The sequence below is a fragment of the Dasypus novemcinctus genome, chromosome 23, assembly GCF_030445035.2.
Source record: "Dasypus novemcinctus isolate mDasNov1 chromosome 23, mDasNov1.1.hap2, whole genome shotgun sequence".
Taxonomy (NCBI): domain Eukaryota; kingdom Metazoa; phylum Chordata; class Mammalia; order Cingulata; family Dasypodidae; genus Dasypus; species Dasypus novemcinctus.
Window position 1 is genome coordinate 28,483,776 of NC_080695.1, and position 59,797 is coordinate 28,543,572.

Sequence of the window (59,797 nt, forward strand, 5' to 3'; positions counted from 1 at the left end):
ACATTTGTTACCAATTATGAGATAATATCGTCAGACTATTACCACCAACTTATGATCCATAGCATACATTTGGCACACTTTTTCCATACTCCTCCATTATCAACACAGGACATCTTTGACATTGATGCAAGAATATTATAGCATTGCTGTTAACTGCAATCCATAGGTCACATATAGGTCACGTGCTTCTCCACATTCCCACCACCCTGCAATAGTGATGTACATCCACTCTAGCTCACAGAAGACACTTTTGCATCTGTACCATCAACCACAATTCTTACCCACCTCTGGATTCACTGTTTTATTCAGTCCCTAGATTTTTTTTTTTTAAGATTTATTAATTTCTCCTCCCACACCCTCCTTTTCTGCTCTCTGTGTCCATTCATCTGTGTCTGCTTGTCTTCTCTTTAGATGGCACCAGGAATTGATCATGGACTTTACAGAGTGAGAGAGAGGTGCTCAATCTCTTGTGCCACCTCAACTCCCTTGTCTGCTGCATCTCTAATGTCTCCTCTGTGTTTCTTTTTTCGTTGTGTCATCTTGCTGCACCAGCACTCTGCTCGGGCCAGTTTGCCACATGGGCCAGTATTCTGCGTGAGCCAGCTCTCCAGACAGGCCAGCTTGCTACGCAGGCCAGCTTGCCTGCACCAGGAGGCCCCGGAAATCGAACCTTGGACCTCCCATATAGTGGACAGGAACCCATTCACTTGAGCCACATCCACTTCCCCTAGATTATTCTTTAGCTTTCTTTCAATTGACATTTACTTCCCCAGACTACCCTTTTCAGCCACAATCCCATTTAGAAACCAACTGCTACTCACTATAACAGGTTACTATCAACTTTTTCCATTTCTATACTTTTACAGTCAAGTTAATTAGAACTTGTACATACATTAAGCATTAGTAGTTCCTCAACCCTCCTCTTACCTCCTAATAAATGATACTCTATGTTTTAACTCCATGTGTTTATTCTTCATATTTGGTTCATATTAATGAGACCATGCAATATTTGCCCTTTTGTGTCTGGCTTAATTTGCTTAGTAATGTCTTCAAGATTCATCCATGTAATCATATGCATCCAGATTTCATTTCTTCTTACTGTAGCATAGTATTCCATTGTGTGTATATACCACATTTTGTTTATCCATTCTTTGGTTGATGGACACTTGGGTTGTTTCCATCTTTTGGCAATAGTGAATAACACCGCTATGAACCTCAGTGCACAGATGTCTGTTCATGTCATAGTTTTTAGTTCTTCTGGATATATTCCTATTAGAGGAATTGCTGGATCATATGGCAGTTCTATATTTAGCTTCCTGAGGAACTGCAAAACTGTCTTCTACAGTGGCTGTTCACCATTTTACAATCCCACCAACAGTGAAGGACTGCTTCTATTTCTCCACATTCTCTCCAGCATTTATTGTTGTCTCTTTTTTTTTTTAAAATAATGGCCATTCTATGTGGTGTTAGATGACATCCCTAATATTGAATTGGGGGAAGCAGATTTGGCCCAATGGATTGGGTGTCCGCCTACCACATGGGAGGTCCAAGGTTCAAACCCAGGGCCTCCTGACTCATGTGATGAGCTGGCCCATGCGCAGTGCTGATGCGCGCAAGGAGTGCCATGCCACGCAAGGTTGTCCCCGCATACGGGAGCCCCACGCGCAAGGAGCACGCCCCGTAAGGAAAGCCGTCCAGTGCGAAAAAAGTGCAGCCTGCCCGGGAATGGCACTGCACACATGGAGAGCTCATGCAGCAAGATGATGCAACAAAATGAGACACAGATTCCGGGTGCCACTGACAAGAATGCAAGTGGCACAGAAGAACACACAGCGAATGGACACACAGAACAGACAACTGGGGGGGGGGAAGGGGAGAGAAATAAATAAAAAATAAATCTTTAATAGTGAATTGGAACTTTTTTTCATGTGCTTTTTGGCCATTTGTTTTTCCTCTTTAGAGAAGTGTCTGTTTAAATCTTTAGTCCATTTTTAAAATTGGATTGCTTGGTCTTTTATTGTTGAGTTGTATGATCTCTTTATATAGACTGGAAATCAAACTCTTATCATATATGTGGTTTCCAAATATTTTCTGCCATTGAGTGAGCTGCCTTTTCACCTTCTTGATGAAGTCCTTTGAATCACAAAAGTGTTTTAAGTTTGAGGAGGTCCCATTTATCCATGTTTCCTGTCGTTGCTCATGCTTTTGGTGTAAGGTTTAAGAATCCACTACCTACTACCAGGTCTTGAAGATGTTTCCCTTAATTTTCTTCTAGGAGCTTTATGGTGCTTGCTTTTATATTTAGATCTTGATTCATTATGAGTTAATTTTTGTATAAGGTGTGAGAAAGGGTCTTCTTTCTTTTGGTTGTGCATATCCAGTTCTCCCAGCACCATCTGTTGAATAGACTATTCTATTCCAGCTGGGTGGGTTTGACAGGCTTGTCAAAAATCACTTGACCATAGATGTGAGGATCTGTTTCTGAACCATCAATTTGGTTCCATTGGTCTATATGTCTATCTTTGTGCCAATACCATGCTGTTTGTACAACTGCAGCTAGGTACTATGATTTAAAGTCTAGAAGTAAGAGTCCTCCAAGTTGACTTTCCCTTCTTAAGATGTTTCTGGCTATTCGGGACCTCTTACCCTTCCAGATAGATTTGATAATTGTGTTTTCCATTTGTTTAAAAAATGCTGTTGGAATTTTTATTGTGATTGAATTGAATCTATATATCAATTTGGGTAGAATTGACATCTTAATGATATTTAGTCTTCCAATTCATGAGCATGGAATGTTGTTCCAATTATTTAGGTCTTTTTAAAATTTCTTTTAGCAATGCATTGTAGTTTTCTGAATACAAGTGCTTTACCTTCTTGGTTAAGATATTCCTAAATATTTGATTCTTTTAATTGCTATTGTAAATGACGTTTTTTTTTCCTGACTTCCTCCTCAGATTGTGCATTACAATTGTATAGAAACACCACTGATTTTTGCGTATTGATCTTGTATCCTGACACTCTACTGAAACAATTCATTAGCTCTAGCAGCTTTGTTATAGATCTTTTGGGACTTTCTAGATATAGGATCATATCATCTGTGAATAGTGAAAGTTTTACTTCTTCCTTTCTGATTTGGATGCCTTTCATTTCTTTTTCTTGCCTGATTGCTCTAGCTAGAACCCCTAGCACTATATTGAATGACAGTGGTGACAGTGGGCATCCTTGTCTTGTCCCTGATCTCAACAGGAAAACTTTCAGTCTTTCACCATTGAGTACAGGGTTAGCTGTGCTTTTTCATATATGGCCTTAATCATGTTGAGAAAGTTTCCTTCAATTCTTATCTTTTGTATTAATAGTATTTTTATCAAGAAAGGATGCTATATTTTGTCAAATGCCTATTCTGCATCAATCGATAAGGTCATGTGATTTTTCTTCTTTGATTTATTAATGTGGTACATTATGCTGATTGATTTTTTTGTGTTGAACCACCCTTCCATGCTTGGTATAAAACCCACTTGATCATGATGAGTAATTCTTTAATGTGTTGTTGGATTTGATTACCAAATATTTTATTGAGGATTTTTGCATCTATATTCATTAGAGAAATGGGTCTCTAATTTTCTTTTTTTGGTAATATCTTTGTCTGGCTTTGGTATTAGGGTAATATTGGCTTAATGGAATGAGTTTGGTAGTGTTCCTTCTTGTTCAATTTTTTGGAAGAGCTTGAATAAGATTGGTATTAAATCTTCTTTGAATGCTTGATAGAATTCACCTGTGAAACCATCTGGTCCTGGGCTTTTCATTTTTGGGAACTGTTTGATGACTATTTCAATCTCTTGTGATTGATTTGTTGAGGTCTTCTATTTCTTCTAGGGTCAGGTCAGTGTAAGTTATTTGTATGTTTCTAGTAATTTTTCCATTTCATCAACATTGTCTATTTTTGGCATAAAGTTATTTATAGTATCCTCTTATAATCTCTCTTATTTCTGTGATGTCTATAGTAATGTTACTGTTTTTATTTTTTATTTCATTTATTTATACCTTCTCTCATTTTATTAGTCAGTCTAGTTAAGGGTTTGTCGATTTTGTTAATTTTCTCAAAGAACCAACTATTAGTTTTGTTAATTCTTTCTATTTTTTTTTGTTCTCAACTTCATTTATGTCTGCTCTGATCTTTGTTATTTCATTCTTTCTACTTGCTTTGGGATTAATTTGCTCTCCTTTTTCTAGTTGCTCCAGCTGTGTAGTTAAGTCATTGATTTTGGCTCTTCTTTTTTATTTTTTTTAAGATTAATTTTTAGTTTATTTCTCTCCCCATCTCTCCGTTCCCCGCCCCCCCCCCCCCCCCCGTTGTCTGCTGTCTGTGTCCACTCACTGTGTGTTCTTCTGTGTCTGTCCACTTGCACCCTCGGCAGCACTAGGAACCTGTGTCTCTTTTTGTTGTGTCATCTTGCTGCATCAGCTCTCCATGTGTGTGGTGCCTCTCCTGGGCAGACGGTGCTTTTTTTTTTTTTTTTTTTTTGCATGGGGCAGCTCTCCTTGCAGGGTGCACTTCTTGCACAAGGGGCATCCCTATGTAGGGGTGCCCTGCATGGCACAGCTCTCCTTGCGCATGGCAGCTCTGCGTGTGGGCCAGCTCACCATATGGATCAGGAGGTCCTGGGTATCAAACCCTGGACCCTCCCCTATGGTAGGCGGACACTCTATCAGTTGAGCCACATCCGCTTCCCTCTTCTTTTTTAATTAAGCATTGAGGGCTATAAATTTTCCTCTCAACACAGCCTTCATTGCATCCTTTAGGTTCTGATATGTTGTGATTTTGCTTGAAATTTCTTTTTGACCCAGTGATTATTTAAGAGTGTGTTGTGAATTTTCCCTTTTTCTGCTGCTTGTTATTTCCAACTTATGCCATTACGATCAGAGAAGGTGCTTTGTATAATTTCAATTTTGTTGAATTTATTAAGATTTGCTTTGTTTCCTGGAGAAAGATCCATGAGCACTTGAAAAAAATGTATAGCCTACTGTTTAGGGGTACAATGTTCTGTAAATGTCTATTAGGTTTAGTCCATTTATTATATTATTAAACTCTCTATTTCTTTATTGATCCTCTGCCCAGATGTTCTGTCCAATGCTAGAGTGGTGTATTGAAGTCTCCAACTATTATTGTAGAGATGTCTATTTCTCCCTTCAGGTTTGCCAGTGTTTGCCTCATGTATCTTTGAGCATCCTGGTTAGGTTTATATACACTTCTGATTGTTATTTCTTCCTGGCAAATCATCCCTTTTATTAATATGTAATGTCTTTCCTTGTCTCTAATAATAGTTTTGCTTTTAAAGTCTATATCATCTGATATAAGTATACTACCCCAGCTTTTTTTTGGTTACTGCATGTGTGGAATAGAATCTTTTTCCAACCTTTCACTTTCATTTTATTTTTTTTCCTTACACTTTTTTTTATTAAAGTTGATAGATCACAAAGAATGTTACACTAAAAAACATTAAAAGGAAGTGGACTTGGCCCAATGGATAGGGCATCCGCCTACCACATGGGAGGTCCACAGTTCAAACCCTGGGCCTTGACCCGTGTGGAGCTGGCCCACGTGCAGTGCTGATACATGCAAGGAGTGCCGTGCCACGCAGGGGTGTTCCCCGCATAGGGAAGCCCCATGCGCAGGGAGTGCGCCCCGTAAGGAGAGTCGCCCAGTGCGAAAGAAAGTGTAGCCTGTCCAAGAATAGCTCCACACACACAGAGAGCTGACACAACAAGATGACACAACAAAAAGAAACACGGATTCCCGGTGCCGCTGATAAGGATAGAAGCGGTCACAGATGAACACACAGTGAATGGACACAGAAGAGCAGACAATGGGGGGGTAGAGAAATTTTAAAAATAAATAAATAAATAAATCTTTTTTAAAAAGCGTTAAAAACATAAGAAGTTCCCATATTCCCCACCCCCCACCCTATAATTTTTGTAAATGGTATTTTTTGAAGATATATACATCACATAACAAAATGTTACCTTAAAAAATATGAGGTTCCTGTATACCCCCCACATCCCCACCCCACTCCTCCCATACCAACAACCTCCTCCATCATTTTGGCACACTCTTTGCACGTGGTGAAACACATTTTGGAGCACTGCTGTACCACATAGATAATAGTTTACTCTGTAATTCACACTCTCCCCTAGTACATTCAGTGGGTTATGGCAGGATATGTAAAGTCCAGCATCTGGCCCTGCAATATCATTTAGACAACTCAAAGTCCCAAAAATGCCCCCACATCACATCTCTTCTTCCCTCTCCTGCTCTCAGCAACTACTGTGGCCACTTTTTCCACCCCTGCATGAAAGAAAGTGCAGCCTGCCCAGGAATGGTGCTGCATACACAGAGAGCTGACACAACAAGATGACGCAACAAAAAGAAACACACATTCCCCTGCTGCTGACAACAACAGAAGCGGACAAAGAAGACGCAGCAAATAGACACAGAGAACAGACAACCAGGGTGGTGAGGGGGAAGGGGAATTAAATAAATAAATAAATAAATAAATAAATAAATCTTAAAAAAATAATAAAGTAGGGTCCTCTGACATGGCACAGAACTCTAAATCCATCTGCCATGACCATATACCCTATGGATCTCTGTAGCCTTCAGGAGAACCAGCACCTAGGGTTGTATCTACTTTGGCTCTCTCTGGGGTCCTGTGGAAGTGTGCGTAAGCGTGACCTTTCTGATGACTTCCCTACTCTTTCTGGAAGACTCTTAGCTGTATAAACTCATTTGTCTTTGCCACTTATCCCTTTTATTCAAGGTCAAAACCTGGTTGGAGTTGACCCTTTTATTCAAGGTCTCTTTCTATTTGCATCACCAGTTATTGATTGGTAGTAATCCTTTGGCATCAGGGAGGCTCATCCCCAGGAGTCATGTCCCATGCTGGGGGGAAGGTAATGCATTTACATGCTGAGTTTGGCTTAGAGAGTGGCCACATTTGAGCAACATGGAGGCTCTCAGGAGGTAACTCTTAGGTACTCTGCAGCTCTCAATGTTTTGGTGTCCTTGGGTCTAAGGTGAGTCTCTTGCAGACAGCATATAAATAGCTCATATTTTCTTATCCATTCCACCAGTCTGTGTCTTTTGATTGGGGAGTTTAATCCATTAACATTCAATGTTATTACTGTAAAGTCAGTTCTTATTTCATCCATTTTGATCTTTGGGTTTTATCTGTCATTTTATTTTCACCACTATTTTGACACTTTGTTACTGTTACTGATATAGTCATCATTTCTAGAGTCTCTTCCAAGCCTCTCTCCCCTGTCTTTTCTTTTCTAGCTGTTACACTCCCTTCAATATTTCCTGCAAAGCTGGTCTTTTTTGTCATAAACTCTCTGTTTCTGTTTATCTATGAATAGTCTAATCTCACCCTCATTTTTGAAAGATAATCTTGCCAGATAGAAAATTTTTGGCTGGCAGTTTTTTTCTTGCAATATCTTAAATATATCATATCACTGCCTTCTTGCCTACATGGTTTCTGATGAGAAGTTGGCACTTAATCTTATTGGGTATTCCTTATATGTTATGCATTTTTTTCTCTTGATACTCTCAGAATTCTCTCTCTGTCTTTGGCATTTGATATTCTCATTAGTATGTGTCTTGGAGTTGTTCTATTCTGATTTATTCAGATGGGAGTATGTTGTACTTCTTGGACATGGATATTTGTGTCCTTCCATAGGATTGGAAAAATTTCCACCATTATTTCTTCAAATATTCCTTCTGCCCCTTTTCCTTTCTTTTCTCCTTCTGAGACACCCATGACACGTATGTTTGCACGTCTCTTGCTGTCATTTAGTTCCCTGAGACCCTCTTCAGTTTTTTCTATTCTTTTCTTCATCTGTTCTTTTGTATGTACACTTTTAGAGGCCATGTCTTCAAGGTCACTGATCCTTCTGCTTCCTCAAATCTGCTATTATATGCCTCCAGTGTATTTTAATTTCATTTACTGCACCTTTCATTCCCATAAGGTCTGCTATTTTTCTATGTATTCTTTTTTTTTTTTAAAGATTTATTTATTTATTTTAATTCCCCCCCTCCCCCGGTTGTCTGTTCTCTGTGTCTGTTTGCTGCATCTTGTTTCTTTGTCCGCTTCTGTTGTCGTCAGCGGCACGGGAAGTGTGGGCGGCACCATTCTTGGGCAGGCTGCACTTTCTTTCGCGCTGGGCGACTCTCCTTACAGGCGCACTCCTTGCGCGTGGGCCTCCTCTACGTGGGGGACACCCCTGCGTGGCACGGCACTCCTTGTGCGCATCAGCACTGTGCATGGGCCAGCTCCACACGGGTCAAGGAAGCCCGGGGTTTGAACCATGGACCTCCCATGTGGTAGACGGACGCCCTAACCACTGGGCCAAGTCCGTTTCCCTCTATGTATTCTTTAAAATTCTGTGTTCTCCCAATGTCTTCTTAATATCCTTAATCTCTTTAGCCATCTAATTGAATTTATTAAGGAGATTTGCTTGAACATCTATGATTAGTTGTCTCAACTCCTTTATGTCATCTGCAGGCTTATCTTATTCCTTTAACTGGTCCTTATCTTCCTCTTTCTTGGTATGGATTGTAATTTTTTTTTGGTGTTTTTGCATCTGGCTTGCTAGATGTATTTATTCTGGTGTTGTTTCTCCCTTTAGTTTAGGGCTTTCTTGTCTTTTCTCCCTTACTCTTTGTGTAGTAGGAGTTGAGAATGTAGTTGGTACTGTTAGCTATGGAGGCTGAAACTTCCCGTGTTGCCCCGGGAACTAATGAAGCTTCTCCACCTTTCTCCTCTGTCAGGAATAGGGACAGAGTCACAGCCACGTATAATAAACCAAGTTGGGAGGACAAGACTGTCTTTAGTTGCCTGGAGAAACTGATGAAGCTTCACACCCCTTCCTCCCCTACCTTGGGCGGGGATGGAGCTATAGTTGTGGGCAGCAATATGCCATGTGGGTCCAAAATAACAACAATTGCCCAGGTAAACTGACATAGCACCAGACGTCCTCCCTGTCAGGGGTGGGAATGGACCCTCTGGAGTGCCCAACAATCTAATCCATGTGGGCTGAATATGCCTGCAGTTGCCCTGAGAGGCTGAGGCGGTACTATTCCTTCTCCCCTTTAGGGGGTGGGAACAGAACCATCAACACCGAACAGTTCCGTCCCTATAGGCTGAAAGTTCCCGCCACTGCCTGGAGAGGTGAGGAAACACTAGCTCCCTCATATCCTATTGCGGGGTGAGGATGGATCCACAAGTACCCACCAGTCTAGGCTGTATGGACCAAAAACTCCTGCAGTTACCCAGAGAGGTTGGACAAACATCCTATTGGGGATGGGGGTGGAGCCACAGGTGCTCAACGGTCACGTTTGTGCAGGTGAAAAGCACCTGCAGTTTCCCTGAAACTGAGGGAACACCAGAACACCAGCCCCCTCCTATCCTACGAGGGGACAGAGGTGGAGATGGACTTGAATGCACTCAACAAACCAGTTTGTATGGGGTGAAAACACCTGTCGTTGCCTGGAGAGGCCAAGAATACCCAGCTCCTTTACTATTGGGGTGCGGCAATGCAGCCCCAGGTGTCTGACTACTCAGTCTGTGCCAGTGGAGAGCACCTGCAGTTGCCTGGAGAGCCTGGTGCAGGTCCCCCAGCTTCCTCCCTGCGGGGGGTGGGGCTGGAGCCTAGGCTAGGGCTGCAGTCCCATCTTAGTGGAAAGAATCTAGTCCCTAACTTCACTGGATTTTCAGTCAGCCAGGCTTCCCCTTTGCGTGGGGCGGAGTCAAAATGACGGCTACTGGCCTCTCTCCAACTTGGACAGGCTCAAGCCCTAGCTGTTTCTAGGATTATACTTTAGCAAGCCACGTTCTCTAATTAGCAGCTGGAGTTGGTGAACAGCTGTGTCTTCCTCCACTGTTTGTGGGAAATGGAGCTTCTAACTCCAGCCATGGAACAGCTCCTGAGGCAGCTTGCACAGCTAGAGTAGGACGAGCACTGGCCTCTGCGGTGCGGCTTACAGTTTCCTGGAGAGGCTGGTGCAGGTTCCCCCAGCTTCCTCCCTGCCAGAGGTGGGGCTGGGGTTTAGACTAGAAGTGCAACCCAATTTGGTTGGAAAGAAGATGGTCCCTACCAGCACTGTGATTTTTAATCAGTCCCGCTTCCCCTCATGCCAGGGGCTAAGTCAAAATGGCAGCTACTGGCCTCCCTCTGACCTGGACAGGCTCAAAATTTGGCTATTCCTAGGATTATACTTCAGCCGTCTGAATTTACTAGTCAGTAGCTGAAGTTGGTGCCACACTGGGTCTTATCCCCCATTTTTTGGGAAATCGAGCTTCCAGCTGCAGCCACAGATTATCTCCCTGCCACGGGCACTGACCTCCATGGTGTGGAGCGCTCTACTCACAAATCTTCTCTGCAGATGGGCAGTCTCCTCCTTCCATACTTTCAAGAATGTTGCAGGGTGCTCTTCTGGTCTCCTGGGGCCCCTAAACAGGTGCTTTAGATAGCTCTGGGTGATTACTAACTGCCCTATAGCACAAGCTGACTCCAGGAGCTCCTTACTCTGCTGCCTTCTCTTCTACTTTTTTTTTTCCATCCCTGCCCCCGGTATCTGCTCTCTGTGTCCATTTACTGTGTGTTCTTCTGTGTCCACTTGCATTCTTGTCAGCAGCACCAGGAATCTGTGTCTCTTTTTGTTGCATCATTTTGCTGCGTCAGCTCTCCGTGTGTGGCACCACTCCTGGGTAGGCTACACTTTTTTCATATGGGGTGGCTCTCCTTACACGGCGCACTCCTTGCATGTGGGGCTCCCCTACACGGGTGACACCCCAAATGGTACGGCACTTCTTGTGCGTATCAGCACTGCATATGGGCCAGCTCACCACACGGGCCAGGAGGCCCTGGGTTTGAACCCTGGACCTCCCATGTGGTAGACGGACGCTCTATCAGTTGAGCCAAGTCCGCTTCCCTTTCTTCTACTTTTGATTTTACCCATAGCACTTACCACCAACAACATCTACATACTTTACATATTTATTATACTAATTGCTTTCTTTCTTCTCTTGTACAATGTAAGATAAGAACACTAATATTTGTTTCTTTTGCTGATTTATCCCAAGCCCTTAACACAATGCCTGGCACGTTACAGATACTCAATGTAGAAATTTGTTAAATAAATGAAGAAAACATTTTATAGCTTAAAAAGTGCAAATGGGAAAACAGACTTGGCCCAGTGGTTAGGGCATCCGTCTACCACATGGGAGGTCCGCGGTTCAAACCCCTGGCCTCCTTGACACGTGTGGAACTGGCCCATGTGCAGTGCTGATGCACGCAAGGAGTGCCCTGCCACGCAGGGGTGTCCCCGCGTAGGGGAGCCCCACACGCAAGGAGCGTGCCCGTAAGGAGAGCCGCCCAGCGCGAAAGAAAATGCAGCCTGTCCAGGAATGGCGCCACCCACACTTCCCGTGCCGCTGAAGACAACAGAAGCGGACAAAGAAACAAGACACAGCAAATAGACACAGAGAACAGACAGCCGGGGGAGAGGGGGGGAATTAAAATAAATAAATCTTTAAAAAAATAAATAAAAAGTGCAAATGATTTTATAGTTCAAAAGTCTGACACAGGTCACACTGAGCTAAAGTCAAAATGTCAACAGGGGGAAGCGGACTTGGCCCAATGGATAGGGTGTCCACCTACCACATGGGAGGTCCATGGATCAAACCCCGGGCCTCCTTGACCCGTGTGGAGCTGGCCCATGTGCAGTGCTGATGCGTGCACCCTGTGCCATGCAGGGGTGTCCCCACAAAGGGGAGCCCCACACGCAAGGAGTGCGCCCCATAAGGAGAGCCGCCCAGTGCAAAAGGAAAGTGTAGCCTGCCCAAGAATGGCACCGCACACATGGAAAGCTGACACAGGAAGATGATGCAACAAAAAGAAACACAGATTCCCATGCCGCTGATAAGGATAGAAGCGGTCACAGAAGAACACACAGCGAATGGACACAGAGCAGACAAGTGGGGGGGGGGGAAGGAGAGAGAAATAAATTTGTTTTAAAAATCTTAAAAAAAAAATAAAAATAAAGTTCACAACTTTAAAAAAAAAAAAGTCAACAGGGCTGCGTTCCTTTCTGGAGGCTCTAGGGAAAAATCTGATTCTCAGCCCTTTCTGGCTTCTAGAAACCAACCCCTTCCTCCATCCTCATAGCCAACAATGTTGCTTCTCTCTGTGCCCTTTTTTATTTTTTAAGAATTATTTTCTTTATTTCTCCCCACCCCCTTGTTGTTTTTCACTTGCTATGTCTGTCTTCTTTGCTTCTTTAGGAGGCACTGGGAGCCAAACCTGGGACCTCTGATGTGGGAGGGAGGTGCCTAATCGCTTGGAGTCACCTCCACTTACTGCTTTGTTGTGTCTCTCATCCTGTTTTTCCTCCCCACATCTCTTGCTGTGTCATCTTGTTGCATCAGTTCACAGTTCCTGCCTGTCATATCAGCTCGCTGTCTTCTTTAGGAGGCACCAGGAACCTCTGCTCGCTGCTTTGTTGTGTCTCTCACCATGCTTTTTCCTTATTATGTCTCTTGCTGTGTTAGCTTGTGACACCTGCCTGTCATGCCAGCGCGCTGTCTTCTTTAGGAGGCACCTGGATCTGAACCATCAGCCTCCCATGTGGTTAGTGGGAGCCCAGTCACTTGAGCCACATCTGCTCCCCCCCCCTTTTTTTTTAAAGATTTATTTTATTTATCTCTCCCCACCCCTTCATTGTTTGCACTTGTCTGTTCATCTTCTTTGTTTCTTTAGGAGGCTTCAGGAACCGAACCAGGACCTCTGTTGTGGGAAAGCACCTCATGGCTTAAGCCACCTCTGCTCCCTGCTTTGTTGTGTCTCTCATTGTGTTTTTCTTCTTGTATCTCTTGTTGTGTCAGCTTGCAGCACCTGCCCATTGCAGCAGCTTGCTGTCATCTTTAGGAGGCCCCGGGAACGAACCACGGACCTCCCATGTGGTGGGTGGGAGCCCAAAATCTTGAGTCACATCTGCTTTCCTGTGCCTGAGTAGCACATCTCCTGCCTTCTCTCATCTGTCTCCTTTCACTTTTATGAACCCTTGTGATTACGTCGGGCCCACCCCTGGCTAATCCAGGGTCCTCTCTCTATCTTAAAGTCAGATGATTAGTGACCCTAATTCCACCTGCATCCTTAATTCCCCTTTGCCTGTAACCTAAATATTTATAGCTTCTGGGGATTAGGATGTGAATGTCTTTGGAGGAACTATTATTCTGCTACCATATGCTCTCTGGAAAAGAAAAGTGGACCTAAGAAGGAACAGCCAGAGAGGAGGGAGGGCCAGCAGGTGAGTGAACTATCACAGAAGTCAGAGGAAAAGACACTTCCCATGCTGGGGTGCTCAACAGTGATGAATACTTTGGCGAGGTCAAGCAAGATAAGAACTGAAGAATATCTACTGGATTTAGCATCCTGGTGACAGCAGGGCGTGTCAGGGGACAGGAGCTAGTTTATACAATGTGCTGGGCAGCAAAGGAGAGGAGAGGAAGTGAGGAGAGGGAGTGTAAAATCTTTCTAGAAACTTGACTGTGAAGGAGAGCATGGGGTTAATAGGGTGGGAGCTAGTGGAGGAACTCCGGATAAAAGAAGGTTTGTTCTTGCTGTTCCTAAAACGGGAGAGGCAAGTTTCAATGCAGCTGGGAATGAAGAAGATGAAAGTGTGGGAGAGATGGGTAATTACAAGATGAAAATGTCTGTGAAAGGGAGAGCACAGCCAGCCCACAGAAGGCTGAGAGAGGGGGCTACTGGTGAGTTGTTTTTACCAGGCGGGTGCCACAAGAAGACAGAGGGACAGGGAAGTTTAGGATACTGTCAAGGATGTGGCTGAGGTGATAAGAGTTGAAAATTTAAACAGGAGAGGGAAAGAGGAACTGGTCGGCAGGCGGCGCTGGTAGACGGTTGGGAGAAAGCAAACTCAGAGAGGAGGGTCTTGTTTTAGTGATCCGGGAGGAAAGGACTACTAGGCTGGGAGGATGAGAGGCTATAGTACAAATGGGATCTGAAAGTTAATTTCAGAGGAAATCCTTGGCTCCTGCGTCGGATCGCAGTATGCGCTGGATTCCCCGATCCGACGGTCTCTAGGTCCTGGCCTTCCCAATCGGTTAGCCCAGAGTCAGCGATATATGTTGTTAGGTGTATTAATACAGTTCGAGCTACTCAGGGGACAGAGACTCCATCTCCCTTGATGCCTTGCAGCCGCTCCGACTACAACTCCCATCATGCCCAGCAGGCCGCCTTTACCTGACTCCTCCGATCCCGTAATCGGGTTTACCAGTCCCAGCATTCCTTGTTGTTTTCCTACCTCTCCATCCTGCCTACGAAGTCCCAGGAACAACCAATAGGACAAGGGAGCGCAAGAGCGGGCAGGCGCGTCCTCGTGTCACAGGGCGGGAGGGGGCGTGGTGAGGCTGTGCCCCGCCCCTGCCCCGTGGCCGCTTCCCTGGGAGCGCCTCCCGCAACCGAGGACATGGACGCGACCTGGAGGAGCCCCGGACGGGCGCACGTCGCGCTCTGCCTCGCGGGGCTCGCGCTCTCCCTCTACGCGCTGCACGTGAAGGCGGCGCGCGCCCGGGACCAGGATTACCGCGCGCTCTGCGACGTGGGCACCGCGATCAGCTGTTCGCGAGTCTTCTCCTCCAGGTGCGCGCGGCATTGCAAGGCGCGGGGACCCGAGGACCGGGCTGCTCGTGGAAGCGGTGCCTGGGGACCAGCGGTGCACAGCGGCCGGACTGGCGGATGCTTTTGGAGTCCCGGCTCGGGATGCGCGGGGAGCTGCTGCAGGGGGCGTTGCCCCTTGCTTCGGGAATGTTCCGGGGCCGGACTACCCAGGGATGGTGGTGCTCCTGGAATGTGGGGCCGGAAAGGAGATGGTGCTGGGGACTGGGGCTCTCGCGGAAGTTGCACGCGGATCCGGGTGCCGAGGAGTAACCGTGACCAGGCAGGAGGGGAGAGAGGGTAGCGCCTGGGGCCTGAGAATGTCTCGAGGATGGTGCTGGGGGCCTGGTGATGACCGTGCCCAGGAACAGGGTGGCCAGGGCTGGCGGTGCTTGAGGGCCTGGGATGAGCGGATGACGGAGTGCAGAGGAGCGGAGTGGGCGGCCGGGACAAACAGCTCAGAGAGTAGGGGGTCGGGAGCAAAGGGACTCCGACCAGGAATTCCGGTAACTCTGCCAAGCTCGGTCAACCCGTTATACCACACCTGACATCTTGAAAAGATGGAACGAGGGGTCATGATGGGAGGACAGAGGGGGAAGCGGCAGTGACACGTAATCCTATGTCGACTTGACCCCAGGTCAGCGACCCCTGGAGCCGGGGGCAGGGAGGGGGGTGGGAGGGAGACAGCCCAGGCGGCTTTTGGGAAACCAGCCCTCCTGGACAGGGCCCAAGGCACCAGATTGACGTGCCTAACCTGGCGCCCTGCCTCCCCCAGGTGGGGCCGAGGCTTCGGGCTGGTGGAACACGTGCTGGGTCCCGACAGCGTCCTCAATCAATCCAACAGCATATTCGGGTGCATCTTCTACACGCTGCAGTTACTGCTGGGTGAGTGGCCGCCCAGGCTCCGCCCCCTCCCCGCAGGCCCTGCCCCTTCACGACCTGCCCCTTCTCCCCCGGGCCCGCCCACCCCCGTCCCAGGCTGTCCCGCGGAGGCGGAGCACTGCCAGGCAGCTCCTCGTCCCTGGGCACCCGGCGGGCAGGGAAGAGGAGGAACCAGCAGGAGTCTTTCAGTTGGTTTGAGGACATCAGAGCCAGAAGGGCCCACAAAAACTCCCTAGGATCCCAGTTTTGTGGGACAGATTCAGAAACTCCTTTTGGGGGTCATGCAGAGTTCTGCAGGAAATTCAGCATTTGGGTCCCAGGGGTCATTGAACAGGTTGGGGACCTGGGCCTGGCGGACCCTTCTCCAGCAGCCCCTGCAGCTGGGGAGAAGACTATGCCTGACTCTTCTCTGCCTTGCAGGCTGCCTCAGGAGCCACTGGGCCTCTGTCCTGCTGGTGCTGAGTTCCCTGGTGTCTCTTGCTGGTTCTGTTTACCTGGCCTGGATCTTGTTCTTCGTGCTCTATGATTTCTGCATCGTCTGTATCACGACCTATGCCATCAACGTGGGCCTGACTGTGCTCAGCTTCCGGGGATTCCAGGGACCCCAGGGCAAGGCCAAGAAGCACTGAGCCCCTGCCGCAAGCCAGGCTGACCTTTCTGCTCTGCTTTGGCCCGTGCGCCTTGCCCAAGAGGGCCCTGCCTGGGTCCCTAGAAGCCCTGTGACCCACCCCCCACCCCTCCGCACTATATCACAGCCCTCTCCCGACAATGGACCAAACATGCCTCCCTCTTACCTCTACCCTAGTGCCTGCCTCTGTCCCTGTCCCCAAGGGCTGGTTTCCAGAGCTGCCACCATTGCCCACAGAGGGGAGGTTCTGAGCAATAAGATTTCTTAAATAAACTGTCCACATCTGAGCTGTGTGGGGCCATCTGTCTGCCAGGGACCCTAGTATTGGGACTCCCCCAGTGTTATTTCCTCTAGGGCTGGGAAGGATATGAGTCAGAGGGAGAGTGGAGGGCATTCCTGGGGAGGGTGATTAGTCCCATTTCCAGCGTGTGGAGTCAGCAAGGCTTGGGGCACTGTCTGCCCCCACCCCCAGGAAACAGGCTAGTAGCTTGTCCTTGCTGCATACAGGAGTGAGCCTCTCCTGGGAAAGCCAAGCACGCACCTGTGAGGGCAAGCTGCCCTTCTGGTTTTGTGCATGTGTGCTGGGAAGTTCTTCTATAGTCTAACCTCAACCCTTCTGGCTGCTTTACCGACCACCCCAAGCCAGTCTTGGCAACCCTGGAGGACCAGGGCCAGGCTGTAATCATTTTTGTTTTGTTTTTCCTAATATTGACTGAGCACTTCCATGTGTGCCAGCCATTAAGAACTTGGCTTGTGTTATTTACTCCTTAGAGCAATTTTATTAGATTGGTGCTGTTATCCGTATCTTGCATGAGGAAACTGAGGTACAGAGAGGCTAAGCCACCTGCCTAAGATCACACAGCTACTGCCAGGGAGAGGGGTGAGGGCCCTCAGGGTTTGGATCACCCTCGCCCATCTGCTACAGCATCTATGGCTCCTACCCTGCCCCCAGCAGGTTCCTGGGCTGGCCCAATTTAGGAGCCAGGATAAGAAAAAGGACGCCTCTGAGTGGTCTTCCCTCCTGGGGGAGATTCTCCAACACCTGTGAGAAAGATGGGCATCACCAGACCCCTGCTTCCCCCCGCAAGGTGGGCTCAGAGAGGCGCTGGGATTGGCCAGGGTCTCAGAGCCAGCAGGACACCCGCTGTGCACACTCTCGGAAGCAGAGGTGGGAGAAGGCGTGCAGCCCACCCGACCTAGGCCTGGGAGAGAGGGGGGGAGGCGGAAATGAAGCGTAAGAACGGGGAGGGCCTGCCCACTGTCCCCTTCACAGGCGTGCCACGTGACAGCTTCCATGCTGGGAGCAGGCAGACTGGCCAGGCCCGAGTCCAGGCATCTTTATTCAACAGTCGAGTTTTCCAGCCCAGGCAGACACATCAGCTGGCCAAGGCAACTCAAGTCGTAAGTGGTGGGACCAGGCTTGGCACCCAGGCAGTGTGGCTTCACGGCTGAGGGCAGAGACGGTGATGCCCAGCCCAGGGTCACCCAGTCACAGCCCCAGGGCGAGGAGCTGCTGGCTGCCTTCCAGTCCGGGAAGAGCAGACACCTGACTCCCCCGCAGCTGGGGGCGGGGCAGGGGTGGAGCCTGAGAGAGCCAGGTGGCCTGGCAGAGCCACAGGCGGCACAGTGGCCTGGAGCAGCATGGAGCTGAGCCGGGCGCTGGGGTCGCTCATCCTGGCAGCTGTGGTCCTCGTAGGGGGTGAGCCGCCCGGGTACGCCTGGTGGGGGGTGGGGGGGGTGGCTGCAGGGGTCGCCTTCTGTCCCGGCAACCCCTGCAGCCTGGTGTGTGTGAGGGGCCTGCCTGTGGCGATGTACTGTGGCCCCGTGTAATGTGTGTGGTTTTCTGGGGCCGGCTGGCAGTCGTGGCCGTGGGGACCGTGACTGTGCGTGTAGCCTGGTACAGTTGTGCCTCTCCACTTGCAGGGTGGCCTCAGGCAAGTCTGGGCCTTTTCAGTGGGTGTACCTGCCTGGGATTGGGGCAGGGTGGGGGCAAGTCAGTGGGCCCTGTGGTGGGGTCTCTGTTGGCTTCTGTAAGGTGAGGGCACCTGAGTCATCAGAACAGGGGCAGGGTGAGTCTCCATCTCTTGGGGCCCTGTCCCCTTTGGATGTGACCCAGGCTTCTAATCCTTCCTCTCAGGCCTCCGCGGCTGAGAGGACAATTAGGCTAATGCTCCCTGAACATACAGGCCGCCTCCCCTGACTCAGCGGCAGGGGCAGGAATGGGGGGGGGGGGTCAGAAGCGGGAGGAGGGTTGGCCTGGGCCCAGGCTGAACCCCAAGCCGTGCTCCTCAGACCCAGGAGTGCTGAGCACGGCTGAGGAGAATTAATCACGGAGGCTACACTCTGAATAAGGGCCAATAAAAGCTGCTGCTCGGCCACGTATATTTTCATTCTGGGAGGGGCTGGTGAGGTAGCCACGGGCGAGGGCCTGGGGCCTGTTGCCTCAGCCTGTCCCCTCCCTCCAGCGCAGACAGCCTAATTAGCTCCCCCAAGTCTGACTTGTCTTCTCTCTCCCCAGGTCTTCAAGCAGCTCAGCCGGGTAAGCTCTGGGGATGTGGGGCCAGGGCCTTGCTTGGATCTGAGTCAGGCCTGGGGTGAGGGCAGGACAGGGGCCTGTAGCTGACCTGCCCTGCCCCCCCCCACCGTAGCCTGTGGGCAGCGTGGCCCGGTCCCCCCTGAGCCCCAGGAGGGCCACACCATACCTAGCGAGTGGCCATGGCAGACCAGCGTGAGGCGGCAGGGGGTCCACGTCTGCAGCGGTTCCCTGGTGGCCGAAGCCTGGGTTCTCACGGCTGCCCACTGCTTTGAAAAGTGAGTTACGCTTGGGAGAGGCAGAGTGTCCAGCTTTGGGGGTGGGTGACTTACCCCCAAGCCTGCTCCCCAAGCTAATTTCTGCCCTTAGAATAATACAAGTCCTATTTATTGGGAATCTCCCCAAGCCAGTAGATGTTTCCCAGTTAGTCTTAACGACCACCTTTCATGGTAGGTTTATAGATGAGAAAGCTAGACTGAGGGAAGGCAGGAACCTTGCTATGCCTGCCTTGTGCGTTCTCCCATGGGGTCACTGTCCCCACCCCACCCTTTGAACTCACCAGACTGGCCTCGTCCTTCCCCTTCCAGGGCAGCAGCAACAGAACTGGACTCCTGGTCAGTTGTCCTGGGTTCTCTGCAGCACGACGGGCTGAGCCCAGGGGCCGAGGAGGTGGGGGTGACAGCCCTGCAGTTGCCCAGGACCTATAACCACTACAGCCAGGGCTCAGACCTGGCCCTGCTGCGGCTCGCCCGCCCTGTGGCCCACACACCCCTCTGCCTGCCCCAGCCTGCCCACCGCTTCCCCTTTGGGACCTCTTGCTGGGCCACTGGCTGGGACCAGAGCACCCACAGTGGTAAGTGCTGCCCCAGGCTGGACCCCAGGGAGGGCACTCTGCTGGCACCAGTCATCATGCAACCTCAACTCCCACCCATCCCAGCTCACAGCCTGCCTCCTTCTGCAGAGCCGACTCCAGCCCCTGCCCCATCTCCTTTGCCAGGTCCCAGGGCCCTTCGGAATCTGCGTCTGCGTCTAATCAGTCGCCCCACCTGTAACTGTCTCTATAACCGGCTGCACCAGCGGTCACTGGCCAGCCCAGCCCGGCCCGGGATGCTCTGTGGGGGTGCCCAGCCCGGGGTGCAGGGGCCCTGCCAGGTCTGAGGGGAAGGGAGCAAGGGGGAGAGAGCTTATTCTTGGGCTGGGGGCTTGATCCACAGGGGTGGGGTGTCTGCCCAGAATAACGGCTCAAGTGTCTGTCCTCGGCTCCACTCTCCGGCTCCAGGGAGATTCTGGGGGTCCCGTGCTGTGCCGGGAGCCTGATGGGCACTGGGTCCAGGCCGGGATCATCAGCTTCGCATCAAGCTGTGCCCAGGAGGACATGCCTGTGCTGCTGACTGCCACGGCTACCCACAGTTCCTGGCTGCAGGCGCGTGCTCAGGGGACAACCTTCCCAGCCCAGAGTGCAGACACCCCAGAGATCAGCGATGAGGACAGCTGCATAGGTACAAGCAGGGGACAGGGAGTGGAATGTGGCACTACGCAGGGCTGTGTGAAGGATTCCGGAAGGTGGCTGGAAGCCACAGTGAAGCGAATTTCGCTTGGAACAGGGACCAGTGCAGGGCATCCGTGCTGCCAGGGGCTAACCCGGGACTTGCAGGACTCCTCCCAGCCCTTGGGATGGGAACAGCAGCCGTTTGGACTGAGGGGCAGAGGTTTTGAACTTGTTGGGCTTGGAGTTCAGGTAGGAAGAGGGCCCTCTGAGATCTGGCTGCAGGTTCTGGGGGGAAGCTGTGAATTTCTAGGTAGGGACCCAGAGAGACTGGCAAGAACTGCCACTCAGAATTCTGGTATCCAGTGACTAACATGCAAATCAGAATCACATGCAAAATAATCCCTGGGACTGAAGCTGTGTCTTCATGGTGAGCACGGCTGAGCCAGAACTTTGGGGCTGGTCAGACCTGGAGGGGTACAGATGGGTGGGGCAGGAGCAGGATGCGCAGGGCCACTCCAACGAGCCGAGACAGGAGGCCTGTGCAGCTCTTCAGGGCTAGAAGCTTAGGCCCTGGTTTCTGAATCCCAAGGCTTTACTTGCCTGTGGTCACAGGGCTAGAATGTCACTTGACCTTTCTGAGTTTTGGTTGCCTCATCTACAAAGAGGGTGACAAATCTGATGTGGGTCTGGTGAGGATTTGACAGCACACAGCAAAGGCTGAGCACCGTGCCTGGCACCCAGCAAGCACTAGAGCAGTCTGACCGCATGATCCGTGTTTCAGCCTGCGGGTTGCTGAGGAGGGAAGGACCGCGGGCAGGAGCCCCCTCCCCATGGCCCTGGGACGCCAGACTGAAGCACCAGGGGAAACTGGCCTGTGGCGGAGCCCTGGTGTCAGAGGAAGTGGTGCTGACTGCTGCGCACTGCTTCATTGGGTGAGCCCTGTATCCTTCCCATTTGTACCCCACCCATGCTGGCAGCCCTGCACCCTGAGCTGTCAACACTGCCTCTGCAGGCGCCAGATGCCAGAGGAATGGAGCGTCGGGCTGGGGGCCGGAGCAGAGGAGCGGGGCCTGAAGGAGGTCATCCTGCACGGAGCCTACACCCACCCAGAAGGGGGCAATGATGTGGCCCTCCTGCTGCTGGCCCAGCCTGTGACACTAGGCCCCGACCTGCGGCCTCTCTGCCTGCCCTATGCCGACCACAGCCTGCCTGATGGGGAACGTGGCTGGGTCCTGGGGCTGGCCCGCCAAGGAGCAGGTATGTTACTGGGGCCCCTGGTAGCTGCCTATCCAGCCTAAGGGCTGCTGGGGCAGCTGGGTCTCTGCCCTTGCTCTATAGGCATCAGCTCTCCCCAGACAGTCCCTGTGACCCTCCTGGGACCCAGGGCCTGCAACCGGCTGCACACTGCTCCTGGGAACGGCAGCATCCCCATTCTGCCAGGGATGGTGTGTAGCAGTGCCACAGGCGAGCCCATCCGCTGCGAGGTGAGCCCCAGCCCCCACGCCTCACCCTGCAGGCCCCACCCTGGCATCCTCTCCCCTTGCAGCCTGCCAAATGGCCCCCAAACAGCCAGGGCCTCGGCCCTTCTGCCCCTTGCAAACATGTAGGCAAAAAAGGAGTCTCCAACCCTGTGTGCTCTGGCCCGACAGGGCCTGTCCGGGGCTCCGCTGGTGCATGAGGTGAGGGGCACGTGGTTCCTGGCCGGGCTCCACAGCTTTGGAGATGCCTGCCGAGGCCCTGCGAGACCCGCGGTTTTCACGGCGCTCCCAGCCCAGGAGGACTGGGTCAGCAGCTTGGACTGGCAGGTCTACTTTGCTGAGGAACCGGAGCCTGAGACTGGGGCTGGAAGCTGCCCGGCCACTATGAGTATGTGGCCCTGGGGCCTCCCTGCAGAGCCCCTCTCCAGACCCCCAGCCTGCCCTTCTCTCTCAGGCTAGGAAAACAGCTGTTCTGACCCACCACTCCCTGCCCTGGTGGGGTGGAGCAGTGGGCAGAGCCATTTGGACTCCAACTCTGATTCTCATCTGCCATGGGAGCAGTACCACCACCTTCCGAGGGAGGGAGGAAAGGGGAGGATGAGGCCAACCCCCCCGCCCCTCCCTTCCTCTCCCTGAGAGGTCACCCAGCTGCCTGCTGACATATGCCTCTGGGCTGACAGCAGGAGGCACTGATGCAGTAAGGCAGTTTCTGACTCCCAGCGTCGGCCCAGGCCCCCCCCCCCCCACGATTTCAGGCCAAGGCTGGACCCACAGGGCTCTCCCCGACCCTGCCCAGGCCCCTGCAGGTCAGGGCCAAGGCACGCATGACGCCCCCACAGCCGGCTCTGCTCTGACACAGGCACACAAAACCAGCCTTTTCTATTCTCCATCCCCTCAAATAGCCAGCCAGGTGTTTCAAAAATTTCCTTTTTTAGGGGGAGCAAGTTTCCTTTTTTTAAACTTAAATAAATTGTTACAAAATAGACTTTAGAAAATAAGTTACAAATTGTAGCAAAAGGCTCCCCTCTTCCACAGGCAACATGCCCCCGGGGGGCAGGGCTCTCTGACTCCGCCTCTCCCTGTGTTGAATCTGGCTGAGGTGCTGGCCCAGGATCTCAGCAGGGCCTAGTCATGGGGCAGAGAATGGTGAAGAGGCTGGGAGGGGGTCCTCCAAGGAAAGGGCCATGGCGAACACCCTCCTCACTCGGGAAAGCAGCCAGATCTGGGTCCTCTTGGCAGGGGAGGGGAGAGAAGAGATGGGGACGCCCAAACTACTCCTGAGTGAACGATGGAGATCAACCCCCTTCCCCCAACAGTCTGATCTTTGGAGTTCAGAGGGAGAAGCTGAGGTCTGCAGGCCACTGGGGTGAAGGCTCCAGGAGTGGGGCTGTGGGGGTGGGTGCAGGGGGCAAGGACAAGTCCCCTCTGCCTGCTGCTGATGCCACTGGTGCTCCTGGAGAGAAAGAGAGGAGGTAACTGATGGGACAGACCCCACAAAACTTCTGCCCCTCTCCCCCAGCCTTCAGGCCACATTCCCTGTCCATGCACCAGAGCCACATAGTCCCTATTATATCCCCAAACCTGGCTAACTGGCTTATCACTCATTCAATTTCTTAACAAGAAAAACTTTATCCTGAAAGCAGTCCCTTCAGGCTCTCAGGGAAATCTCATCCACCATCCCCTTGTTTCCTAACAAGCTCCATCAAGGGCCCATCTCAGGGACACTGGCCATGGGATGGAACGGGTCCTAGGAGAAGGGCCACCTATCTCTAGTAGAAGTGGAGAGCAAGAGCAGCCGCAGTCTCTGGACAGCTGGGTGGAGGGGATTTTCCATGCAGATTCCCTGATAGAGGATGTGAAATGGGGACTAATAATGACGTTGCTACAGCTGGGCCTGGCTTCAAAGAAACAATTATCTGTGATTCAATCCTCCAGTTAAAGGTGTGCCTGGGGCTGGAGGAAGAAGACATGCAGGTGGAAAAAGTGGTTTGGTTGGATCCTAAAAAGGAGATATGCTGAGAGAAGAAAAGGGTTAAATGAAGGGAAATAAATGTGGGGCAATCCTGATAGGAAAGGACTAAACATCTAGTTTCCAAGAGGAAAGATGACAAGATAGGGAGAAAGAGGGACAGGGAGTTGGGTGCTAGCCAGTAACCCAGTTTCTGTGGCCAAGTCAGCAACGAAGTCATAACACAGCCCAGTCTAGGGATGTCCCCCACCCCACTCCTCGTTTTCTGGCTCCCTGCCTACCTGAGGAAGGAAAAGAGACTAGAGGAAATCAATGCTTTGTCCTTTTCTCTGGGAATCATTACTGGCTGAATCAGGAGAGTTGCCAGTTGTGGCAGACAGGTGGTACCCAGCCACCTCTCCTCCCCAAACAAAAAGAACACTCCCCTTTGGCCCGGGCACAGCAGAGGAGCCCAGACAGCTGCCTCTGCCCACTCCCCACCTCACTGCCCACCCACCATGCCACTGATTCACGTGACACAGTTCAAGTGTCAGTGCCTCAAAAGGCAGCATCCTCAAACTCCCACCTCATGTCCAAGCCCTTGCCCATCTCTTGGAATCCATGTGACCCTCTCCCCCCATTCCTTGCTCCCCCACCCACCTTGGGGCCCAGTTTCACCCTGAGCTGTGTGCCCATCTCCTTCTGGGACCCTCCAATCCTCTGCCCGAGCCCATTCATGCCCCCGTACCGGAGCTGGCCACGGTCCATTCCTCCTGGTGCTGCTGCTGGTGCTGCAGGAAGCTGACTTGGCGGCGGAAGTGGCGGGGACAATGGGGGCAGGTGAAGGGCCCCTCCCGGGGAGCGTGGACCCGCCCATGGCCCTCCAGCCGGGCAGCTGTCCGGAAGGCTTTGCCACAGATGCCGCATCGGTGGCGCTTAGGGTCCGTGTGGGTCCTGCCGTGGTTCTTGAGGGACAGCAGGTTGGGTAGAAGCTTGGGGCAGTGGGCGCAGGGATAGAGGCCAGTGGTGTGGGCCTTCTGGTGGTTCAGCAGGCTCCCGGCATGGCGGTAGGAGCGCCCGCACTGGGCACAGCGGAAGGGCCGCTCCTGGTCTTCAACCCCTACAGGCTTCCCTCCTCCATCGGCTCTCCTAGCATCCTCTCTCGGGGCACTGGATGCCGATGGGGCCTCCTGGGCTTTCCCCTGACCAGGAAAGCCCACCTCATCCTCCACAGTCCCAGCTCTGGGATCCCTGGACTCCTCAGTCTGCGGTGGCACCTGACTGAGGCCCCTGGTCTGAGTGGGCAAGTGGCTGGCTGCGTCATGGTGGAAGGGAAAGGCCTGGCCACCATCAGGGCTGGCAAAGGTCTGAGCAGCTACATGGTTGTGGCTGTGGTTCCTGGTGGCCTTGGAGCAGAGTGGACAGTGGTGGCCATCAGCCTCGTGGGAGCTGTGGTGATCCAAGAGGCTGTCCAATTGGCAGGTCTTGCCATCCTGGCCACCGGAAAAGGGGCAACTCCCTGGTTGTAGCTGAGAGCTGCTGTCTCTGTTGTCCCAGTGGCCCACGTAACTCAGACTGCACTGGCTGCCGGCAAGATGGCAAGGACTCCTGGGGACACTGTCTCCTGGCTCCTCCTCCGTCTTGGTCAGTACCTCTCCGCAGGGAGCCCGGCATCCATTGTGATTCACAGGTCTCCTGTCCGCCTGCCTCCCATCAGTCTTCCCCTCATCCTGGGACATGGACCCTGTGGGTTCTGAGCCTGCTGCCCTGAGAGGGCTCTGACCATGCTCCCCTGGCCTCATGACTCCATCCTCCAGCAGAGGTTCTGACTCACTGCCACATGACCCGACCTCTGGTGCCCGGGCATCAGCCAGGTTCCCCTCCCTGCCCTCTGGGCCAGGTGGGCTTCTCTGACAACTGGCTAGCTCCTGTTTGGCGTCCTCCTCATGCTCCCGCAGGTGCCGTTCCAGAGATGCCCGGCCAGGGAAGCCCCGGCCACAAAGGGCACAGCGCACAGCCACCCGCCGGGACCGCCCTGCCCGCCGCCGGCGGGTCTCTGAGTGCAGCCTCTGGTGGTCCTTTAGTGCCATGCGGTTCGAGTAGGTCTTGGGGCATGCAGGGCAGCTATACTGCCCCATCTCATGGCTGCGCCGATGGTTCAGGAGGCTCCCGGCATGGCGGTAGGTCCGCCCACACTGCCCACAACGGAAGGGCCGATCTTCCCGAGTCAGTTTTCGGATGCTCCCACCCCCACGCCGCTCAATGTGGACCCTCTGATGGCTGGCCAGCTGTTTTCGCAAGCGGAAGGCCTTTCCACACTCGCTGCAGCGGAAGCGTCGGGGATCTGCATGGATGCGCCGGTGGTTCTTCAGTGACATGAGGTTGGAAAAGCCCTTGGAGCAGGCCTGGCAGCCAAAGTGGCCAGTCTGGTGGCTCTGCCGGTGATTGATGAGGCTGCCCGCATGCTTGTAAGACCGGCCACACACCTCACAGCTAAAGGGCCGCTCAGAGCTGGCCTCGGTCTGGCAGCCCTTCTCTGCCGTCTCCAGCCTTGGCTCTGTCTCCTCCCCCTTCACAGTGGTCTCTTCCCATGCCTCTTCTTTCACCCGTGCCACTTCTTCTGGGGGCTCCACCTTGAGTTCTTCCTGAAGCTTCTCTACTTCTGCCTGTCCTGGCCCTTCCTCTGCCAGGATCTGGGGCTCACTGCTGCCTCTTGCCTCTGCAATGAGGCCCACCTGGGGCTCAGAGCCTTTGCAGCGCGGGTGGTTTCGCAGATGATTCCGGTAGGCAGCCAGGTTGGGGTAGCAGCGGGAGCAGACAGGGCAGATGAAGTCACCAGTCTGGTGGATCTTGCGGTGGTTCACCAGGCTGCCACCGTGGCGATAGGTCTTGCCACACTGGTTGCAGCGAAAGGGGCGGGGCTGGGCCTCCAGGGAACTTTCACTCCCCTGCATGCCAAGGCCACCGGTAATGGTGGCACCTACTCCCTCTCCAGACTTTGTATCTGAACTCTCCTCAGAGACAGAGGTCAATGTACCCTCATAGGCATCATCTACAACCATCTCCGTGGCATTGCCTGACTCTTCTAAGCGACTGGGAGCCTTGTCTACGGTGTTCCCAGAACCACCACCCAGACTTTGGTGGTGACGCTCCAGGCTCCCCAGGTCATCGTAGGTCTGACCACAACAGCCACAGATGTGCCCATAGCCTGCTCCATCCAATGCCTCCACCTCCCGCTGCAGCTGATTCAGCAGCTCTGCTTCCGAGAGCTGCAGTGGAGGGCTATGGGGGGAGGTTGGCTCTGTTGTTCCTTCCTCTTCCTCCTCCTCCCCTGAGCCCTCAACTGTGCCAGAATTGTGAGCCTGGCGCTGGTGAAGCCTGTAGCCGGCCCGTCCAGGAAAGATCATGCCGCAGAGGCAGCAGAGGAAAGGCTGTGCTGAGGCCGCCTCCCCAGGTCCATGGCTCTGGAAGTGGCTGCGCAGGGCGGGCAGAGAATCAAACTCTTTCGGGCAGAGGGAACACTGATAGATGCCTGGTGGGTGGCAGGGTCTGTGGCTCAGCAGGCCAGTGGCATGGGGGAAAGAATGCCCACAGTCAGAACATGTGTGGGAGGCCTTGGCCTGCCAGCCACTGACAGCTTCAGCAGAGCGGGGAGAGGATGTGCGCTGGCCAGGCGCTGGTTTCCGCTCTTCATCCACCCCAGCGAGGCCATCACAGAAGCTGGCTCCACTGCCTCCCTCATTCCCCGGGACATCCAAGTTGTCAAGGAAACAGGCCTCCTTTCTTTCCAGTCCTTCGTTGCCTCTGCTCTCTTTATTACCCTGGAAACGGGTCTCATCCCTCTCGAGCCCACATTTGTCCCCCTCAGATTCAGCCTGCAGACAGTCCCTATTGCTTTCCAAGTTGCCTTCAACCTCGCTAGGTCTTTCCCCTGAAGGGTCTTGAGACAAGTCCAGGCCCTCGTTGTCTTCCACCAGCCCCTGGGCCCAGTCCCCCTCGGACAGGAGTTTGGCTCCGCCCCCACCACCAGCACTTCCCGCCCGCCTCCGATGTCGCCTGCTCCGCCGTCGAATGTGGCGTCGCAAATGGTTTTTCATGGCTGCCATGGTGTGGAAGTGCTTGGCACAGGCCCCACAATGGAAGTCCCCTGTCTGGTGGGTCTGCCTGTGGTTGATAAGACTGCCTGAGTGGCGATAGCTCTTTCCACACTCCCGGCAGGCAAATGCCCGAGGAGGTGACGCCCTGGTCTCTGTCCTGCTCTTTTCTCCTTCTCCTGCCTCATGGGTCTGGCCATGATGTTCCAGGCTCTCAAGGTCTTCAAAAAGCACCCCACAGACACTGCAGATCTGTGGTTCTGTGCCATCTGCTGCTGGAGGGACATTGGTGGCCTCCTCTTCATGTTTGCATTCATGGCCCTGATCTATATGTGGGGCTACCTCTGCTCCCACCGGGACAGGTGGAAGCTCCACCTTGAGGTGGCCGGGGGGACCCTCTGTACCCCGGGCTGCACTGCGGCGTGCAGCCTTGCAGTGCACTCGCACATGGTTGCGCAGGGCCATGAGGTTGGGGTACTTGCGGGGACAGAGTGAGCACTGGTACTCTCCTGTCCGATGGCTGTGCCGGTGATTCACAAGGCTCCCCCGGTGGCGGTAAGCTCTACCACACTCATTGCACTTATAGGGGCGATGGTCCAGGGTAGTGATGGGCACTTCTTCCTCTTTGGGGGTAGTCTCGACCAGCGGCAGGGGAGCTGGTGGTCCTGATGACTGCCCATCCTCCCCAGTCCCTTGCCGGGGTCTGTGATGAGCCCGCACATGGTTTTTGAGGGCGGCCGCATTGAAGAGCTGCTTAGAGCAGATGGAGCAAGGGTAGACACCTGTCTGGTGGCTCTTGCGATGGTTGATGAGGCTCCCAGCATGGCGGTAAGTGCGGCCACAATCCCCACAGCTGAAAGGCCGGTACTCCTCCAGGCCACTGTCCTCCAGCTCCCCTGAGGTGCTGAGTTCCCCAGAACCATTCAACATCTGTGTAAGAGGGAGCTGGTCCTGGCTGCTCTCGTCTGTGTGCCCATTGGTGGTAGGCATCCCCTTTGCTTCCCATGGCTGCTCCTGCCTTTCACCCTCATGGGTCTGTTGATGTTCCAGCAGCTCCCGGGGCAGCCGGAAGGCGCGGGGGCAGTGTGGACAATGGTAAGGCCGATACTGGGCATGGAGCCGTGAGTGGTTCTTCAGAGCCATGAGGTTAGAAAACTCCTTGAAGCAGATGGCACAAGGATAGATACCCAGAGTGTGGCTCTGGCGGTGGTTGGTGAGGCTCCCAGCATGTTTGTAGGCCTTGCCACATTGGCTGCACTTGTACCGCCGTTCCTCCTCAGCAGGAGGGGACTGGGTGGGCTCCTGGCCCCCTGTGAAGTTCACAACTGATTCGGCCAAATACTGTTCCAAATTGCTAAGGAGGCTGCTGGCTGGGGCGGGGAGAAGTGGGGCTCTAGCAGAATTGGCGGTGGCCCCCCAGCCCTCTGCACCCTCCTCAGGATCTGGCTGGCTTTCCCATCCTTCCCTTTGTCTGGCAGATGGATCTGCCCAAGTGCCTGGAGCTGCCTTGGGGTCAGGGCCAGACTCACAGCCAGGTATCTCTTGGGTAAGTCTTGTCTGGTTTTCCCATACTTCCCTAGGGCTAAGCCTCTGTCCCCAGGAGTCAGGAGACACCATCTCACCCTGGAGGCTTGGGGTGGCTTCTTTGGGGCGGGGGGGCCTGCGCCTGCGGCAGCCCTCAGGAGCATGAGTCCTCATGTGGCTCTTGAGGGCCATGGGATTGGTGAAGTCCTTGCCGCAGGTGGTACAGGGGAAAAGGCCAGTCTCATGGGTCCGGCGGTGGTTGACCAGACTCCCTGGGTGACGGTAGCCCCGCCCACACTGCTGACAGCGGTAGGGCCGGGGGATGCTGTCAGCCTCTTCACTGTCCCAGTTGGGAGATGGATGCAGCAGTTCTCGGTGCCGTGCCAGTTCTGGGAGGCTAGGAAAGTGGCGCTGACAGTCAGAGCAGCTTAGTGAGGCAGGCACGTCCTCCATGGGGCAGCACAGTAGAAACCTGGAGGCTCAGGAATAGAAGGCAGGTGGCAGTAGCATGTTCCTCTGGTGGAGGGGCCAATGCCTGGGAAGAAGGGGCAGTAGTCAGAACGAAGGCATGAATTAACTCTGCCTCTTGGCTCTATGAACAAGTTGAAGGTAACAGAGAGGTTCCCCAAGCATCAATGCCCACAGACCTGTTTTCTGGAGGATATAATTTGGAGGCACCATCATTTAACATCTCCCTGTGCCCAAGTTCCCCAAATATGGGAGCTCCCCTGGGTCTAACTCCTGCCTAGAGTTTTAAATAAACTAAAGTCCAGAGGGATGTGACCTACTTCTCTGATCATTGACCTACTATCCTGTTCTTCGTTTCAGATCCAAAAGGCCTTACAGGCCTTACTTTCCCTAACTCTCTGCTCTATACAATTCTGAAATAATTAAAAACAAAACAAAACAAGTCAAAACATACCTCCCTTAATATCTTAAAAGGAAATCAAAATGGTAGTAATGACATTGTGAACATAACTGATACTACTGAACTATACACTTAAAAATGGCTAAAATGGGAAATTTTTACATCTAAGTTACCACACTAAAAATGTTTTTAAGAAGAAAACCTGAACCCTTTCTGGACCCTTCAATAAAATCAACCCTTCCACCATCACCCATCAGCTTAAAGTTGTAGTTTACCAATACTGCCTAAAGGTAATGAAAACGCAGCTTCTTTATCTAGTAGATAGCTGAAAGCTTGAGAGGAAAGGTTAGAGTCTTGTTTCCATGAAAGGGTTGGCTTGGTCCCCCACCTTCCCCACTCCTTTCAGTATCACAAGGTCTCCTTCCCAAAAGTCTCTCTGGGCCACTTCCGCCACCTATTTCCCCTAAACTATCTTCCATATTGGAAAATTCCATTCCATTTCAGGTTGTTCAACATCCCCTACACTTTTTTCTTTGCCATGCCTTGCCTTTCACTCACCATCTCTTTTCATTTTTTTCTCTATCTCCTCTAAATAATGAGGATGAGAGTAACTCATGGTGTACATTACCATGTGCCGAACACTGCGATAAGTAGAGTATATTTGCTATGTGACTTAATTCTCATAACGCACAGCAAGAGCTGTTATCCCAATTTACAAATGAGCAAACCCCTGAGGACTCGGACAATCTTCATTCCAAAGCCCCTACTCTCTCCACATCTCCCTCACGACTCCTACCTCACCTTGCCCTCCTCCAAATCTTGACTCTTCATTCCCATGGGACCCCAATATCATTATTTCCGACTCGAAAACCCCAGTGAACTTGCTCCCCGAAGTCATAAAGCCCCTTCTTTCAAGAATCCTCTCTCCCCTCACTAATCTCCACTTCCAATTTCCTTTCAGGACCCCTACCTCACACGGACGGCCCCTTCTCGTTCCCACCGCGGGCGCGTCCGTTGGGGACAGCGGCGGGTAGTGGGACCGCGAACAGGAGCGCGCCTGCGCACTGGGACCCTCACCCTAACTGCAGCCGCGCGCCCTAAGGGGTGGCGGTGGGGGTCTCTCGCGCTCCCAGGCACGCACGCTCAGTTAGGGACTCCCCGGGAGATGGGGGGGAGGGAAAAAAAAAAGAGGAAGGGCGTGAGGAGGAAGGGGATAGGGGGAAGGAGGCGCAGCTGACGCGAGCTGAGGGTCTATGCCCGAGCACCGCGGACACTTCCTATTGTTACTAGGAAACAGGAAGTGTCCGAGCCGCAAAAGCTTCCCCGCAAAACCCCCACCTCAGGACACTTCCTGCCCCGCCTCCAATTAGCCAGTCTACACGACACACTTCCGGCTCTAGGGGAAAGGTAGCCAAGCGCGACTCTATCCCCGCCTACGAGGGTCGCAGCGCCGACGTTGATACGCACTAACCTTAGCCACACTTCCGGCGAGAACCGCTAAAATCTTTCCGGTGCATATTGGATGAAGGCAGAAGACGGAAAAGAGGGTTCTGCAGCCTTGGCTTCAGTACCTTGGCGACTCTGTTCGTGAGGTTCCCTGGAAGACGCTTCCCAAGACCAATGGGGGAAGCCTCATTAAAATCACTCCCTGCTATTAAAGGAAACGTTGTGGAATATAAACGGATTTAGGTACTACAAGGCCTGAGTATGGCCCTTCTGTCCTTCCACCTCCTAGTTCTCGGAGACACTTCTGGTGACCTGGCCGCAAGAAAGCAATAGCTCAGTGTATATCATAAACTTGTCCGGCTTCTTCTGCCTTCCGTACCCAGAAAGACCCCTTGCAAGATGCTTCCCGGCCACCATCGGCTGAGGGTGCTCCTGTAAACCCTTCCTTCCTCCCCTGCTGGGAAAGATCCCTTCCACTTCCGCTCCCCGGTCCACCAGCCCCGCCTCCCCTCCCCCCCGCTGGGTCCTAGCGCCTGCCCCTCCCTGGCAGTGTCCGGGGCTCCGTCCGTGCAAGGAGCCGACGCTGACGTCGCGGAGCCAGCCCGAGTCTGTTCAGGTAGGAAACGATGCTGGGGAGCCGGGGGGACCGGGCAGCCTCAGCGTAGACGCGATCCCAGCGGGCCTCAGTTTCCCTGTGGGTGCAGAGGGCGGACGGGGCCGGCCCGGCGCGGGCTGAGCGGGCGGGGCGGGCGGAGAGTGGCTCCGGGCCGGCGCGGGAGGGCGCCGGGTCCAGCGGGTCCTAGAGCCCGCCGGCTGCCACCACGGGCCGGTGGCTGCGGACGCCCGGGCTTGGACCGCTAGTCTGCCGGCCTTGCGCCGCGCAGGCCCAGGGGTCCTAGAGCCTGCCATGTTGAGGGCTTTTGTCCCTACCGTGCGGCCCACCCAGCAAGGTCCCCGGCGCCTGCGGTCCCCCTCCCACGCCGAGCCTCTGGCCGCCCCTCCCGCGGTCCTAGAGAACGCCATTTTGCGGGCCTTTGTCCCGGGTCCGGCCTTCCGTCCATTCATTTGTTCATTCTCTCATTTTTCGTTCACTCTTCTTGTCATATTCTCCGAGGCCACTTTTTCCGAGTTCTTACTCGGAGATGAGTCAGCCGGGGGCCCTGCCCTGCAGGGACTGCCAGTTTGGCAAAGGCGTCGACACGTAGGCGGTTGCAGAGTGAGGACTGCTGGGTTAGAGCCCGGACCTCGTTTCTGCTGCTCTCGGCCTCTACTTAGCACGCTTCGTCGTTCCAAACGCCCTTCAAACTCTCCCATGCCCTAGGGACCCATTGTACTGATGAAGAAACGGGACCCAGAGCTCCATGGGGTCCCTACTTCTGATGCCCATGAAGTATCCCTGAGGACATTGGGGAACGGAGTATTTGAAATATGCAAAAGTTTTTCCAGGGGATAAGGCAAGCAGGGGCTCCCAAGGCGGAGAAAACTGCTTGTGGAGGTACATGGAGGTGGGGAAGTGTGAGAGTTGTGAACCAAGCTTAAGGCGCTTGGCAGGTAGGGGATGCTGCACTGGAGTTAGGCTGGAAAAGCAGGTTGGGATCGAGGTGTGAACTGACCAGTTGGAGGCCTAGGAGATGATTAGCGCTTACAGTTCCCCTTCTGCCAACTGACCAGATCTCGCACAGCCGTGAGGCCTGGGTGGTGACTGTTTAGAGATGCCAAGAGGACCAAAAATGGCTCCTTTTTCACCTCTCCCTTCCCCCAGAGTCCTCACCTAAACTATCTGGGAGTTAATTTTCTGCATCCCTGGTGTTTTGAGCCTGTTCAGGCAACAGAACTTATTTCTCCTCCCTACACCTGTAGTGAAGCTGAGACAAGGCTTCATCACCAGAATATGAGCCCACTGCTGGGATGCTATTCGGATCTCTTGAAAAGGCAGAAAATTCAGTTAATAAATAGTTTCTGCCCAACATCCTCACAGGCTGCTTTCAGTAGTACTGTGGGAAAGGCAGGGGGAATAGAGCTGGGCTCAAATTCCATCCTAGGGTTTGATTCATTCTGTTTGTTTTGGGGGGCCAAACCTGGGTCTAGAGAGTACTAAGCAGGTTCCTGCTCTTCACCAGCCTGGACTCTGGTGCTGGAGACAGAATTAACAAGTAAGCTGTAAAATGTCTAAGTGCTAGCAAAGCAATAATCAGGTAAACAGACTGCAGAAGTCTGGGAATCAGACCACTTGGCTTTGAATATTAGCTGTGATCATGCACTTGTTCATTCATCTCCCTGTGCCTCAATATTTTTATCTATAAAATGGGGGGAATAATACTGTAATTTCTAGACACTTGTAAGGCTTAGCTGGGATAATGCACATAAAAGGCTTAGAAATGGTACCGGACCCATGGTAAGCATTCAAGAACTGTTATTCAGGTGAGCGCCATAAAGGAAATTAAGAGATAATGTGTAGCAGGGGAAAGAAAGCCCTTTTTGTGGAGGTGATGGAGCTGAGAACCAAATGAAAGAGGCAGCTATAGAAAGATCGGGGGTGGGAGGGGCAATAGGGAATAGGTTCTGGCAGAGAGAACTGCTAGTGCAAAGGACCTGAGGTGGGAAAGAATTTAGGTCTTTAAGGGGGACTGTATGGGTGAAGCCTAGTGAGCCCAGGGGAGATGAGGGAGAGGTGAGGTAGACAGGAACCAGATTGTTCTGGGGCCTTGCTGCCCATGAAACAGATAGAGGGTTTTGGCCCAGGAGCAGCGGGAAGTCTCGTGATTTGTCACATAAACCTTGAGTGAACAGAAGACTGGTAGAGAAAGAGCCCAGCCCAGAGACCTGAAGACTCAGGTCTTCCACAGGTATCCTTGGCTATCTGTGTGTCCCTTGGGGGTGGAGGCAACTAGTCTTCATATCTGTAAAAGGGGTGGAGTAAAAATGCCTCCCTCCTAGGAAGTGGTGAAGACCTAGGGCTGGGAGCATTTGGTTCTTCCAAGTGTTGGTTTGAAATGGTCCAGAGGGTGTGTTTAGGGCACAGGTTCCTGGGTGATTGTTCTGATGCAGGGGGCTGCCAGCCCTAACTTGGAGAAACATGACGCTAGGGGGCTAGTGGGTGAAAGGGTTCTCCATAAAGGGTGAAATGTCGAGTTTATGGTGGGAGTCTAGGCAGGGGCCTAGCCTACCAAACCCTCCATTCTTCATGAGGTGGCCCCAGCCTGCATCCTGGGAAGAGCCTCAGGAGGAGAGATTTGCCCTTGAACTGCCTTGTCTCTGGCTCACAGATGAAAAGCCTGAGGCCCAGGGCCAGGCCCAGGGAGGGGAGGGGCCACGGTCCCAGCGCCCCAGGGCACAGCAGGCACTGGTTCTGGTCTCAGGGCAGTTGTACAGGTATGAGTGACAACATGGGCAGGACCTGAGCTCGGGGTTCTGGTCACTGTGGAGCTGCTCTGGGCCGCAGCCAAGACTGGGGGCCCCAAAAGAAGACAAGTTAAAGAGACCTGGATTCCAGTCTCAGCTGCAGACCAATCAGCTGGGCGACCGTGAGCTAGCTGCTTAACCTCCTGGAACTTGCTTTTCCTTGTCTGGGAAATGAGGACAATACTCCTTATCTCAGGAACGTTAGCAAAGTGCCTGGCTCTCAGAAGACTCTTAGTAATTGAAGGCAGTAATTGCTCTTATTTCTTTCAATCTTTACGGCTACCATTACTCCCATTTTTAAGATTAGAAAACTGAAGTCCTGAGAGATAAGTAAACTGCCCAAGGCCACCTCAACTAGGGTGTGATGGCCCTGGTAAGATGCATCCCCAGGCAGTTTGCTTTCAGAGATAGCACTTAACCGCAACACCACCCCACCTCTGAGGCATCTGTCACCTTGTAATCCATGAAATGGAGTAACAATAGAATTTTTTTCAAAGCGCTGAATTGAAGGTTGAGTTAATATAGGTGTAGAGTTTAGGACACTGCCTGGTATCTGGCAAGTGCTCTGTAAATGTGGGCCATCATTTGTATTAAGGGGAAACATTCCATCAGGCAGAATCTCTAGAGATGGTCAGATGTGAAGTAGCGAGTGCTTCATCAGGGGATGGGTTCCCACTGGAAAGCACAGGGGGAATTCAAGTCCCTGGGAAGGTTGGCCCTCAAGCCCTTTCACTTGACCTCCAGCCCCAGGATCTAGAGGGAGAGTGAAATAACCAACCTCAGGGTGGAAAAGAGTTGTGTGAGGTTGTAGGTCAAAACCCAGAGGGGGGCATGCAGGAAATGCTTCCTGAGGGAAGTCAAACGAGTACTGCTGGGATTTGGAATAGCTAGGTCAGACCTGGGAGCTTGAATGGTGTGATGGGAGGCATGGAAAAGTCATGAGTTGGGGACAAAGAGCATCACGTGGTACTAAAGGGAAATGTCTCCTTTGCCTGTGTATGCTAGATCATGGGGGAAATTGAGGCAAGGCCACCAGGCATAAGGTTGCTGACCCCTTGCTACTCACCCCAGGGGCTCCTGTGTCCTCCCTGGATCCACCCTAGTCCCCAGGTATGCTGCTCCTACAACCCTCTCCTGAGGTGAGGGGCCCTAAGTCTCTGCCTGTACTTGCCCCAGAACCATCCTGGCTCAGCTCAACTCCAGCCTTCTCCCCAGCCCCAGTGTCACAGTTTAGAAGCCCTGGGGTGCACACAAGAGGAAACAGGCCTGAGGACAGGCACTAATTTCACTGAGGCCTCACAGCAAGATATCTATAGGCCTGGAACCCAGGCCTCCTGTTCCCCCACCTAGCCTCTGGACACACGTGGCTCCCCTCTCCACACCACTGCACCCACGCCCCCTCCCAGCAGCTGCTGCTGAGCCCTCCCTAACTGGATCAGCCATAATCCTCTTCCCTTCATCCCCAGGGAGGATGAGCTGGTGTGAACACTTAACACAGCAACACACCCGTCGATCCTATTTCCTCCCAACCCTGATCCTTGGGAGCAGCTGGGTCGAGGGCATCTAGTCTCTGGACCCAGAAAGTAGGGGGCTCAACTGGAGTGGTGTCCCAGGAGACCACTCCAGCTCAGATACATCGATTATGACCCAGAAAGTGGCTTCTAGCCGCCCGCCGTGGCTCAGGCTGCCTGGTGAGAGAATGAGCTCCCCATTGCCAGTGGTATGGGAGCAGGAGCCAGAAGAGATTCCAGAGCAGAGGGTGGACCAAGATTCCTGTCCGAGGTGGAGTTCCTTGCAATTGTGCAAAGCCCAAATTCACAGCAGTTGCTCCAAGAGCTGACCAACCAGAAGGAAAAGACAAAACACACGCTCCCTGGAAACCCATCACATTTAGCCCATGGCTCTGCCCTTCTCTGGACCCAGTTCTGTCTCCCCTGGGCACTCGGGAACTTTCAGGCCAGGGCCACCTGAGTACCCTCTGTGTCTGCAGCCTGGCCTCACGTGGGAGACTGAAGTGAAGAAGGAAGATGGTGACATGGATGGAACCTGGCTGGGGCCTTCTGGGATGGCAGTGGGGTTTGGAAAAACCCAGAGGTTGGAGAGGGAAGCACATGTGGACCTTTTGGTGACCCCAGTCCCCTGAGGTCACCTCATCCCACCTGCTACTTTCATCACTGAGCAGATCAAAAAGGAAACTTGAGCCAGAGGTGTAAGGGCCAGGAATCCGTGGCAGGAAGGGGTGGGAGGAAGGCAGGTTCAGACTGAGCTGCCGGGTGGAAAATGCAGAAAAGATAGGGTTGCCTCTGAGACCTCGGAGAGGGCTTTAGTGAGGAGCTGGGCCCAGAATGGGGGTGCCTAAGTTTGCCTCTTTCACAGAGAAGCCCCGCCCCCCTAGGCCATGGAGGTGGAGCCGGCGGAGGCCCAGACCCCAACCCCGGGCTACAAGCGCTCCGGCCGCCGGTACAAGTGCCTGTCATGTACCAAGACGTTTCCAAACGCGCCCAGGGCAGCGCGCCACGCAGCCACACACGGGCCTGCAGACTGCACAGAGGAGGTGGCCGAGGCGAAGGCGAAGCCCGAGACAGAGCCCCAGGCGGAGGACGGCGGCGGGGACCGGGTGTCCGGGGTGGCCACTAAGCCTCGGCCCTACGCGTGCCCGCTGTGCCCCAAGGCCTACAAGACGGCTCCTGAGCTGCGCAGCCACGGGCGCAGCCACACGGGCGAGAAGCCCTTCCCGTGCCCCGAGTGTGGCCGCCGCTTCATGCAGCCCGTGTGCCTGCGCGTGCACCTGGCCTCGCACGCCGGCGAGCTGCCCTTCCGCTGCGCGCACTGCCCCAAGGCCTACGGCGCGCTCTCCAAGCTCAAGATCCACCAGCGCGGCCACACGGGCGAGCGGCCCTACGCCTGCGCCGACTGCGGCAAGAGCTTCGCCGACCCGTCGGTGTTCCGCAAGCACCGGCGCACGCACGCGGGCCTGCGCCCCTACGGCTGCGAGCGCTGCGGCAAAGCCTACGCCGAGCTCAAGGACCTCCGCAACCACGAGCGGTAAGCGCGCGGCGGGCTGGGGGGAGCCGGCCGGCCGCCCCGCGGCCCCGGGCTTGTCTCCAGAGCGCTGGGAGTGGGTCAATGGGAAGATGGGGGGAAGGCTATGGAAAGGGGGTGGGGGCAGACAGACCCATTGGGATGGCTCCTGGGAGGATGGGGTGGGTTCCGCATGGCCCAGGTCCCTGGCCAGCAGGGAAGGGCGCCCAGGAGCCCATTTGCAGAGAGAGAGAGTCTTAGCTGGAGTTAGAGGCACCCAGGCCCCTGGAGCCCCATTTCTTACCCGGCCAGGGCCCTGTAGCCCTGACGGGATTGAGCCAAGGCCTCCAGGATGTTAGGGATCCCGAAATAACAGCCCCGACGGGAAGCAGAGGTCAGGTTGGGGGACAGTCACCTTCACGCTGGGTCCCCCACCTCCCGCAGGTCCCACACTGGCGAGCGCCCCTTCCTCTGCTCCGAGTGCGGGAAGAGCTTCTCCCGCTCCTCGTCGCTCACGTGCCACCAGCGCATCCACGCGGCGCAGAAGCCCTATCGCTGCCCGGTCTGCGGCAAGGGCTTCACGCAGCTCAGCTCCTACCAGAGCCACGAGCGAACGCACTCGGGCGAGAAGCCCTTCCTGTGCCCGCGCTGCGGCCGCATGTTCTCCGACCCGTCGAGCTTCCGGCGCCACCAGCGGGCGCACGAGGGCGTGAAGCCTTACCGCTGCGAGAAGTGCGGCAAGGACTTCCGGCAGCCCGCGGACCTGGCCATGCACCGGCGGGTGCACACAGGCGACCGGCCCTTCAAGTGCCTGCAGTGCGACAAGACTTTCGTGGCGTCCTGGGACCTCAAGCGGCACGCGCTGGTGCACTCGGGCCAGCGGCCCTTCCGCTGCGAGGAGTGCGGGCGCGCCTTCGCCGAGCGCGCCAGCCTCACCAAGCACAGCCGCGTGCACTCGGGCGAGCGGCCCTTCCACTGCAACGCCTGCGGGAAGTCCTTCGTGGTGTCCTCCAGCCTGAGGAAGCACGAGCGGACCCATCGCAGCAGCGAGGCGGCAGGAGCTGCCCCGCAGCAGGAGCTGGTGGTGGGGCTGGCGCTGCCGGTCGGCGTGGCGGGCGAGGGCCCAGCGGCGCCCGCAGCGGGGGCCGGGCTCGGAGACCCTCCAGCCGGGCTGCTAGAGCTGCCCCCCGAGTCCGGGGGGGTGATGGCCATGCAGTGGCAAGTGGTGGGCATGACGGTAGAGCATGTGGAATGCCAGGAAGCTGGCGTGGGGGAAGCCCCCGGTTCCTTGGCCGGGGCCAGCGACTTGGGGAGGGAGGAGGCCGACGAGAAGCCCCCGCAGTTTGCGTGCCGCGAGTGCAAGGAGACCTTCTCCACGTCGACGTTGCTGCGGCGGCACGAGCGCTCACACCCGGAGCTCCGGCCCTTTTCCTGCACCCAGTGCGGCAAGAGTTTCTCAGACCGGGCCGGGCTGCGCAAGCACAGCCGCACACACAGCTCCGTGCGCCCCTACACCTGTCCTCACTGCCCCAAAGCTTTCTTGAGTGCCAGCGACCTGCGCAAGCACGAGCGCACCCACCCCGTGCCTGCTGGGACGCCCCCGCCCCTCGAACCCCTTGTGGCTTTGCTAGGAATGCCTGAAGAGGGGCCAGCCTGAGGCCCGCCCCCACCCCACCCTCCAGCCACACTCCCAGGAGCCTGGCCCCCACAGGGTTTCACCACAGCCAAACCGAGAGTGCTGGGGGCACTGGGGGTTGGCAGCCGCTGTTGGAGACAGTTCTCTGAGCAACTCATTAAACCATTTGCTTTGACACTGTGTTGTCTATTGTGTTCTGGGGATGGGGGTGTGGAGTTTGAGCATCAGATAAGGTTCAATAGAGACCTCTGGACTGACAGAATTAGAATCTAGAAGGGTCTTGGGATGCATTGTTTCCCAAACTAGATGTCTGTGACAAAGGGTTCCACAACCAAGTAAATACAAAATCCCTGCATGCCATTCTTTTGGGTTCTTGATCAAAGGGATTACAGGTATTGACATGCCCTGCAGGGAACAAATCTGTTTTAATTTTGCTTAGCCCATACTTATTTGACTATAGAAACCTTTTACTGAGTAGTTCTACTTCTATCCTTTTATAGATAATAAACTAAGGCCAAAAATTAATATCTTTCCTATATACTACAATAAATTAGAAAACATTCTAGGGGTAGAAAGGATCCCCTTCACAATAACAACAAAACCCAAAAACTACAAAGGAGTAAATCTCATAAGAAATATGCAAGACCTGTATGAAGAAAATGATAGTGGTGGCCAGAAGGATGCAAGACAACAGAATGGGGAGATACACCAGGTAGCTAAATGGAAGGACTCATTAAAACATGTTGATTCTCCCCTTAAATTCAATTGCATCCAATCTTTTAACAGACTTGGAAATCTAAAGTTTACTACTTTTTACAGCAGTGGAGATGACATGTCAGACATACTGTATAATCAAATACCAAAGTTCTGGAATGAAAACATGATACTACAGTGGGGGACTAAACAGTGGAGTAGGAGAGAGGGTTGAGAAGTAGCTCTGAATATTTCTGATATTTTAGTTTATCATAAATGTGATTGTTCAACTGGGAGAATAAAAGACAACTTCCAGTTGTATCCATACTCTGGAATGTTATACAGCTTTTTAAAAGATATGGACATGAATAAGTACTTTCTTGCATGAGAAAATCCAATAGTACCAGCAGTGTGTATCTTTTATGCAAAGGCTAACTCCCCAAATCATAAATCAGCATAAGTAGATGTACAGAAAAAGAATGATGATCCTTCAAACACTGAAAATTAGCACTGGGCAAGGGATGGGTTTGGAGAGTGGGAACAGGAGACATTAATTTCTGGATCCTCTTGTTTGAGTCTCATTCACCAAGAATATGTTCATATATCACTTGTAATTTTTCAAAGACCCAAATGGAAAAACACACAAGACCCAACATTTAGTGTAAATTGGTATAGCCTTTTTTTTTTCCTCTCTCTCCCTGCCTTCCCCCCTCAAGTTGTCTGTTCTCTGTGTCCATTTGCTGTGTGTTCTTCTGTGTCCACTTATATTCTTGTCAGCGGCACTGGGAATCTGTCTCTTTTTGTTGCATCATCTTGCTGCATCAGCTCTCTGTGTGTGGGGCGCCATTCTTGGGCAGGCTGCACTTTTTTCACGCTGGGCAGCTCTCCTTTCGGGGTGCTCTCCTTGCGTGTGGGGCTACCCTACACGGGGAACATACCTGCATGGCACGGCACTCCTTGCATGCATCAGCATTGCTTGTGGGCCAGCTCATCACATGGGTCAGGAGGCCCTGGTTTTGCACCCTGGACCTCCCATGTGGTAGGCAGATGCACTATCCGTTGAGCCAAATCCCCTTCCCTGGTATAGCCTCTTGGGAGAATGACTTGATCACACTTATCAAGAAGTTAAATGCACCGCCCTTTGACACAGCAAATATACAAAGAATTTAACAATGCTTTGTTTTGTTTTGTTTTCCAAGTTTATGACCAGAAATGAAGATAGAAAAATGTTCAGTGAAGCAAATTTTGTAAAAAAAAAAAACTTGGAACACATTAAATGGTCATTAGCAGAGGAATAACAAAGCTAGCCAATGTGAAATATTATACTGCTCTTTAAAAAAGAGGCCTGTCAATCTAGATTGTTAAAAGATACCCAAAATATATTGTCAAGAGAAAAAGAAAACTGAAGCTGTGAGGATAGTATGATCGCATTTGTGCCAAAACCTACACAAGTGCTCAAATCCCCACAAAGAAGGGAAGGATTTCTAGAAGGATGCTTTGGAACTGATTCAAGGTTCTAGATTCCAGCCGTTAGGACCTTCCCGATTTATAAGCTGAAACAAAGATAAAGGTCAGAGTGAACCAGATCCTCCTTTCCATTCTTATCCTCTCAAGATTTGGGGACCACCAGATGGTCAGCGCCAAGGGCCTATGGGGCAGGTGTCCCATCAATAGCAGGAGCCTCAAGCAGCAAAGCATAAAAGAACCAGGGCCATGTGGCCACCACAGGATCCAAGGCGTCATGGCTGCAGGGGAGGGACACCAGTTTGGCCAAGAACACACTCACCGCCTGTCTCTACCCCAAGAGGACAGCAAGCACTGTCCCCAGGCTTCCTGCTCATCCAGGCGGGAACTAAGGGTCCATGGCGACCAGGGGGTCTGGGTTTAGAAGCCAAGAGCTTTGTTCCTACTGACTGGCCTTGTGAATAGAAGGTTTATCTCTGGGGCAGGGCACCTTTTAAAAGTTGATACAAAGGTACACTGTACACGCTAGTCAACAGGTAACCCTGAACATCTATTGATGAACGCTGAAGCAGCTGCTGCGGGTATTAAGGGATCCACAACCCTGCTCCCTTCCCGGGCCCAGGCAGCTCACCCCCTTGGTCTTCCTTCTCTGACACCCAAGACATTCCATACCCCAGTCCCTGCTCCCCAAGGACTCAGATGGTCTGATTAAAAAAATAATAATTTCATTGAGATACAATTCACATTTGATACAATTTGCCCATTTAAAGTATACAAGTCAATGTTTGCTTAGTGTATTTGTGGGTTGTGCAACCTCCCTAAACTAATTTTAGAACATCTCAATCCTCCATTAAAAACAAAAATGCATACTTACTAGCTGCCACTTCCCATTTCCTCTCAACCTTCCTCCTTGCCCTGACAACCGCTAATCTGTCTCTACAGATTTCCCAATTACATTTCATATAAATGGAAACATATAATATGTTGTCTTTTGTGATTGGCTTCTTTCACTGAGTATGTTTCATCCCTACTGGAAAATGTATCAGTATTTCCTTTTCATTGCTAAATATAAAATATAGCAACATTTTGTTTATCCATTCATCTGTCAGTGGACCCTCGGGTTGCTTCCACCTTTTAGCTATTGTGAATAACGCTGCTGTGAACACTGGTGTGCAAAATATGCGTCCCTGCTTTCAATTATTTGAACATATACCAAGAAGTGGGATTGCTGGGCATATGGTAATTCTATACTTTGTTTCCCACAGCGGCTGCACCATTTTACATCCCACTAATAATGCACGAGGGCTCCTATGGCTCCCCGTGGTTGCCAACACTTGCCATTTTCCATTTTTATAAATGTGTAGGTAGACAGACAGTCAAGATAATATAGCAAATGTGGCAAACTGTTAAAAGTGATAGATCTGGGTATCAGGGTGGAAGGTATGTTGGGAGTTCTCAGCATGCGTTTTGTATTATTTTTGCAATTCCCTATAAATTTGAAATTATTTCAAAATGAAAAGTGAAAAAAAAAAAAGACTTGAAGCAGATTAAATTATGCTGTGGTAACAACCCTCAAATACCTACCAGTGGCTCACAGCAAGAGAAGTTTATTTAAACTATTTTTTATTTTGAAATCATTGTAAACTCACAAAAATGTACAGGGAGGTCCTGGGTACCCTTCACTCAGTCTCCCCCAGTGGTAACATCTTCATAACCCTAGTACAGTATCAAAACCAGTAAGTCGATACTAGTACTATCCAGAGTTTATCACATCTTGCCAGTTTTACATATATTCATCTGTGTGTATACAGTTTTATGCAACTTTATCACATGCTTAAATTCATATGACTACCACAATCAAGATACAGAACTAGGGGAGCGGATGTAGCTCAAGTGGTTAAGAGCCTGCTTCCTCAAAACAAAACAAAAACAAACAAATGAAGAAAACCAACTCCAATGGTGAGCGGATGTAGCTTATAGCTCAGTAGGTTCAATCCCTGGTAACTGCAAAAAAAAAAAAAAAAGATACAGAACTATTCTGTCTACAGAGTCTATTCTGGAATAGACTCCCTCTTGCTATGCTTTTACAGCCACAGCCCTAATCCCTGGCAACCATTAATATGTTCTTCATCTCTATAATTTTAAGATATTACATATAACATATAATGTGTATGTGTGTGTGTATATATATATATATATATTATATATTATGTAACCTTTTGAGATGGCCTTTTTTTTCATGCAGCATAATTCCCTTGAGATCCATCCAAGTTGTTGGGTATATCAGTAGTTGATTCCTTTTTATTGCTGAGTGGAATTCTAAGGTATGGATGTACTAGCTTGTTTCACCACTGAAGGGCACCTGGATTGTTTACAGTTTCAAGGTATTACAAATAAAGTTTCTGCATACAGGTGTTTATGTGACCTGAACACCGCTTACAGGTTTTTGTGTGAACTTAAGTTTTCATTTCTCTGGGAAAGATACCCAGAAGAGCAATTCTTAGGTCGTATAGTAAATGCATGTTTCGTTTTATGAGAAATGTCAAACCATCTTCCAGAATGGCTGTGCCACCATACATTCCAACCAGAAATGTATCAATGAGTCAGTTTTTCTGCATCCATGCCAGCATTTTGTATTACCACTATTTTTTATTTTAGCCATTTTGATGTATAGCAATAATATCTCATTGTGGTTTTATTTTGCATTTCCCTGATGGCTCAAGATGTTAAAACATCTTTTCATGTGCTTATTTGCCACCTATATATCCCCTTTGGTAAAACGTCTGTTCGTATCTTTTGCCCATTTTCTAACTGGATTAAAAATAGGGTTTTTTACTATTGAGTTTTGAGGATTTTTTTCTGTATTCTAGATAGAAGTCCTTTGCTGGATATGTGGTTTGCAAACATTTTCTCCCAGTCTGTAAAGAAGTTTTAATTTTAATATGGCCAAATTACTTTTTGTTTCTAGTTGAAAAGCCTTCCTCATGCAAAGTTCATAAAAATATTCCCTAAGAGGTTTCAGGTTTTCACATTTGAGTTTTTAATCCATCTGTAATTGATTTTTTTTTTTTTTTGGAAACTGCTAAATGTTTTATTTCCCCCACAGAAAACACTAAAAAAACTTCGAGCCAAAAATACATTCTGATTCTCTACAGTGTAAAGAGTATGTTTATTATGTGTAGCATAAGTCAATACATTTTTAATTGTGGAGCTCAACATGTGATCATTCCACTGTATAATTATCAAAGTCAACTTAGGTCCTCTGAAGCTTGAAACAAGATTTATCTCCAAAATAGCCCAAGGAAAAAAATTAGCCGTTGGTTAAACTTTGACCCTTTTATTTACTTATCCACATCACCAACATGGACTATTACTGTATAAGTTGTGTCACTGAATTGGCTACATCTTGTATCTCTCTCAGGAAAAAAATAAAGCACTATTGAGTATCTATGTCATCCTCTGGAGAACAGTAATTGATTTTTGTTTGTTGTGTGAGATAGCTGTCCAATGTCATTTTTCCCATATGGATAGCAGTTGATCAAGCATGAGTTACTGAATGAATAGTCTGCTAAATTTCCACTCATTTGCAGTGGCTTTTGTCATACTTCATTTCCTGAAATGTGTGGATTTCTTTATGGTCTATGTAGTCTGTCTCTTTGGCCTGTTTGTCTACCCCTTTGCTTATGCATACCATCGTGTAGGTTTTGCTATATCTAGTAAGGTAAACTCCCTCCTTTACCTTTTTCTCCTCCTTTGGAAATATTTTGGTCCTCCTTTCTTTGTAACTTTTTATTTTGAAATACTCTCAAACCTCCAGGACAGTCACAAAAATAATACAAATCCCATACAGAGACCTCCAACATACCCCTGCCCTCCATCCACCACTCCTAACATTTTGCTACATTTGTCCCATTATTCCATCTATAAATCCATTTTCTGAACACGAGTGTAGGTTATATACATAATACTCCCTGAATACTTAACAATGCCATGTACATTTCCCAAGAACACGGACATTCGCTAAGTGCAGTCTCCACGCCCAAGAAATGCAGCATTAATATAAAGCCCACACTCTACTCTCCAATTTTTTCTTATGCCCTACAACGTCCCTCTGAGCCTCCCCTCCTTTCGTTAGACCCCATCCAGGATCATGCACTGCATCCAGTTGTCACTGTCTTCCTTAGCTGCTGCTACTTTTGTTACTTTTAATTGTGGGAACATTTGTACAACATAAACTTTCCCATCTCAACCACTCCCAAGCACACCATTCAATAGTTAGTCACATTCACCATGTTGTGATACCCTCACCACCTTCCATTAATAAAGTTTCCCATCTCCCCAAACAGAAATGCTCTATCTGTTATGCAACTTCCCATCCCCCCTGTCCCTGGCAACCTGTGCTCTAATTACTGTCTCTGTGAGCTTGCATATTCCTTGGTATTTTCTTTGTAGTTCCTATGGGGCTTAAATTTAACATCCTAAATCTACAACAATCTTGTTTGCTTTGATACCAACTTCACTTAAATAGTTTGCACAAACGATGTTCCTATACCCCTCCAGCCCCCCCCCCAAAAATGTGATCCTTGTCACTAATTACATTTACACATTGAGTCCAAAACCACTGGTTTATCATTACATTTTATGCATTAGCTTTTTAGATCCTGCAGGAAGTCAAAAGTGGAGTTAGTTACAAACGAAAAGTACAACAGTACTGGCATTTGTATTTATCCATGTCATTACCCTCATAGATGTTTATTTCTTTGTGTGGCTTCAGCCTATTGTCTATTGTCCTTTTCTTTCAAGCAGCAGAATCTCTATTTAGCATCGCCTCTAAGCCTGGTCTAGTGGTGACCAACTCCCTCAGCTTTTGTTTGTCTGGGGATGTGTTAACTGTTATCTCATTTATGAAAGACAGTTTTGCCAAGTATAGAATTCTTGGTTGGCAATTTTTGTTTTCACCACTTTAAATATGTCATCCCACTGCCTTCTTGCTTCCATGGTTCCCGATGAGAAATTGGCACTAAACCTTATTGAGGCTCCCTTGTATATGACATGCTGTTTCTCTTGCAGTTTTAGGATTACAATATGCTGCTGCATGAGTCTATTTGGATTTATCCTATTTGGAGTTCATTGAGCGTGTTGGATATGTATATCCATGTTTTTCATTAAATCTGGGAAGCTGTCAGCCGTTATTTCTTTGAATATCCTCTCTGCCCCTTCCTCTCTCTTCATGCTGGGACTTCCACGGTGTGTATATTGGTATGTGTGATGGTGTCCACAGGTTCCTCAGGCTCTGTTCCCTTTTTTCCATTCTTTCTTCTTTTTGCTCCTCAGAAATCTGAATGATTTCAGTTGTCTCATCTTCAAGTGCTCTGATTCTTCTGCCAGTACCAATCTGCTGTTGAAGTCCTAGAGGGAATTTTCAATTTCTGACACTGGGGTCTTTAGCTCTGTTTGGTTTCTTCATAATTTCTATCTCTCTATTGATATTCTTTTTGTGTTCATCTATCAATTTCCTGATTTCCTTTTTTCTCTGCCCATGTTTTCCTTTAGCTCTTTGAACATATTTAGAACCATTTTTTTGTCTTTGGTATGTCCCAGGTTTGGTCCTTCCTATGTATATATATATATGTGTATATATATATATGTATGTATGTATGATTTTTTGTGTTTTTTTTTTTTTTCTTGTTTTTTTTAGGTACTGGGGCCAGAGATTGAACCTGGTACCTTGTACATGGGAAGCTGGCACTCAACCACTGAGGCACACCAGCTCCCAAAGGTCCTCCTTCTTGATGGTTTCTAATGCTTTCATTTCTTTGCCTGGCCTATCATTTCCTGTTTCTTTGCAGGTTTTGTAACCATTTGTTGAAACATGGACATTTTGATATTTTAATGTGTTATCATTGGAATTTAGACTCTGAGCTGTCTGTTCCTTTAACTTGTATCCAACCAGTATTATAGCAGAGCTTTCCATGACTGCCAGAAGCTAACCAAAAAGAAAAAAGAAAACACCTTGCCCAGGTCTTGCGAATTTACCTACATAAATTGAACTTATTAATAGTTTAGAGAAGAGCTCCAGGCCAAAGCTTAGGGGCCTCCCTGGTCCTTTCTGCACATGCATCTTGTCTTGAGCATCAGCATGTGGCCCTGGGAATGGCCCCCAGCCCCCTAGTTCACATGGTTCTCAATGTCCCTTCTTCCTAGGAAACAATTTCCTGACCATCCAGACACTGCCCTGTATCTTCTACAGCTAAAAATCCCTTGCCCCAGGCATCTCAAGTTGACTGCTCTCTTACAACCTTCTATTGGGAAGTTCTGTGAGCCACTTACATGCAGGCTAAGTTCTGGGATGGCGAGTCCCTGAAGGCCACCACCAGACAGACTGGGCCAGACATACATGTCCCCAGTATGTGCATGAGGGTTATTCTACTCCCTCTAGAACTAGGACCATGGATCCGTGGGCTGGTTCTGGCCAAGCCAGTGAAGTGAGTGTGTGTGTATGTGTGTGTGTATGCCAGGGCACCAGGAGATGCTACTGCTTTTTGTTGTCTGGTTTTTGTTTTGCTGTTTTTTTCTATTCTTTTTTTCTTTTTTTTCTTTTTTTTTGGCTGCTGTTTTTAAGTAGTCATTTTCTTGATTCAGCACTTGACTCAGCACTTGCCCTGTTACTGCAGTCCTTTAACTGTTTTCTGGAACTTTGAGAAAGATGTTTCTGCCAGTTCTTGCTGGTTGTTCAAAGCTTCTGTGAGGGGAAAGAGCCCTGAAGTGGCTCATTCTGCCACCTTTAACCAGGAGGTTTATTTTTTACTTACATTACACATAATTTTTGCAGTTCCTCTTCATATCATCTTCATTCTGGGTTCTAGTCTGAAAATGTTTTGGTCTGGAAATTGCCAGGCTCATGAAGAGAGAAAGAGATGAGAAGGTGACAGACAACTCAATGGCACATAAAGCACTTATTTGGAAGATATACTTGACATTTCTACTCACCTTTTGCAATGGTTAGGCTAATGTGTAAACTCGGTCAGGTAATTGTGCCCAGTTGTTTGCAGGCAAGCACTGGGCTAATTGTAATACAAGGACATTTATGGACTTTAGTCATCAGTGAGTTTACTGCATACATAGCTGATTACATCTACAATCAACCAGGGAGACTGAGTGATGTTTTATCCAATCAGTTAAATGCCTTAAAAGGGGAAGTGATTTCAGCATTCAGGGAAAATTTCCCAGCTCATATTTAGACAGTCAATACCTCCTGGGCGCTCAACAAGGACCTTCATTTAGACCTTCATGGGAGCTCCTTGTTTGCAGCCTGCCTGTGGAACCTGGACTTGTGCATCTCCATGGTCACGTGAGAGAATTTTATAAAATCTCATACTATTTACAGATATCTTCTGTTGATTCTATTTCCCTAGAGAACTCTAACTAATACACCTTCCTTTGGCCAAAGCAGGTCATGTAGCTAAGCCTATTGTAATTGGAGCATGAATGTATAATCCTCCTGTAGCCAGGGGCTCAGTAAGGAGGGACAGTAATTATTTGGGACAATAAGTCTATCACAGGGCTGTGCCAGAGACGTGAGTCACTGAACTTGGCTACTCTTCCCTCCACCAAATACACATTCTGCTACCTTAGCATTTTGTATCATGTACAGCCCCACATACATGTAAACTCTCAGCTCGAGGGCAGCTAATTCATAGCTGAGAAGCCTGGCCCAGAGAAATCAACCAGACCAATAAAATTCCTTTTCCTGAGAATCTGAACCATGAAATAATGAATGAGGCAATGTAAAGTGGACTTGGACAAGCCACAAATAACCAAGACCATGTTCCTTGAGGTCTTTACCCCTCACCTAGGTCAGTTTCCCACAGGGAAGGGATATACACAGGAGAGCCCCTGAAGTTTCCAGTGCATGGATCTGCTTGTGCATTCGCCTGTGCCAGGCATGCTCCAAATTGTCACTCACCTGCTCAAAAACGTTCCATGGGTCCCCACTACACAGATAGGGTCAAACTCCTGAATCTGGCCTCCCTGGCCTCACCTGGCAATCTAGCTACCTCTTCAAGGAGGTGCTAGATAGCTTCCTGGAGAAGACAGGCCACAGCCTTTCTATGGAGGCACTGGCTGGCATGGCCAAGCAGAAGGCCCATGCTGCACACGGTCACTGAGCTGCACAGCTGTGGCATAGTGGGTGCTAAAAGGCACTGTCAGATCCTAGCAGGTGCCGCCGATCATGCGGGTGCCCTCTGAGGGCAGAGAGGTGAGGGAGTGGACAAAGGCTCCGACCGCACAGGATATCACTGGAGAGATGCTGGCTGAAGGAGGAAGCAACATAATCAGGGAAGCCCGGAGGCCCTGAGGCCAATGGGTCTTATTTACTGGGGCAGAATCTGCCCGGCTCCGCAGCTTTCCCACCAGGTGGGCCTCCGGGTTGTGGCTGCACACTCCCGGGAATGAGCTTTCCTGTTGGTGTTAGGGACTCACCTATGCACGGGACACGGGATCTCACGCAGGATGAAGGAGTCGGTAGCCTCCCGCACGCCGGGCAGCAGCCGCGAACTCAGCGGTGGGGGGGCGGGACCCGACCGCGCCTGCTCACGTGAAGCTCCCCACAAGCCCACACCTTCCCGCCTCTCGGGGCGTCCTGACCAGCCCCTCCCTCTCTGTGAGTCAATCACTTTTGGGTGCGCCCACGGCCACAGTCTTGTTCCTCCTGGGGAACGCCAACTCGCTCTCTGAGCCTCTGCCCACAGTGGCAACTTGGGGTCAATTGTTATTAACACCGGGATGGCCACGCCTCCGGACCCCCTACAGGCCAATCCTATCGCTCTTAAGGGGCACATCGCTCAGGTCCGTTGCCCAATCGTTTTCCAGTTCTGACCCGGTCACCGCCCCTTTAGCCACGCCCCAGATCTGCTCGGGCCTGGCGCAGGCGCAGTGCGACCGCCGCGCATGGCCGGGTTGGTGCCCCAGGCGCGGCGCCGCCCTGGGCCCAGTCCCGCCCTCTGGCCCCACCCCCCAGCTCAGGTCCACGGGCGGGGTCCAAGAGCGCCCCAGCGACATCCTGCCCACCCTTCCGCAGCTTGCGTCTCCCCTGGCAACCGCGTGCGTGCCTCGGAGCGGCACTGCGGCCAGACTGGCTAGGCAGCCGGGAGCTGCAGCGGCAGAAGCCAAGGCCTGAGGAGTGGACCGTAGGCTGGGACTGGGCGGCGTGAACCTGGCCCCCAGACCTTGGGGGTGAGGGCCAGGCGTTGGGGCCGGGGACCCGCTTATCCCCAGAAACCAGTCCGGGAGCCAGAAGCCATATCTCCTCCAGAAACTAGGGATGGGGACTAGGAACCAGCTTACCTTTAGAAATTTAGACCCAGGGCCTGGCGCTCAGGTGCCTCAAAAACCAGGAGGCAGGCAGAGGCAGGATCTTCTGTACCTCTTCAGCCAGGTAACGCCTTAGAAACCAGGTGGTCTTGGGTGGAGGGGGGGGCACTGGCTCTCCAAGCAGAACTCTTTAAAAGACAGTGCCTTTTTCCAGTCACCACAAGCGCTGGCTGGCTAGTCAGTCCCTCTGCCTGGCAACCTCTTCCCATTATTGGCCCCTCCTCATTTAACATTCCACTCCAGTGTGGACTTCTCAGAGAGCAGTCCTCCCTGACTACTCTATCCCAACAGCCTCAATGACTCTTTCACTGCTCATCTTTTCTCAGCCTCAGGAGTGCCCACTGATGCCACACCAGCCAGCTCCCACCACCCCTGCCCCAACCTGGCCTGGCCCCACCTCACTGCTTTTCCGGGAGGTCCACAGAGTAGACTTTCCCATGGACTGTCCTGAGTTGGGAGCCAGATGAGGGGTTTTACTCCCTCCTGTGGGAGCAGAGGAGGGCCAGGCCTGCCTGCTCTGGTTACAGTGCCCGGAACAGTCTGACCAGAGCTGGGCTGGGCTGGGCCTTGCCCCAAGGATGGCCAGGGGAATGCAAGGAGGCTGGATACTCGGACAGCGCTTCAGGAATACACATTCACAGGGGAGTCTCCAAGTCTTTTTTTTTTTTTTTAATTTCTTACAAAACCATGTATCCCATCCAAATAGAACACTGCAGGCCCTCCCCCAGGCGTTTTGGCCTGAGGGGGGAGGCACCCATGGATGAGCGGCTGCCAGCCCCAGAAGAACCGTCTTCCCCTTTGCAAAGGGGCCAGTGTAGGGAAGGGGGTCCAGCTGGAGGTTTTGCCCTACTCCCCCAGCTGCTGGGAGAGAAGGCCAGGTATTCCCAGTGCCTGCAAAGGAAGCAGAAGAGGGGCTGAAGGGAAGAAGAAAGGCTGGGGCCAGAGATAGGGCAGCCGGGACTCAGGCCCACAATATCTCACCAAGAATGCAGATGCTATCCAGAGGCTATTAAGATGCCTATGATGACGGCCAAAATGAGGACAGTGATGGATATGCAGATGGCAATCAAGACTTTCTTCTGTGGGAGAAGGATCCAGGGAAACTCACTCAGGATAGGAAGGGGTGTCTGGGCCACAGTAGGGGGAGGGAAGGGAAGGAAGCTCACCTTCCGTGCCTTCTTCTGATTCTCCAGTGCTACCTTGACGTGCTCCTGCCCACGTTCCACATAGTCTGCTGAGCTCAGAATGTTCTTCTCAATCCGATTGATCATCTCGCCCTGCTTAGAGGATGGGGCAGCTCAGGGGTAGAGATAATGGGAGTAGGGGACCCAGTAGCTTCTCTGACCACTCCAGCCTCCGATGACTGAAGGACATTCCTGGCAAATGAAACTTAGATCTCCTGAGGGTGCCTCACAAGCCCCCTTCAGTCACATGGTCCCTTCTCCCTGGCCCCCGATACAACCCCAGGGTGCAGGGGTGACTCGACGCTATGGCCCCTAAATGGCTTGTACCTTTCCACAGAGAGATGAACCTCACGATTCTGTTGGATTCATCCCATCCTCCCAGGCCTGTCTCCCAGCTGCTATGAAGCCCTCCCCAACCCTGCCTACTCATGTTCCATCAGCCTTCGGGGTCCTGGGACCCCTCTTTCCCTATGACTCCCAGCTACAAAAGGGCATTGGCTGTGGCACTGCTGAGGTCAGCAACTCCAGGGCTGTTGGAACCTTATCTCACCCCCACACAACCAGGGCCAAAGGAAGAACCACCTCCCTCTCCCCAACGTGGCACAGATTTTAGGAGACAGGCCCTCTGAAGAGAAACTGTGATAGAGACAAAAGTGTGGGCTCTGTCCGGGAAGGAGGAGGCAGGGGAGACTCGCTACAGGATCAATTCTGAGACCGGCAGTGAGGAGCGAATGCGAGCGCTTCTGTCTGGAGGTGTGGCCAAGCTCCCAGGAGGCCAACGAAATTCTGGGCACAAGGATGGGGGAACTCACAGGGCGTGGCCTCATGCCAAGGGAACGGGACCTACCTGGGGACATGACCAAGTCTGGGGGAGACCAAAAACCCCGGGAAGAGGCTAAGGGTGCAGGTAGGCTGTCTGTCCTGGCTGTGGTCCTGACAGAATGGGCTTACGTCTGGGAACGGGGCCAAGCTGGGTGCCTGGGGTGCCCACCTGCACCTCCACCTCATTAGCCAGAAAAGTGAAGATCTCATGAAGCTCTCGGATACTGCGTTCAAGCTGCTGGATCTCGCTGTGCCGGGCCGAGATCTCATTGAGGGCCTGCCGGGTCACCTGCGTGTCCTTCAGTATCTGGGGGAAAGGGGGGTGGAGAGGAGTAGAGGGCAGTCACAGGGGGACTGGCAGCAAGTCAGAAGCTGCCCCCTGGCCTGGAACTGGGGCCAGGGCCCTGAGGAGTGACTCCAGGCAAGCCAGTAATACTCCCTGGGCCTCAGTATTCTCTCCAACAAAAAAGGGCTGGGGCTCGGAGAGGATGGGAGGCCCGGGAGTGGGGAGGGCTGGCTGTGGCCACTCACGTTGGACACGAACACCTCACTCTGCCCGCTGTCCAGCATCTTATCCAGCTCCTCATCCGACACCATTCCAGCATTGGCTGTGAAAGCAGAGGTCAGGCTGAGCTTGGGGTCAGGGGACCCTGGCCCTCCCCCTCCCACACGGGGGGCTGAGTGCCGCCACCCACTGATCTTCAGCTGCCTTCGAATCCGCTCCACATTCTTCTCCCGGTATTCGGACTGCATCAAGTTGCACTTGTTGATGAGCTCCACGAATTGCTGGGACAGGACCCCATGCTGAGGGTGGAGAACATGGGATGGGGACTGCTGGGAGGAGCCCGGCTGGGCCTGGGCCTCAGCATTCCAGCATTTACAATGTGCAAACAGCACAAGCTGTTGTGAGGCGCCTGCCACCTTAAGCACGTTGTGATGATCTCAAAAGGCTCCCTCATTTCTCCAAGTAAAAGTCAAAGCCCTTCTGTGGGCCCACAAGGTCCCTCCATGTCTGCCCTTCCCCCATTACCTGACTTTACCTCCGACTGCTGTCCCCTCACTCTCTCCTTCCCACCACAGTGGTCTCCTTCTCCTCCCTGAACACTGCCATTATTCACTGTTCCTTCAGCTTAGAATGCTTGTTCCTTAATGCACAAGTATCACCTTCTGGATAAGGTGCACTCCACCTTATTTCAATTGCAGCCCTATTCTCTCCCAGCACTCTATCTCCTCCCCTGCTCTACCCATACACACACACTTACTATGTTCTTTTTTTTTTAATTTATTTTTATTATTTATGTCTCTCCCTTCCCCCCCCATCACCGCAGTCATCTGTTCTCTGTGTCTATTCGCTGTGTGTTCTTCTGTGTCTGCTTCTATTCTTGTCAGCGGCACCAGGAATCTGTGCCTCTCTTTGTTGTGTCATCTTGCTCTGTCAGTTCTCCATGTGTGTGGCCAGCACTCCTGGGCAGGCTGACCTTTCTTTCACACTGGGCGGCTCCCCTTACGGGGCGCACTCCTTGCACATGGGGCTCCCCTACACAGGGGACACCCCTGTGTGGCAAGGCACTCCTTGTGCGCATCAGCCCTGCGCGTGGGCCAGCTCCACACGGGTCAGGGAGGCCCTGGGTTTGAACCGTGGACCTCCCTTGTGGTAGGCAGACACTCTATCCATTGAGCCAAGTCTGCTTCCCACTTATGTTCTAAAATAATTTATTTATTATGGTGATCATCTCTCCCCAACAGAATCTAAGCTCCATGAGGTTAGGAAACGTTATATTTTTGGTTTACTGCCAGTAACAGCTAGAAAAGGATCTGGTACATAGTAGCCACTTAATATATAAGATACAGTCCATCCTCATTATTTGCAGATTCCATATTTGAGAGTTTGCCTACTTGCTAAAGTTGATCGCTTTCACAGTCATTTGTAAACATTCAGTAGTGAAAAATTTGAGTTACCCCATTCAAAAGTTCTCAGGTGAGGTTGAGCAAAGTGACATTCTGCCTTTCTGGTTCAAGGATTATGCTGTAAACAAGTGTCCTTTTCATGCTATAGTTAGTGCCATGTTTTTCACATTTTTGTGCTTTTTATTGATGATTTCACTATTAAAAATGGTCTCTTAAATTCACTTCTACTATACACTTATTGTTTATATATGTTAATGTATGAATGATGTACTCAAAAATTGTTTAAATGAAAAAAAGGCCTCAAGTGTAGTGCTGAGGTGCTGTTTAACGTTCCTAAGTGCAGGAAGGCTGTGATATGCCTAATGGAGAAAGACGTGCATTAGACAAGCTTCACCCAGACCTGGGTTATGGGGTTGTTGGCCATGAATTCAATGTTAATGAATCTACATGCTATTAAATGATTGAATTACCTGTGCCCAATGCAATCTATTGTTAAACTTGTTTAACTTTATGTCCAGAGGCTTTGTTTAAGTGATGCTCTAAAATGTTCTGAAGGCAATGAAACTGTTTTTAGAGGGGGTTAAATGGCAGCCTTGTCTAAAAGGCTGGTGACACAAAGAATGTCCACTGTATGCATATTAGGAGGAAGCAAAAAGATATAAGCATCTTTTTACATAAGCATACATAAAACAAGGTTATGGGGTTTTTTTTTTTTTTGGTTCTTGGGTTTTCTTGAGGTACTCGAGGCTGGGGACTGAACCTGGGACCTCGTATGTGGGAAGCCAGTACTCAACCACTTAGCCACATTGGCTTCCCTGAATTGGCTTTTTCATTTGTTTTGCTTGTTGTTTGTTTTTGGTTTTTTTGGAGGTGGGTGCTCAACCACTCGAACCACATTCACTCCCATGTATTGACTGGTTGAGGAAAAGTGACTGGAGGCTTGCAGGAACTTACGCCTGAATTTCCTCTTGGGGCAATGTATTTGCTAATTCAATATTCCCTAGTTCAGTATACACTGAGACTTTACAGAACATAATTACTGCAAATAGGGAAGTGGACTTGGCCTAATGGATAGGGCATCCATCTACCACATAGGAGGTCCAAGGTTCAAACCCAGGGCCTCCTATAACATGTGGTGAGCTGGCCCACGTGCAGTGCTGATGCATGCAAGGAGTGCTGAGCCTCGCAGGGGTGTCCCCCGCGTAGGGGAGCCCCACACGCAAGGAGTCCTCCCAGTAAGAAGAGCCGCCCAGCGCGGAAAAAAAGTGCAGCCTGCCTGCAAATGGTGCTGCACACATGGAGAGCTAACGCAGCAAGATGACGCAACTAAATGAAACACAGCTTCTGGGTCCCACTGACAAGAATACAAGTGGACACAGAAGATCACACAGCGAATGGACACAAAAAGCAGACAACTGAGGGCGGGGGGGCAGGGAGGGAAGAGATAAAAAATAATAATTACTGCAAATAATGAGAATCGACTGTATTTCTTGAATGCCTGCTGAACATTGACCTCTCAGAGCTCAGAGGCCAGTCAGGTGGTCAGCCTGATGCCAAGATTTAACAGGCCCAGCTGGACCCTTGGCCTCTCACACAATGACCACCACTGGCTCCTCCTGAAAAGCCCTCTCTGGGCTTCTGTGAGGCTGCTTCACCCTTCCTTGTCCCTTCCACTGATGCCTTAAATGTGCTGTTCCTTTGGAGTTCCTTCCCCAGAGGCCCATCTGCCCTCCTGGATTTAGTCACCCACTTTCAAGATGTCCAGACCTCTTGATCTTCAATCTGGTCTCTTTGCTGAATTCTGGGCCCGCTTACTCCAACTATGACCTCCAATAACCCTAAAGTAGTCCTCACTGGGAATCCTGAGGGGCCTGGTCAGATCCCTTCAAGACTCCTAACTAAGACACTGGATTCAGTGAACCTTCCCCAGCAGGGCAGTTCCTCTTTTTGACTTCCTGAATTCTGCCCATGGGGCTGAAGGTTTTCCCCATCACATGGGCTGGAAACCTCCCAGTCACTTCTGACTTCTTCTTCCTTGGGGAGTACTATCAGCCACCAAGTCCTATCTCAGTAATGTCTTTGTCACCTGTTCAATCCCTAACTCCCCATCTGAGCTCCTGAAAGCTATGTCCCCCACAGCCGAGCCTCATTTGAATGGAGAAGAAAGAAGTCAGGATGTTAAAATGTATTAAGAGTCTGGCTCTTGGGTTCTTGACCTTGGGTGAGTCCTTTCTCTCTAAGCCTCAGTTTCCCCATTAGAAATATCAAAAGGTGGGACTTGATCTCTAAGGGCCCTTTCTTCTCAATTCTGCCACCTACTAATCTAATGAAACACTTGTTAAAATGCCCTTATTCTGGGAACAACAAACCCACCTGGGTTTTTCTCATCCGCGTGTTGACTGAGTTATAGTTTTCATCAGCTTCTTCCTTCTGGGGCTCTATGGCTGTGGGAAGACACAGGGATGTGGGGGGAAAGGGGCTGATCTGTGACTTCTAAAGATTGTTTGAGGATGAGAACACAGGGCTAGGGCCATACCCGAGTCACATAATTAGTAAGGTGCCTGTCTACATAGATTTTCTTAGGGAAATATAATTTAGCATAAAATGACTAGTTTGAGGCCACTGACAGGAGAAAGTGTATTTTTCCTTTGCCATGCATCTGTGAATTCCCACAGGTATGCAGAGGCCTCCTAAAAAAAGAGTACACAGTGGGCAAGAAGAATTGTAGGTTTCATTGTAAATAAGAAAAACCCTGGGGCACACACGTGCTGTGGAAAGTGCATAGGTGTGGAAGCCAGGAAACAGAGCTTCTAGACTCAGGCCTGTTGTGTGATGTGACTACATCCCTGGCGGTCCAGGGCACACACTCTCCCCATGTACCGGAGGGAAGGCTCTATCCGAGGTCCTATGAGCTCACCCTTCAGCTGCGTGCGGATCTCCCTGCCCAGCTGTTTGATTTCGTCTCGCAGGTTCTGGAGGTCTTGTTTCATGCCTGAACAGGAGAAGACCGTGAACCCCAAACAGCAGTCTCTACCTCAACCCACCCCTCTGGCCACCACCTGCGTGGAACTACAACCCCCACAACTCCACGGGCTGAGCATGCGCTCCGGAGGTGGGTTCACTCACTCTCTTCGGGCAGGGGCGTGGCCAGGATGGTAACCTGCTGCTTCTCTAGCTCCCGGACTTTGTTCTCCAGTTTGAAGATAGTCTGCCGAATTGTGCGGACCTAGGGAGGGTGACAGAGAGGACTGAAAGAGAGAGACGTGGCAGTACTCCAGACCGCACTGCTCCTCAGGTTCCCCAGCCCTGCCCCTCGGGAGTCCACGCGGGGCCCCAGCCCCATACCTTCTGGAAGAACTCTTCATCTGGGCTCCCCAGCCGGGCCGTGCCCGGGTGCACCACCAGCGCGATCCGCTCCTTGTCCTCATCGTCCGAGCTGTCATCCCCCTGCCAGGGCCAGGGTCATTGGCACCACTTTCTTGCTGCTGCTCTAGCCCACGGGACCCACGGTCTTCCGGGTCTTTCCTTCCAGGTCATCAGCCACCCATCACCACCCCGCGCCCCGCGGCCCAGAAGCCCTGCATTCCAAGCAGACCCCATCCCATCTTCCTGCTCCCAGCCCTGCTGCCCCGATTCCTCACCTGCCTGAGTTCGTGGGTCCTGTCCCGCATGGCGGCCCGAGCTCCCTTGGCCCGGCGCCTGGGCCCCGTGGGCCTCAAGATTCTAAGTTTGGAATCCCGTACCCCTCTCACACTCTGACACCCCCCTCCTTCACCCAGCGGACCCCAAAAGCCCCACAAGCCGCCAAAGGATCCACCCCTTGCACCATCCACAGCCAATGGAAAGAAGCCGGCCTCGGGACCCCCCACCAGACTCCACAGGTTGGAATTCCCTCCTTGCCCCGCCCCCTCCGCTCCCATAGCCTTGGTCCCACCCCCTCGGGGAGGATTCAGAGCATGCGTACTAGGACGCGTCTCTTCCTCGCCAGAGGGGAAGGGCGGAGGTCGGAAGTTGTAGTTCCCCGAACGGAAGCAAATCTGCCAGGACCGGAGAACCCTCCCCATTCACCGGAAGCATCTCCTTTTCCATCGGAAATCCAGTTGCCACAATGGGTGGAAAAGCGTCATTTGTACGTCATCTGAGCGGTCCTGTAGCTCACATCACCCCATAGTGCTCCCCTCGTCACATGGCCGGGTCCCAGCCCCACGGACCGCAGAACCTGATGCTCCGTCACGTGTTCTGGCTCTCTGAACCGTCCCTGGGACATCCTCCCCACGACATCCCTGGCACCCTGGCGTCCGGGCTACGCTCCCACAGCCCCCACCAGCTGGGGGTGGGGGCAGAGGCGCCAGCTACCCCCAGAGCCCTTTGGAAGCAGTAGGCAATAGGACCCATGCTCAATCTTTGCTGTTGTTGTTTTGGCGGGGTGGGGGGAGGCGGAGTGTCCACGGGCGTGGGCAGAGACTGCCAGCTTAGAATTGGGGGCTGTCAGCATCATGGGACCTTCAAAATCAGAGAAGAATAAGATCCCAGTTTTCAGCGTCAGAGAATTGCAGGGTTTTGTTGGCAGAGATTCTGGGGGTGGGAAGTCACCTCACCCCAAGGCAGAACTCTCTTCTTCCGCATACTCCTGGCACAGTCTCTGACAGGTGGGCGGTCGTCCGCCCTGCTT

At 51.6% G+C, this 59,797-nt stretch overlaps 5 protein-coding genes across 8 annotated transcripts; 3 read left to right on the top strand and 2 right to left on the bottom strand.

The window, feature by feature from the left end:
• The first annotated feature begins 14,475 nt into the window (after positions 1 to 14,475).
• Positions 14,476 to 16,527, top strand: VKORC1 (vitamin K epoxide reductase complex subunit 1). Of its 2 annotated transcripts, none has more exons than XM_004479410.5 (3): positions 14,476 to 14,715; positions 15,506 to 15,615; positions 16,033 to 16,527. In XM_004479410.5, exons 1-3 carry the CDS (start codon positions 14,543 to 14,545, stop codon positions 16,239 to 16,241), a joined length of 492 nt encoding a protein of 163 aa, XP_004479467.1. In that variant the 5' UTR covers positions 14,476 to 14,542; the 3' UTR covers positions 16,242 to 16,527. The 2 variants fall into 2 exon arrangements, with proteins under 2 accessions (XP_004479467.1, XP_071067293.1); XM_071211192.1 differs by having other exon boundaries at positions 14,527 to 15,013.
• A 1,249-nt stretch (positions 16,528 to 17,776) lies between these two features.
• PRSS53 (serine protease 53) lies at positions 17,777 to 22,725 on the top strand. The gene is made up of 10 exons (XM_058286033.2): positions 17,777 to 17,939; positions 18,759 to 18,779; positions 18,889 to 19,051; positions 19,361 to 19,626; positions 19,771 to 19,925; positions 20,053 to 20,272; positions 21,044 to 21,194; positions 21,275 to 21,519; positions 21,601 to 21,746; positions 21,912 to 22,725. The coding sequence occupies exons 1-10, from the start codon at positions 17,882 to 17,884 to the stop codon at positions 22,197 to 22,199; spliced, it is 1,713 nt and encodes a 570-aa protein (XP_058142016.1). The 5' UTR covers positions 17,777 to 17,881; the 3' UTR covers positions 22,200 to 22,725.
• ZNF646 (zinc finger protein 646) lies at positions 22,654 to 32,092 on the bottom strand. 2 transcript variants are annotated; one of them, XM_004479404.5, is made up of 3 exons: positions 31,646 to 32,092; positions 24,437 to 29,841; positions 22,654 to 23,193 (listed from the first exon to the last, which is right to left on the bottom strand). In XM_004479404.5, exons 2-3 carry the CDS (start codon positions 29,757 to 29,759, stop codon positions 23,072 to 23,074), a joined length of 5,445 nt encoding a protein of 1,814 aa, XP_004479461.2. In that variant the 5' UTR covers positions 29,760 to 29,841; positions 31,646 to 32,092; the 3' UTR covers positions 22,654 to 23,071. The 2 variants fall into 2 exon arrangements, with proteins under 2 accessions (XP_004479461.2, XP_004479462.2); XM_004479405.4 differs by lacking the exon at positions 31,646 to 32,092 and adding an exon at positions 31,145 to 31,487.
• A 56-nt stretch (positions 32,093 to 32,148) lies between these two features.
• ZNF668 (zinc finger protein 668) lies at positions 32,149 to 39,859 on the top strand. 2 transcript variants are annotated; one of them, XM_004479408.5, is made up of 3 exons: positions 32,149 to 32,236; positions 37,399 to 38,067; positions 38,488 to 39,859. In XM_004479408.5, exons 2-3 carry the CDS (start codon positions 37,421 to 37,423, stop codon positions 39,698 to 39,700), a joined length of 1,860 nt encoding a protein of 619 aa, XP_004479465.1. In that variant the 5' UTR covers positions 32,149 to 32,236; positions 37,399 to 37,420; the 3' UTR covers positions 39,701 to 39,859. The 2 variants fall into 2 exon arrangements, with proteins under 2 accessions (XP_004479465.1, XP_004479466.1); XM_004479409.5 differs by having other exon boundaries at positions 32,162 to 32,236; positions 37,418 to 38,067.
• Positions 39,860 to 51,865: 12,006 nt separating this feature from the next.
• STX4 (syntaxin 4) lies at positions 51,866 to 59,047 on the bottom strand. The gene is made up of 11 exons (XM_012520011.4): positions 58,767 to 59,047; positions 58,471 to 58,572; positions 58,252 to 58,351; positions 58,043 to 58,117; positions 57,499 to 57,569; positions 53,913 to 54,021; positions 53,749 to 53,825; positions 53,387 to 53,524; positions 52,378 to 52,488; positions 52,193 to 52,290; positions 51,866 to 52,102 (listed from the first exon to the last, which is right to left on the bottom strand). The coding sequence occupies exons 1-10, from the start codon at positions 59,043 to 59,045 to the stop codon at positions 52,207 to 52,209; spliced, it is 1,146 nt and encodes a 381-aa protein (XP_012375465.1). The 5' UTR covers positions 59,046 to 59,047; the 3' UTR covers positions 51,866 to 52,102; positions 52,193 to 52,206.
• Positions 59,048 to 59,797: the final 750 nt, after the last annotated feature.

Bases quoted from the DNA above. Each gene is read 5' to 3' on its own strand.
- VKORC1 (XM_004479410.5), top strand. From the start codon at position 14,543: ATGGACGCGACCTGGAGGAGCCCCGGACGGGCGCACGTCGCGCTCTGC. The intron at 14,716-15,505 runs GTGCGCGCGGCA...TGCCTCCCCCAG, and splicing joins TCGCGAGTCTTCTCCTCCAG to GTGGGGCCGAGGCTTCGGGC. The intron at 15,616-16,032 runs GTGAGTGGCCGC...TCTGCCTTGCAG, and splicing joins CACGCTGCAGTTACTGCTGG to GCTGCCTCAGGAGCCACTGG.
- PRSS53 (XM_058286033.2), top strand. From the start codon at position 17,882: ATGGAGCTGAGCCGGGCGCTGGGGTCGCTCATCCTGGCAGCTGTGGTC. The intron at 19,627-19,770 runs GTAAGTGCTGCC...CTCCTTTGCCAG, and splicing joins GGACCAGAGCACCCACAGTG to GTCCCAGGGCCCTTCGGAAT. The intron at 21,195-21,274 runs GTGAGCCCTGTA...CTGCCTCTGCAG, and splicing joins GCTGCGCACTGCTTCATTGG to GCGCCAGATGCCAGAGGAAT.
- ZNF646 (XM_004479404.5), bottom strand. From the start codon at position 29,759: ATGGAGGACGTGCCTGCCTCACTAAGCTGCTCTGACTGTCAGCGCCAC. The intron at 23,194-24,436 runs GTACGGGGGCAT...CTTTCTCTCCAG, and splicing joins ATGGACCGTGGCCAGCTCCG to GAGCACCAGTGGCATCAGCA.
- ZNF668 (XM_004479408.5), top strand. From the start codon at position 37,421: ATGGAGGTGGAGCCGGCGGAGGCCCAGACCCCAACCCCGGGCTACAAG. The intron at 38,068-38,487 runs GTAAGCGCGCGG...CACCTCCCGCAG, and splicing joins GACCTCCGCAACCACGAGCG to GTCCCACACTGGCGAGCGCC.
- STX4 (XM_012520011.4), bottom strand. From the start codon at position 59,045: ATGGGAGCGGAGGGGGCGGGGCAAGGAGGGAATTCCAACCTGTGGAGT. The intron at 58,573-58,766 runs GTGAGGAATCGG...TGGCCCTGGCAG, and splicing joins GGACCCACGAACTCAGGCAG to GGGGATGACAGCTCGGACGA. The intron at 52,489-53,386 runs GTGGGCACCCCA...TCCTCTAAGCAG, and splicing joins CTAATGAGGTGGAGGTGCAG to GGCGAGATGATCAATCGGAT.